The sequence below is a fragment of the Humulus lupulus genome, chromosome X (genome assembly GCF_963169125.1).
Source record: "Humulus lupulus chromosome X, drHumLupu1.1, whole genome shotgun sequence".
Taxonomy (NCBI): Eukaryota; Viridiplantae; Streptophyta; class Magnoliopsida; order Rosales; family Cannabaceae; genus Humulus; species Humulus lupulus.
Genome location: NC_084802.1, coordinates 100,686,159 through 100,758,247, shown reverse-complemented (window position 1 = coordinate 100,758,247; position 72,089 = coordinate 100,686,159). Strand labels below are relative to the sequence as shown.

The 72,089-nt window shown below is 39.8% G+C and overlaps 1 protein-coding gene across 8 annotated transcripts; it reads left to right on the top strand.

Annotated features, from left to right (window-relative positions):
• Positions 1 to 37,297: 37,297 nt before the first annotated feature.
• On the top strand, positions 37,298 to 52,133 carry LOC133807013 (protein DETOXIFICATION 27-like). Of its 8 annotated transcripts, none has more exons than XM_062245117.1 (6): positions 37,298 to 37,574; positions 37,668 to 38,001; positions 38,136 to 38,674; positions 38,765 to 38,851; positions 38,991 to 39,047; positions 51,830 to 52,133. In XM_062245117.1, the coding sequence occupies exons 2-6, from the start codon at positions 37,741 to 37,743 to the stop codon at positions 51,912 to 51,914; spliced, it is 1,029 nt and encodes a 342-aa protein (XP_062101101.1). In that variant the 5' UTR covers positions 37,298 to 37,574; positions 37,668 to 37,740; the 3' UTR covers positions 51,915 to 52,133. The 8 variants fall into 8 exon arrangements, with proteins under 8 accessions (XP_062101101.1, XP_062101105.1, XP_062101103.1 ...); XM_062245121.1 differs by adding an exon at positions 50,919 to 50,990 and having other exon boundaries at positions 37,298 to 38,001; positions 51,838 to 52,133; XM_062245119.1 differs by adding an exon at positions 50,919 to 50,990 and having other exon boundaries at positions 37,298 to 38,001.
• Positions 52,134 to 72,089: the final 19,956 nt, after the last annotated feature.

Here is a 72,089-nt window from a genome sequence, read left to right as displayed (position 1 = left end):
AATTAGAACACTCCTAAAAACCATCAGTAAGAATGGTGAGTATCTCTAAAGAATAAATATGAAAAGAGAACTAAACCATCAAAAAGAAACTTACCAAGAAGAACGTTAAGTTTCAAGAAACTTAAACACCTAACCAAGAATCATAAACAAGAGTTAGGATCTGAAAGAAAGAAAATAAAGAAAACTAAAGAACCATAAAGAACTGAACTTAAGGATAAGAATACCTTGAATGATCTTATGAATTGATCTAAACCTCAATACCAAAATCTCACTATATCTCACTTCCCAAGTGTTTAGAAAACCTTAGAATGATAAAGCTTTTAACCCAAAATCCAAGTGTTCTGCTTTCACTTGTTGGCATACTAAGAATTTAGACACATATTCCGCTACATCTTTCTTCATTCCTGGCCACCAATACAATGCCTTAAGGTCATGAGTCCTCTTGGTCGACCCTGGGTGAACTGAGTATGGGGTATTGTACGCTTCTTCTAAAATCTTCATCTTAATTCCATGATCATTCGGCACGCATACTCAGTCCTTATATCTCAAGAATCCTTGTCCTGATATAGAGAAATATGTGGCCTTGCCTTCTTTGACTATAGCTATGTAAGATACTAATGTGTCATCATGCCCTTGTCCGATCCGTATATCTTCTAACAGACTTGACTAGATGGACAAGTTAGCCAATTTACCAATGACTACTTCTATCCCGGCATTGATCAGCTCTTGCTGAAGCGGCTTTTCTATTTCGAATATTGCTGCTAGATTCCCGTAACTATTTCTGCTTAGCACATCAGCAACTACGTTTGCTTTTCCCGAGTGGTATAGGATTTCGCAATCATAATCCTTTACTAATTCTAACCACCTACGCTGCCTCATGTTGAGCTCCTTCTGCGTGAAGAAATACTTTAAGCTCTTGTGGTCCGTATAAATCTCACATCGTTCTCCATAAAGATAGTGGCGCCAGATTTTCAATGTGAAGACCAGCTGCCAACTCCAAATCATGTGTTGGATAGCGTTGCTCGTATTCCTTCAGCTGCCTTGAGGCATAGGCTATCACTTTTTCATTATGCATTAGCACACAACCCAAACCTTGCTTCGACACATCACAGTAGACCACAAACTTGTCGTTGGGTGTCGATACACAAAGTACTGGTGCTGAGCATAATTTATCCTTAAGCAACTGGAAGCTCTCTTCACACTTATCCATCCAGTTGAACCTTTGCTATTTCCGGGTCAGGTTAGTAAGTGAGTGGCTATCTTAGAAAAGCCTTCTACAAACCTCTGTTAGTAGCCTGCTAGCCCAAGAAAACTTCTAACCTCTGACGCATTCTTAGGTCTTAGCCAATCCTTCATAGCCTCTACTTTAGATGGGTCTACAGCAACTCCATCCTTGGATACTATGTGGCCGAGGAACGCTACTTGTGAAAGCCAAAATTCACACTTCTTGAACTTGGCGTAAAGTTGATGCTCTTTTAGTCACAACATGGTCATTCTTAAATGTTCCTCGTGCTCGACTTTGTCCTTTGAGTACACAAAAATATCATCGATGAACACTACAATGAATTTGTCCAAGTAATCCTTAAAGACCCTATTCATTAAATCAATAAATGCGGCTGGAGCATTGGCAAGACCAAAATACATAACTAGAAACTCGTAATGTCCATATCGAGTTCTAAAAGTTGTCTTAGGAATATCCTCTTCCGGTACCTTGAGTTGGTGATACCCAGATCGTAAATAAATCTTAGAAAACACAGTCGCTCCTCCGAGTTGATCAAACAAGTCGTCAATCCGGGGTAGCGGGTACTTATTTTTTATTGTCACCTTATTCAACTCACAGTAATCTATACACATCCGCATGCTTCCATCTTTCTTCTTCACAAATAGAACCGGTGCTCCCCATGGCGAATGGCTTGGTCTAATGAAACCCAAGTCTAAGAGTTCTTGTAGTTGCATCTTTAACTCCTTGAGTTCGGTAAGTGCCATTCGGTATAGTGCCTTTGAGATAAGCTCGGTTCCCGATACTAGCTCGATTGTGAAGTCAAATTCCCAAGTCGGCGGCAACCCTGGTAAGCCGTCAAGAAATACTTTTGGGAATTCTTTTATGATGCGGACGTCTTCAACCTTTAGTGGTGTTTCCTTTACCACATCTGTGACGCTGGCTAAGAATGCGTGACATCCTTTCTCTATCATCCTCTGAGCTTTGAGAGATGAAATAAGCGGTGTTCGTAGTCCCGAAACCTTTCCCATAAAATATAGTCTCTGGCCGTCAGTAGTTTCGAACATCACTTGCTTGCGTCTGCAGTCGATGGTTGCGCCATGCCTTGCTAGCCAATCCATGCCCAGTATCACATCAAAGTTTTTAATCTCTAACTCTATCAGGTCTCCTTCTAGTTCTACATCCTCAATTTTGATCGATACGCCTCATACTATCCGTGATGATAGGACTACTTCGCCCGAAGGCAATTCTGTCACAAACCTAGTTCTAAATCTTTCACAAGGTTTGTCTAATTTCTCTATCATTCCTAACGAGATATACGAGTGTGTTGCTCCCGAATCAAATAACTGAAAAAATATTATTGAGGATAGGAATCTAACTTGTGACCATTTTGTTACTAGCTTCAGCTTCTCCCTGGGTCAAGCCAAAGACTCTGGCAGGAACCATCTTGTTGTCCCTTTTTTTCTTCTTGCTTGATCTGTGGACATTTTCTCTTCCGATGACCTTCCTGACCACAATTGTAACATCCCTTGGTGTTTGCATGGCACTCCCCAGGATGTTTCTTTTGGCACCTAGAGCACTGTGGGTATTCTACATAACCTGACCTACTACTTCCATTGTTAGTCCGTGCTCTTTTGTCATTGTCGGATTTCTTGTTGTCAGGGTGCCTTCTCTTTTGACCATTATTGTTGCTAGGCTGACGGTTGTTATGGTGGTTTCGACCATTCTGAGGTTGATTTTGCTGTTTAGGTTTAGGCTTACTGGTTTTCTCTTTACTAACATTCGCCTGAAGCCTTTCCACTTCTATAGTCGTTTCTAGAGCATCGGCATAAGAAGTGGTTCCAGGAGTTGCTAGCTTGACTCCTAGCTCAATCTTTGGTCTGAGTCCTCTAACGAAATTGGTGACCCTCAAAAAGTCTTCTGGAACCAATTCTGGTGCAAACTTGGCTAGTCGGTCAAACTGGCGAGCATACTCTGCTTCAAACTGGTGAACTCTTCCACCCTCATAGCGATGACTGTCGAGTTGTAGTACTTCTTGTGGAAAAGCTCCACAAATCTAGTCCATGTCATGGTGGCGACGTCATGAGTCTGAAATGCGGTCCGCGTTGCCGAGATTCATGTGTGCTAGGATCGGCTCTACATTTCTGAGCCATTCTTCCACCTCGAAGGGGTCTGTTGTCCCTTCAAAGTTTGGAGCGTGTTGCTTACAAAACCGCTCATAGATTGGCTCCATGTACTGAGCTGGGTAGGGCCCATAGTTCTCCATTGGCCAACCCCCATAAGGACCTACTTGTTGGGGTGCTTGAACTGCTGGTTGAGGTTGTGGTTATGGCTGAGGCTGAGTTTGAGGCTGCGGCTAAGCCTGTTGGCGTTGTTGCTAAAGAAGTTCTTCCACTTGGTGTCGTAGCCTAACAATTTCAGCGGTGTTGTCAACAAGAGGCGGCGGTGCACTTCTGTTAGCGGCAGCACTGGTAGCACTCGCTCCTCTTATGCGAACTGGAGGGGCTTCACTAGTCTCGTGAGCGGCGCTGGAGGCATTGACGTTTGTGCGTGTGGACCTTCTGAGTGACATCTTCAGCAGAGTTCTAACAGTCGAGAAAAACATGTTAGAACTTTCCCTAATAGGCTCTAAGGCGAAAACTTAATCTAAGCAAACATAACTCGGACTTATTAGTTATAATTCCTTATGAAAAATTATATAAGCCTTCTTTATAATTAGAGTGTGTTTCTATGCTTAGAAAAATAAGTCATCTTTATTACTTTCTAAGTCTGTTTCTAATCATCCTATATGACTTAATTCTCAGGCTCGAAACTCGTCGATGTTCCAAAGTTAACCATATTGAGGGAGGGCTGGGATCAGTAAAATCGTTCCCACTACTATCGCCCCCTAACTCTCAATATAGAACTCTATCCATTGATTTGTATCCACCCTCACCGAACTTGGTCATTATTCATTAAATTTATTATTTATTATGATTGTAAAAAAAATCAAACTCATACATGTCATTCAAAAATAACAATAATATTCATTTGGAAAAAGGTTTTCCACTAAGTACAATCATAAATGCAAAAATAATAAATAAATAAAGAAATAAACTAACATAACTAGGGTGAATCTAAAAATCAGGATCTTCTACATCTGACCCTTCATCTAACATATCATCATCTATCTCCTCATAATCATCATTATCTTGAGCCTCAAAATTTCCTTGGGGAAGATTCATAAAGATTCTATGTTTTTGCTCATTAGTGAATTGAAATTCCAACTTATAGGTGAGCATAAGTATGAGAAAATAATATCTCATGGCTACCGGTAAATCATCTTCATCATCTATAGTCTCCCATATTTCTTCTAATGTTGAAATTACAGAAGGAAAATCTTTAAAAAGCCTAATTACTAAGACATATTTCTCCGTAGCTCTCATCATAATTTTCGTAGTAGTTTGGAGGTGAACTATCTCCTTGTGGAATAAAATCGATCTCCAAGTGATTCTTTCTAACACTCCTACTGTATTCCTTGGCTCTCTAATCCTTTTCAATGACTTAATGGCTCGGATATCCTCATAGATCAAGGCTCCATCCATTCTTAACTGAAAACATAAGGGCTAAAATGCTAGCTATAATCATAAACATAAGCATAATAAACATAAACACTTACATTGGTGGTTAGATTCGGAGCTTGTGCATGTGTATCAAGGAGAACTTCCTGCCTATGAACCTGGCTCTAATACCAACTATAATGACTCAACTATTTCTAAGGCCTTGGACCATTAAAACTACTAGACATAGCTACTATTTTTGGGAACATACATCATAAATAACATAATTTTATTTAAAACCCATAATATTGTAGCAATACAAGATAAGGTAAAACTATAAAATAAAATGTGACATGGTATGGGATCTCATTATTTATAAAACATAAACTTTAATTGTTTAAATACTATTTGCAGAATTACATCAAAACATAATTTAAAAGACTAAAAAAAATATAACGTCATACTCGATTGACACGCAGTCCATTCAACCCATTCATCCTCAACACACAAGTCAAGCTGCCATGAAACTTTCCGCCTTTCATAAATCATTTCCCTCCATCAAGCTAAAAGTAAAGGAATGAGCCTAATGCCCAGCAAGAAAAATCTACTAACAACATACATATCATAAATAATAAACATACGACTATAACATAATATATACTATAAAACATATGACTATAAAAACATATATCATATAGGACTACAATATTAATGGCCATTAACTCATTAACATGGCATGTGATAAACCATGTAGGTCCTCTGTCTACTAATCGAGGTAGGTTAGATCACTTGGTAGTATATGATAACCCATCTAGGTCCTCTGTCTACTAATTGAGGTAGGGTAAATCATAACTCTAAACCATGAAAATGATAAAAATTCTTGGGCCTTGCTATCTAAGCAAGTCATATGGCCAAGCGACTATAAAACATATTCTTGGTGCTTGCTATCTAGGCAAGTCATATGCCCAAGGACTACAAAACTTAATTATACATATACATATCATAGCATAGCATAAAACATAACACAAACATATAAGCACATATAATCTATCCTATTTTTCTTACCACAAACCGAGATATTTGGGAACAAGAACGGAATTAGAACACTCCTAAAAACCAACAGTAAGAATGGTGAGTATCTCTAAAGAATAAATATGAAAAGAGAACTAAACCATAAAAAAGAAACTTACTAAGAAGAACCTTAAGTTTCAAGAAACTTAAACACCTAACCAAGAATCATAAACAAGAGTTAGGATCTAAAAGAAAGAAAATAAAGAAAACTAAAGAACCATAAAGAACTGAACTTAAGGATAAGAATACCTTGAATGATCTTATGAATTGATCTAAACATCGATACCAAAATCTCACTATATCTCACTTCCCAAGTGTTTAGAAAACCTTAGAATGATAAAGCTTTTAACCCAAAACCCAAGTGTTTCTCTCTATAGTAACACTAGCAACTTGGAGGCTCTGAACAATTGCGTGAAGAATGAAGAAAATGGCTGAGTACTAGAACCTATTTATAGAGTTCATGGAGTGAAACTAACCCATTTTAATTTGAATAAATAAATGAATACAAAATGAAAAATATTTGAATTTTCGTTCAATAGAAGCCCAAAACTCGGTCAAAATCGTTCAAAGACAGGTCTAAGTGGTTAAGGCTATTTTAAAATTTAAAATCCAAACTTTCAAAAATTAAAGCACCAGGGGCGATATATCGCCTACCCTGGGCGATATATCGGCTGGTCCATTTTCCTGAGCCTTGTTTGAACGTTCGTGCAAAGTCAACGTGTTTTCTGTATCTTCCGTAGGCGATATACTGGCCCCTATAACTGCGATATATCAGCATACGTTGATATATCAAACATGTATTTGCACTTTTTCAGCATATTTTGAATTGAGTATATAGCTTTGACTGAGTCATAATACGATCCTAACAGTTTCTAGAAAGTTCTAGAGCTTCTAGATCTTTCTTTTAATTAAACTATTCATCAAAATACTTAAATCCTTAATAAGCATGAATGTGACAAGTGTCACATTCTTAACAATTCTATCTAAACCTTAGGTTATAATAAATATATTTCTAGAACCAGCAATATTAATCAAACCTTATGTTATAATTAATATTCTTAAACTATAGATTAAACTTATAAAATCAATACCTGTTGCTATGAGTGTCCATCTAAGTCTCGGCTTGAACCAAAATCCATGGAATCTAACATACTACAAACTAATACTAACTACTACTTCTATCTAGCTAGCTAAGTAAATTTTCTGGGACACTACACTACTATTCCTCCACAATACTTTGACTAGAGGAATCGTCTTGTTCCGTAGAACCTTATCTTTCCTGTCTAAGACCTGAACCGGTCGCTCCTCATAAGACAAATCTGTCTGCAACTCCAATTCCTCATACTTCAACACATGAGTCGTATCTTAGACGTATTTCCGAAGCATAGAAATATGGAATACGTCATGAACCCCTGATAATAATGGTGGCAGTGCCAATTTGTAGGCCACCTGCCCGATCCTCTCTAGGATCTCAAATGGTCCTATGAACCTAGGCCTTAGCTTGCCCTTTTTTCCAAACCTTCTCACCCCTCGCATTAGTGAGACTCATAGAAACACGTGGTCCCCTACCTAGAACTCCACGCCCCTACGCTTAGGATCAGCATATCTTTTCTGTCTGCTCTATGAGGCGAGCATTCAAGCTCAGATCTTCTCAATAGCCTCATTAGTCTTTTAAACCATCTCGGGTCCCAAATACTTCCTCTCATCCATCTCGTCCCAATGAATGGGCGATCTACACCTCCTCCCATATAACATCTCGTATGGAGCCACTCCAATCGTTGATTGATAATTGTTATTGTATGAAAACTCAATCAACAGAAGATTCTTACTCCAAGACCCCTCAAATTCTATCACACACGCTCTAAGCATGTCCTCCAAAACCTGAATCGCCCTCTCAGATTGTCCATCGGTCTGAGGATGAAAAGTCGTATTTAACTTCAGCTGAGTTCCCATAGCCTTCTGCAATCCACCCCAAAACTTTGAGGTAAATATAGGATCCCGATCTGATACTATGGACTTGGGAACCCTATGGAGACGTACAATATCCCTCATGTATAGCTCCGCGTACTGATCCACGGTATAGGATGTCTTCACTGGCAAAAAGTGAGCAGACTTGGTGTACCTGTCTACTATCACCCACACCGAGTCATGTAGCCCCACTATCCTAGGTAAACCTCCAAAAAAATCCATGGTAATATCCTATCATTTCTACTCGAGAATACCCAAAGGCTATAGCAACCCTGCTAGTCGCTGATGCTCAGCCTTCACCTACTGACAGGTCAAACACTTGGCCACGTACTCTACCACATCCTTCTTCATCCCAAGCCACCAATATAATGTCCGTAGATCCTGGTACATCTTTGTGGTGCCTGGATGAAGTAAGTACAGTGTTGTATGGGATTCACCAAGTATTTCTTGCTTAATACCCATATCCATTGGAACACAGATCCGAGCCTTATATTGTAGCAAACCAATCTCTGAAATGGAATAGTCCTTAGCCATCCCAACTAAGGCATTCCCTCTAACCTCCTGCAATGATAAATCAACCATCTAACCCTCTCTTATCCTCTCTAGGTGGGTAGACTGTAAGGTAATATTGGCCAACCGACCCACAACCAACTTTATCTTCACTCTAGTCATATCCTCTGCTAACTCCTTTGATATCTATGCAGAGCTAAACAACTGTCCCAGGCCCCTCCGACTCAACGCATCTGTCACTACGTTGGCTTTCCCTGGGTGGTAAAGGATGTCACAATCATAGTCCTTCACCAATTCCAGCCAACGCCTTTGCCTCATATTCAAATCCTTCTGGGTGAAGAAATACTTCAAGCTCTTATGATTGGTGTATATCTCACACCTCTTCCCATACAAATAATGTCGCCAAACTTTCAGTGTGAATACCACCGCTGCCAACTCCATACCATGGGTGTGATATCACTGCTCATACTCCTTCAGTTGTCATGATGCATAAGCGATAACCTTCTCATTCTATATCAACACACATCCCAATCCCAACCTCAATGCATCACAATATACCACAAACTTCCCTCCATCCGAAGGAAGACTCAACACCAGAGTAGTAATCAATCATCGCTTCAATTCCTGTAAGTTATTATCACACTTGTCTGACCAGAAAACTTCATATTCTTCCGACAATTCTGTCATCGGTGCAGCAATCTTCGAGAACCCTTCCACAAACTGTCTGTAATATCCCTCTAATCCAAGGAAGCTCCTAACCTCTGAGGCGTTCCTTAGCCTCAGCCAATCTCTCACTGCCTCCACCTTAGCTGGATCCACCTTGATCCCATCTTCACCAACAATGTGTCCAAGGAATGTCACCTCTGGTAGCCAAAACTCGCATTTCTTAAACTTGGCATATAACATATGCTCTCTCTATCTCTGCAAGACCTGTCGGATATGTTGTTCATTCTCTGCCTCTGAACTGGAGTACACTAAGATGTAATCGATGAAGACAATCACAAATTCGTCTAAGAAGTCCTTGAACACCCTGCTAGGAAAAATATATTGCCACAATGGAAATGGTAAGAAAATTACAACTCTATGCGAAAAATACAATAGACAAGGATTGATTAAATAAAGTGTTACAACTCTATAACTGAAAATACAAATAAAAAAAAGAAGAAATAGAAGAAGAGAATAGAGAAATACAACTCTAAGAAAAAGGATACAAATAAAGTGAAGTGTTTGAAACAAAAGAAATAAAGATTACAACTCTAAACAAAGATACAAGTAAATATAACAAGAATGATGAGAAGAAAAAACAACAGAAGAAAAATAAGAACAAGAACAAAACAATAAGAAACTCTCACTCACACAACCAAAGTGAAGAGTGTTTGGGATCACCAACTTGAACAAGGTTCAAAACCTTTGTCCAAAAGCTTATTTCCCCCTAACTCAAGCACTAAGGGATCTCTCACAGATTTTGGAAATGCTTTCTGGAATAATCAAGCCTCTAGGTGTTTTCTAGCCAAGTGCTCTAATGGATAGAAAAGTTGTGTCTTTCAAGTGAGCAATAGGCTCCTATTTATAGAGTTTAGAGAAATTCTTTGAATTTCAAATTCCACCAACCCCCATGGCTGTTACCAATGATTAATTGGATGTTTATGTTAAAAATGAGATTTGGAGTTATTTGGGTTTTTGGAGCCGTTCAAAAGGATTGGAAAAAACTGAAATCTTGTCACCTATGGCCGCAGCCACTGCTCTCTATTCCACAGGCCGCGGCCACTGACCAGTTTCAACACATAATTTTGTGCTATTTTTCCAAATGGTTCCAACACCCTCCTAATTGATTTTGTAACTCCCAAAATACATTATTGGGGTTAAAATCATATCTCTAACAGCCATTTCACATATTGCTTTAAGAAATTCATCTTAATATTATGTAACAACAAATTTACACAATAAAATGTAATATTTGGAAGTTACAAATTTGTAGTTGAATTTGTAACACCAAATATGTTACATATTTGGATATTTCTCATATATCTAAATATTGTAACTCTCTATTATATGTTACAATATGTGACACTCTTTGTCACATTTATTTAATCTAAAACATTATATTATAATTTAATATAATATTTCATTATATTATAAAATAATATAACATTCCCCCACTATATTAAATAGTTGTCTATTGTAACACTTATTTAATCAATCATTATATTTAAAATATAACATATCCCCCACTTGATTAAATAAGAACTCTCTCTTATAGGAGTCATTGGATTGGTGCATAAAATAAAGTGTTTTTCAATTTGAACTTTACTATAGTGTAATTTTCACAAAATTTGTCGAAAATTTGGTTGCACTAGGCATTGAACCATCTTTTCATGATAACAAATCGGTGATAACACACATACTTTTGCAATGTTCACTTGAGACCTCTATGTCTCGCTTTGCACCGTTAATGACCATGTGCACTTTCCATTCATGGATGTTCTTGAGAATACTCCCAATTCTCATGAGAGGCGGCACCACCCCTAGGTCCATATAGGTAGAATTCTTACAATATTTTGTTACCAAAAATACTTGTCTTCATAAGACTGAATTCTATTAAAAAATCCTTTGGGTTTAACCCTCAACTTGGTAACTCACAAGTACTCAACATCTCAGATGGGACTTGTTTTGAGTACAACTAATATTCACTTGATTGACTTGTTGTTACCTATTGAACCTAACACTAGTTGAATAACTAGTGTTAAGATAGGTTACCATCAATCGTGAATCTCTTTAGGGAGTTTAAGTCCCATCCCTCGAGATGATGTAGCCACTAAATCCCTCTTTAGTGGCTTAGTGAAAGGATCCGCCAGATTTTCACTTGTTATCACATAGGATATTGAGATGACTTCTCTTTGAATCAATTGTCTTACATATCCATGTCTTAGACTAATGTTTCTAGACTTCCCATTATACACTCCGCTGTATGCTCTAGCCAATGTTTCTTGGCTATCACAATGTATCGATATAGTGGATACATTCTCTTTGATTAGGGGTATCTCTATTAATAGATCCCTTAACCATTCGGCCTCTTTTCTGGTAGCAGCTAGAGCTATAAACTCTGCTTCCATAGTGGAATGAGATATACAGGTTTGTTTCTTGCAACCCCAAGAAACTGCACCCCACCAAGTGTAAATACCCAACCAGTTATGGACAAGTTGTCCCCAAGAGTGGACAAATTTGGAGTAGTGAAGGCTTAGTCCTTTGGTTTTCTTGAGATAACCTAGGACTCTTCCAATCGCCTTCCAGTGATCCACACTTAGATTACTTGTAAACCTACTAAGTTTACTCACCGCAAATGCTATATCAGGTCTAGTACATTGGGCAGCGTACATTAGACTCCATATAGCACTAGCGTACTCTAATTGAGTCACCGCTCTTCCTTCATTCTTCTCTAGTTTTACACTATGATCGAATGGAGTATTGGCATCTTTAACCTTGATATGGTTAAATTTGTTCAATACTTTCTCAACATAGTGGGCTTGCCCCAACGCAAAACCCCCACTATGTTTCTTTACTTTGATACCAAGTATGGTGTCAACTTCTCCAAGATCTTTCATCTTGAAGGTTGATGATAGAAACCTCTTTGTTTCTTCTATCCTTTTCATGCTATCACTTAGAATAAGCATGTCATCCACATATAAGCAAATAATGATCACATATCCCTTACAAGTTTTGGAATACAAACACTTGTCTCCATTGTTATGTCTAAACCCATTAGACATGATGACTTGATCAAATTTCTCATGCCATTGCTTAGGAGCTTGTTTCAATCCATATAAGGATTTTACAAGTCTACATACTTTCTGTTCATATTTTTGTAGGACAACCCCTTCGGGTTGTTCCATATAGATCTCCTCATTGAGGTCTTCATTAAGGAATGTCGTTTTGACATCCATTTGATGAACATACAAGTTGTCTATAAAAGCTAAAGCGAACAAAATTCTTATAGAAGTTGTTCTTGCAACAAGTGCATATGTATCGAAATAATTGATACCCTCTTTTTGCCTAAACCCTTTAGCTACTAATCTAGCTTTAAAGGTTTGGATAGTGCCGTCAGTGTGGTATTTTCTCCTAAATACCCACTTACACCCAATTGGCTTAGACCTCGGTGGGAGATCTACCAATTCCCAAGTGTTGTTGGAAAGAAGGGAATCCATCTCATCATTGATGGCTTCTTTCCAAAATGTACTATCTCTTGATTGCATAGCTTCTCTATAAGTCTTTGGATAATCTCCAACGAGAAGTACAATAGGAATTTTCCTAATGACTTCCTCTCTATTTCCTTCTACCATGTAGAATGAAATTCATTGAGAATCTATCTCATCCACTACTAGACTTTTCTCCTTTTTAAGCCTTTGACTTCTTCTAAGTTCAAAGGGTTGCTTTACATTATTTTGAGACTTCTCCTCTTGAGAATCAACTTTGGATGTAGAAGCTTGAGAATTGTTCTCATATAAAAAATTCTCCTTTAGAGATGTTGAAGCTTGAGAATTGTTGTCACATAACATGTTCTCAAAAAAATCAACTTCTCTAGATTCAATCACAATATTAGACTCTAAGTCTAATTCCTATAAGCTTTACTGTTGTTGGCATAACCAACAAAAGCACACTTTATGGCTCTTGAACCTAACTTTGTTCTATTAGGTTCATTTTTCTTGCAATATGCAAGACACCCCCACACTTTGAAGTACCCTATGTTGGGTTTTCTTCCTTTCCATAACTCATATGGAGATATCTCATTTTTCTTCATCAGTATTCCATTAAGAATGTGACAAGCGATTAATAACGCTTCACCCCATAAGTTGAAATTCAACTTAGAAAACACCCACATAGAATTTATCATCTCTAGATAAGCCCTATTTTTCCTTTCGGCAACACCATTGTGTTGTGGTATATAAGGTGTGGTGCACTCATGAATTATACCATTATCTTCACAAAATATTGAATTCATTAGAGAAGTACTCTCCTCCTCTACCACTTCTTAGCACCTTAATCTTTTTATTTAGTTGATTTTCAACTTCTAATTTATATAATTTAAAAGCACCAAAAGTTTCATCTTTATGCTTTTAAAGAAACACATAGGTATATCTACTAAAATCATCTATAAAAGTAAGAAAATACATTTTACCACCTCTAGTTAAAACACCATTTAATTTACAAAGATCAATATGGATTAAATCTAGTAAATTAGATGATCTTTCTACACTAGGAAATGGTTTCTTAATCCTTTTTTCCTTAACACATGTTTCACATTTACCATAGTTTTTAATATTACATGCAATCATACCACACTTTACTACTATTTTCATGGTTGAAAAACCTATATGAGATAGTCTAAGATACCACAAAAATAGAGAATCATACTCAACTATATAGGCGGAATTAGCATTTTTATTGATAACATTGAAAGTTACATCATTGGTGCACAACTTAATCATACCCTCACAAGAGTACCTCTTTCCCAAAAATACATTTGATTTGGTAAGAATAAGTTTACCAGACTCAAAAACGGCTTTAATGGCTTGCCAAGCAAATCACCACTTACCAAGTTTCTACTTATTTCAGGAACATAAAGTACATTCACTAATGTAACTTTCTTGCCGGATGTGAAAAAGACTTCAATGTTACATTTGCCAAGTACCTTGGATTCACCCTCATTGCCCATTTGAATTTCATGGTTGCCCTTTGAATCTTCAAAGATGTTGAACAATGATTTGTCATAGATGACATGGACGGTGGCACATGTATCATACCACCACCCTTTCACATTGTCTTGGACCACATTCACCTCACTAAGAGTAGCAACTATGTTTTCCTCTTGAGTTGCGTTTACCTTAGTTCCTTGTTGGTCCTTTCTATGCCTACACTCTCTAGCATAGTGACCTTTTTTCCCACACACAAAGCAAAGACCTTTCTCTCCCTTAAACTTGTTTGGGTTGGTTCTTGGACCCAAGGATTTCTTGTTGCCCTTTTTCCCTTTGTTTTTGGGATGTTTTGATTGTGACACCGCATTTTCTTTGGAAGTCTCTCCATTAGACCCCTCCACAAGTTTATCTCTACATATCGATTCCTCCTCGATTCAAATATGTTTTTGGATTTCCTCCAAAGAATAATCCTCATTTTTATGAAGGATTCTTTTCCTATAGCTCTTCCAAGTTGGTGGTAATTTAGCCACTATAGCACTAACTTGAAAGGCCTTGGGAAGCTCAATCTTTAACACCTTCAATTTGTTGACAATTATTTGCAATTCATGTATTTGAGGAAGAATAGGTTTATCACCAAAAAATTTGAAATCAAAGTATTGAGCTATCAAAAACTTTTTGGTACCTTCCTCTTCCGCCTGGAATTTTGTCTCAAGTGCGTCCCATATCTCCTTTGCCGATTTGGTCTCGGTGTAGAGGTCATAGAGCCTATCGGAAACTGCGTTGAGGATATGACCCCTACAAAGGAGATTGTCCTCCTCCCTCTTCCTTCTTTTCTCCACCTCCTCTGGAGTGTCCTTGTCGGATGGCGTTGGGAAAGGTTCTAGAGTGGACTCTAAAATCTAGGCAATTTTGAGAATGGTCAAAAGAAATCTCACCTTGTCTTGCCATCAAGTGAAATTGGACCCATCAAACCTATCAAACCTCACAAGGTCTTGATTCATAATCTTGATGGTCTCACCTTCCATTGAAACAAACAAAGGGTAAGCTTTTGAATGTTAGGAAAAATATATTTGCCTCAATGGAAATGGTAAGAAAGTTACAACTCTATGCAAAAAATATGTAGAGTCCAAGAACTTTACTTAGCTAGTTAGATAGTAGTAGTAGTAGTAGTAGTAGTAGTAGTAATAGTAATAGCTAGTAATAGTTGTAGTATTTTTTATGACCGTGGGTTTTGGTTCAAACCGGGACTTAGTTGGACACTCATAGTAACACTTATAGATTTTATAAGTTGAACCTATAGTTTAAGAATATTAATTATAACCTAAGGTTTGATTAATATGATTGATTATGAAGAGGATAATTATTATACTATAAGGTTTAGATAGACCCAATAAGATACTAACACTTGTCATGTGTGTGTTTAATAAGAAATTAAGAATTTCTGAGGAATAAGTTTATTAAGAGTAATATTTGAACATCCTAGGGTCTGCCAGCAGCTTTGAAATCGTTAAAGGACTTAGTCAAGGCTGTTTACTCAATTCAAATTAGGTTGAAAAAGTGTAATTACGTGTATAATATTTCAACGTATGCCCATATATCGCAGATATAGGGAGCGATATATCGCCATACGGGGATACAAAAAAACACGTAGCTTCACACGTCCACCTCGACGAGCCTCGGGTATATGAACCCAGGCGATATATCGCCTATGGTAGGCTATATATCGCCTATGGTAGGCGATATATCAGCCCTAAGGCAAGTTTTTCAAATGTTTTTGAAACCGAGCTCATTTTATTCCTTAACCTCTTGATAAGTCCAAAATCTTTCTAACCGAGTCTTCAGCCTCTGCTGAACGATTATTCAAAAAAAATTCAATTAAAAAGCCATTATTTTATTCAAGCTAAATGAAGATCTTTTCATTCTAGAACTCTATAAATAAGACCTAGTACCCAGCCATTTCTTCATTCATCAAGCTGAGTTTAGAGCCTACAAGCTGCTAGGATTACTTTAGAGTGTTAAACACTTGGGATGGGGTTATAAGCTTAATCATTATAAGCTTATCAAACACTTGGGAAGTAAGGATAATAGTTTATTTCGGTTTTGAGGTATAGTTCGGTCATAATACATTAAAGGTATTCCTATGCTTAAGTTCCTTTCTGTATCGTTCCATTAGTTTTTATAGTTTATCTCTACTCAAATCCTAACTCGGTACTCTTTATTCTTGGTTAGGCATCTAAGTTCTTTGAACTTAAGGTTCTTGTTGGTAAGTATCTTTCTCAAATGGTTTAGTTCATTCTTTTCATCTTCTTCTTTTAGAAATACTCACCTTTTCGTTATGGTATTTAGGAGTGTTCCAAAATCCCGACTTTGTTCTCATCATCCCAGTATATTGGTAAGGAAAATAGGATAGTTTTATATGCTTATATGTTATGATAAGTTATGCTATAATATGTTATGTTATGTTTTCTTATGTTTCATGGTTATGATTTACCCTACCTCAGATATTAGACAGGGGGCGTAGATGGGTTATCATAAACATACCATGTGATCTAACCTACCTCAGATATTATAAAGGGGACGTAGATGGTTTATCACATGTTTTAATGGCCAATAATTGTATAGTCTTATATGATGTACGTCTTTATAGATATATGTTTATAGCTTATAGTTTATGTGTATGATTATGGTTCATGCTTGTAGTAGATTTTCCTTGCTGGGCATTAGGCTCATTCCTTTATGTTTTATATGTGCAGGAAAATAGCTTTGACGGCGGGAAGGTTCTTGGCAGCTTAGGAATGTGTATTGAGGGAGAATGACATCGGTGGACTGCATGAACGATTCGAGGATGAAGTTGCTTTTTAGTCTTCTAATTATGATTTCTATGTATTTCCACATCTAATTTTGTAACCCGTTTATTTAAGTTATGTTATGTTTTTATTTTCAAAACAATGGGATCCCATATCCTACTTTGAATTTTATGTAGTTTAACATTTGTTTTACAAGTTTTAATAAAGTAATGTTTATTTCATATGTACGTTTTCTTAAAGATTAGTTTCTATGTATAGTAGTCATTAATGGTCCAAAGTCTAGAGTAGTTGGGTCCTTACAGTTGGTATCAGAGTAACGGTTCATCCGCATGAAGTTCTCCTTGATACACACACTCAAAGCTCTGAATCTGACCGCCAAGTAAGTATGTATGATTATAGTTATTATGTTTATATGTATAGCTAACAAGTTTAGTCTTTATGTTTCAGTTAAGAATGAACGGAGCATTAACCTATGGGGATATCCGAGCCATTAAGGCTTTAAAAAGAATTAGAGAACCAAGAAACATCATAGGAGTGATAGAAAGAATCACTCGGAGGCTGGTTTTGTTCCACAGAGAAATAGGTCATCTCCAAGAATCTAAGCAGATCATGATGAGAGCAACTGAGTAATACGTTTTAGTAATAAGATTATTTAGAGATTATCATACCATAATTGCAGCCTTAGAAGAGATATGGGAGACAATGGATAATGAAGACGAATTGCCGGTAGCGATGAGATATTATTTTCTCTTAATTAGGTTCACTTCAAAAATGGAGTTTCAGTTTACAAATGAGAAAAAGCATAGAATTTTTAAGAACCTTCCTCAAGGGCATTTTGAGGCACATGATAATGAGGACTATGAGGAAATAGAAGATGATATGCTAGATGAAGGATCGGATATAGAAGATCCCGATTTTTAGAATAATTAGTTTCATTGTTTGTTTTTATTTATTATTTGTTTTCTTTTATGGTTGTAAATAGTGAAAACTTTATTTTTCCAAATTAATATCAATGTTATTTTGTTAACATGTATGAGTTTGATTTTCTTTTGCAATCATAATAAATAATGACTAAGTTCGGTGAGGGTGGATACAAATCAATGGACCAAGTTTCTATTTTGAGAGTTAGGGGGCCATAATAGTGGGAACGATTTTACTGATTCCAGCCCTCCCTCAATATGGTTAACTTTGGAACAAAGATGAGTTTCGAGCCTAAGAATTAAGTCATATAGGATGATTAGAAATAGACTTAGAAAATAATAAAGATGGCTTGTTTTTCTAAGTATAGAAACCCACTCTAATAATAAAGAAGACTTATATAATTTTCATAAGAAGTCATAATCAATAGGTCTGAGATATGTTTGTTTAGATTAAGTTTTTTGCCTTAGAGCCTATTAGGGTGAAGTTCTAACATATTTCTCTCAACTGTTAGAACTCTGCTGCGATGTCACTCCGAAGATCTACTCGCACCAACGGAAACGCCTCCAACGCTGCTCCAATGAACAATGAAGCCCCTCCATTTCGTAGAAGGGGAGTGCGTGCTACTACCAGCCGCAACGCGTCGACACCGCCAGTTGACAATGCTACGAAGATCGCCAGACTGCGACAACAAGTCAAGGAACTATTGCAGCAACAGCGACAACAGGCTCAGCCCCAGACTCAGCCCCAGACTCAGCCTCCGCCTCCGCCTCCGCCGCAGCCACACCCACAGCAAATGGCCTCAGCACCCCAACAAATTGGTCCAAATGGGGGATGGCCAATGGTGAATTATGCGCCGTATCCAGTACAGCACATGGAGCCAGTTTATGAGCGGTTCCGTAAGCAGCATGCTCCGAACTTTGAAGGGACTACAGACCCCTTTGAGGCAGAAGAGTGGCTAAGGAACGTGGAGCTAATCCTGACTCACATGAACCTCAGCAACGCGGACCGCATATCCTACGTTTTGTCTTTGCTCAAAAAAGATGCCAGGATATGGTGGGACTTAGTCCAGCAGACGCATGATGTTGCCACCATGACGTGGACTCGATTTGTGGAGCTGTTCCACAAGAAGTATTACAATTCGGCTATACTCGCTTCAAGAGTTAAGGAGTCTGTTGGCTTGAAGCAGGGGAGTTTATCAGTGGCAGAGTATGCTCGGCAGTTCGACCGCCTAGCTAAGTTCGCACCGGAAATGGTTCCAACCGAATATCTGAGGGTGTCTAAGTTTGTTAGAGGACTTCGACCGAAGATCGAGCTAGGGGTTAAGCTAGAAAACCTAGGAAACATTACTTATGCCGAGAAGTAGAAAGGCTACAGGCTAATGTTAGTAAAGAAGAAGCTAGTAAGCCTGAGCCTAGACAGCAGAATCAACCTCAGACTAGTCAGAAAAACAACCATAGTAGCAGTAATCAGTTCAGCAACAACAACCACAATCAGTCCAGCAACAACAACAACAACAACAGTCAGAAAAGAAGGCATCCTGACAACAAACAGTCCGACAACGATAAAAGGGCACGGACAAATAATGGGGGAAATAGGCCGGGTTTTATAGAATACCCGCCATGTGCTAAGTGCCAGAAGAAACATCCTGGTGAATGCCGGGCAAACACCAAGGGTTGTTACAACTGTGGTCAAGAAGGACACCGAAAGAAAGACTGTCCTCAGCTCAAGACAGAAGGGAAAAAGGAAGATAAGATGGTTCCTGCCAGGGTCTTCGCCTTAACCCAAGGAGAGGATGATACTAACAATAAGGTGGTCACAGGTCAGTTTTCTATCCTCAATAACATATGTTATGTATTATTTCATTCGGGAGCCACTCATTCGTATAGTTAGGAATGATAGAAAGACTAGACAAACCTTGTGAAAGATTTAGAACTAGGTTTGTAACCGAGTTGCCTTCGGGCAAAGTAGTTCTATCATCACGAATAGTACGAGGCGTACCGATCAAGATTGAGGACGTAGAACTAGAAGGAGAGCTAATAGAACTAGAGATCAAGGATTTTGACGTGATACTAGGCATGGACTGGCTAGCAAAGCACAACGCAACCATCGACTGCAAACGCAAGAAGGTAATGTTCGGGACTCCTGACGACCAGAAACTATGCTTCATGGGACAAGCTTCAGGACTATGCACCTCGTTAGTATCATCTCTCAAAGCCCAAAGAATGATGGAAAAAGGATGCCAAGCATTCTTAGCCAGCATCACAAAAGTGGTAAAGGAAACACCACTTAAGGTTGGAGACTTCCGCATTGTAAGAGAATTCCCATAAATATTTCCCGATGACTTACCAGGATTGTCGCCGACTTGAGAAATTGACTTCACGATAGAATTAGTACCGGGCACCAAGCCTTTCTCCAAGGCATCATACTAGATGGCACCTACGGAACTCAAGGAGTTAAAGACGCAGCTACAAGAACTCCTAGACTTGGGTTTTATTAGGCCGAGCCATTCTCCATGGGGAGCACCGGTGCTATTCATGAAGAAAAAGGACAGAAGTATGCGGATGTGCATAGACTACCGCGAGCTGAATAAAGTAACGATTAAGAATAAGTACCCGCTACCCCGGATTGACAACTTGTTTGATCAACTCCGAGGTGCGACTGTATTTTCAAAGATTGATTTACGGTCCGGGTACCATCAGCTCAAGGTGCGGGGAGAAGATATTCCTAAGACAGCTTTTAGAACTCTTTATGGGCATTACGAGTTCTTGGTTATGTCTTTTGGCCTTACCAATGCACCAGCCGCATTTATGGACTTGATGAATAAGGTATTCAAGGATTACTTAGATAAATTCGTCATAGTGTTCATCGATGACATCTTAGTATACTCCAAGGACGAAGTCGAGCACGAGGAACATTCGAGGTTGATTTTGTCACGACTAAAGGAGCATCAACTCTACGCCAAGTTCAAGAAGTGAGAATTTTGGCTTTCGCAAGTCACGTTACTCAGGCACATTATATCCAAGGACAGAGTTGCAGTAGACCCATCAAAGGTAGAGGCCGTGAAGGACTGGCCAAGACCAAAGAACGCATCCGAAGTAAGAAACTTTCTTGGATTAGCAAGTTATTATAAGAGTCTCGTAGAGGGCTTTTCTAAGATAGCCACTCCGCTCACCAACCTGACCCGGAAACAGCAAAGATTCAACTAGAATGATAGATGTGAAGAAAGCTTCTAGTTGCTTAAGGATAAGCTTTGCTCAGCACCAGTACTTTGTGTACCGACACCCAACGATAAGTTTGTAGTCTACTGCGATGCATCGAAGCAAGGGTTAGGTTGCGTGCTGATGCAGAATGACAAAGTGATAGCCTACACCTCACGACAGCTTAAGGAGTACGAACAACTCTACCCAACTCACGATATGGAGTTGGCAGCGGTGATATTTGCGTTGAAAATCTGGCGCCATTATCTTTATGGAGAACGGTGCGAGATTTATACGGACCACAAAAGTTTAAAGTACTTATTTACATAGAAGGAGCTTAATATGAGGCAGCGCAGGTGGTTAGAGCTAGTGAAGGATTACGACTGTGAAATCTTATACCACCTGGGAAAGGCAAACGTAGTTGCCGATGCGCTAAGTAGGAAAAGTTATGGAAGTTTAGCAGATCTAGCCAGAATAGAAAAGTCACTGCAGCAGGAGTTGATCAATGTCGGAATAGAGGTAGTTATCGGCAAGCTGGCTAATTTATCTATCCAGACAAATCTGCTAGAAGATATACGGATTGGGCAAGGGCATGACAACACACTAGCAGCACATAGTACCCCGTACTCAGTTCACCCAAGGTCGACCAAGATGACGCATGACATCAAGGCAATCCATTGGTGGCCAGGGATGAAGAAGGACATAGCAGAATTTGTGTCTAAGTGTTTAATATGCCAGCAAGTGAAAGCAGAGCATCAGCGGCCTGTAGGCTTATTGCAACCGCTTAGCATACCAGAATGGAAGTGGGACGATATAGCTATGGATTTCGTGACAGGGTTGCCACGAACGAACAAACAGCGTGATTCCACTTGGGTAGTAATAGATAGACTAACCAAGTCCGCTCATTTCCTGCCTATTAAGACTTCATACACAACAGACCAATATGCAGACATATATGTCCAAGAGATAGTACAGTTGCATGGAATCCCCAAGACAATAGTGTCGGATAGAGGATCGGTGTATACATCGAGATTTTGGGGAAGTTTACAGCAAGCCATGGGTACTAAATTAAGTCTAAGTACAACTTTTCATCCTCAGACAGACGGGCAGTCCGAGTGTACGATTTAGATTTTAGAAGATATGCTACGCGCTTGTGTACTTGATTTCGGAGGATCCTGGAATAAGTACTTGCCGCTAATAGAGTTCTCTTACAACAATAGCTACCACTCAACGATCGGGATGGAACCTTATGAGTTGCTATATGGAAGAAGGTGTCGATCACCATTGCATTGGGACAAGGTAGGAGAAATGCAGCTTCTCGATCCTGAAGCTGTTAGAAAAGCTCAAGAAGCGGTAGCGCTAATTAGACAGCGTATGCTTGCTGCTCAAAGCCATTAGAAAAGCTATGTGGATGCCAAGCGACGCGATGTGGAATTCAAGGTCGGAGATTAAGTCTTCCTAAAGATATCTCCTATGAAAGGTGTGAAGCGATTTGGGAAGAAAGGCAAACTTAGTCCCTGATTCATAGGTCCTTTTGAGATATTGGACAAAGTGGGAGCAGTTGCCTATAGACTAGCCCTACCGCCAGCCCTAGCAGATAGTCACAACATGTTCCACATCTCCATGCTACGCAAATATGTGTCAAACCCATCACATGTCCTCAAGTACGATACGATAGCACTCCAGAAAGACTTGAGTTAAGAGGAACGACCGATTAGCATCCTAGATAGAGGGATGAAGCAATCACAGTCTAAGAGCATTCCAATAGTCAAAGTCCTATGGAGTAATAGTTCTAAAAGAGAGGCAACGTGGGACTTGGAGGAGGACATGCAAGGCCGGTATCCAGAATTATTTGGTAAGTAAATTTCGAGGACGAAATTCTTTTTAGTAGGGGAGAATTGTAGAGTCCAAGAACTTTACTTAGCTAGTTAGATAGTAGTAGTAGTAATAGTAATAGTTGTAGTATTTTTTATGACTGTGGATTTTGGTTAAAACCGGGACTTAGTTGGACACTCGTAGTAACACTTGTAGATTTTATAAGTTTAACCTATAGTTTAAGAATATTAATTATAACCTAAGGTTTGATTAATATGACTGATTATGAAGAGGATAATTATTATACTATAACGTTTAGATAGACCCAATAAGATACTAACACTTGTCATGTGTGTGTTTAATAAGAAATTAAGAATTTCTAAGGAATAAGTTTATTAAGAGTAATATTTGAACATCCTAGGGTCTGCCAGCAGCTTTGAAATCGTTAAAGGACTTAGTCAAGGCTGTTTACTCAATTCAAATTAGGTTGAAAAAGTGTAATTACGTGTATAATATTTCAACGTATGCCCATATATCGCAGATCTAGGGAGCGATATATCGCCATACGGGGATACAAAAAAACACGTAGCTTCGCACGTCCACCTCGACGAGCCTCGGGTATATGAGCCCAGGTGATATATCGCCTATGGTAGGCGATATATCGGCCCTAAGGCAAGTTTTTCAAACGTTTTTGAAACCGAGCTCATTTTATTCCTTAACCTCTTGATAAGTCCAGAATCTTTCTAACCGAGTCTTCAGCCTCTGTTGAACTATTATTAAAAAAAAATTCAATTAAAAAGCCATTATTTTATTCAAGCTAAATGAAGATCTTTTCATTCTTGAACTCTATAAATAAGACCTAGTACCCAGCCATTTCTTCATTCATCAAGCTGAGTTTAGAGCCTACAAGCTGCTAGGATTACTTTAGAGTGTTAAACACTTGGGATGGGGTTATAAGCTTAATCATTATAAGCTTATCAAACACTTGGGAAGTAAGGATAATAGTTTATTTCGGTTTTGCGGTATAGTTCGGTCATAATACATTAAAGGTATTCCTATGCTTAAGTTCCTTTCTGTATCGTTCCATTAGTTTTTATAGTTTATCTCTACTCAAATCCTAACTCGGTACTCTTTATTCTTGGTTAGGCATCTAAGCTCTTTGAACTTAAGGTTCTTGTTGGTAAGTATCTTTCTCAAATGGTTTAGTTCATTCTTTTCATCTTCTTCTTTTAGAAATACTCACCTTTTCGTTATGGTATTTAGGAGTGTTCCAAAATCCCGACTTTGTTCTCATCATCCCAGTATATTGGTAAGGAAAATAGGATAGTTTTATATGCTTATATGTTATGATAAGTTATGCTATAATATGTTATGTTATGTTTTCTTATGTTTCATGGTTATGATTTACCCTACCTCAGATATTAGACAGAGGGCGTAGATGGGTTATCATAAACATACCATGTGATCTAACCTACCTCAGATATTATAAAGGGGACGTAGATGGTTTATCACATGTTTTAATGGCCATTAATAGTATAGTCTTATATGATGTACGTCTTTATAGATATATGTTTATAGCTTATAGTTTATGTGTATGATTATGGTTCATGCTTGTAGTAGATTTTCCTTGCTGGGCATTAGGCTCATTCCTTTATGTTTTATATGTGCAGGAAAATAGCTTTGACGGCGGGAAGGTTCTTGGCAGCTTGGGAATGTGTATTGAGGGAGAATGACATCGGTGGACTGCGTGAACGATTTGAGGATGAAGTTGCTTTGTAGTCTTTTAATTATGATTTCTATGTATTTCCGCATCTAATTTTGTAACCCATTTATTTAAGTTATGTTATGTTTTTATTTTCAAAACAATGGGATCCCATATCCTACTTTGAATTTTATGTAGTTTAACATTTGTTTTACAAGTTTTAATAAAGTAATGTTTATTTCATATGTACATTTTCTTAAAGATTAGTGTCTATGTATAGTAGTCATTAATGGTCCAAAGTCTAGAGTAGTTGGGTCCTTACAAAATATAATAGACAATGATTGATTAAATAAAGTGTTACAACTCTATAACTGAAAATACAAATAAACAAAAGAAGAAATAGAAGAAGAGAATAGAGAAATACAACTCTAAGCAAAATGATACAAATAAAGTGAAGTGTTTGAAACAAAAGAAATAAAGATTACAACTCTAAACAAAGATACAAGTAAATATAACAAGAACGATGAGAAGAAAAAATAATAGAAGAAAAATAAGAACAAGAACAAAACAATAAGAAACTCTCACTCACACAACCAAAGTGAAGAGTGTTGGGGATCACCAACTTGAACTAGGTTTGAAACCTTTGTCCAAAAGCTTATATCCCCCTAACTCAAGCACTAAGGGATCTCTCACAGATTTTAGAAATGCCTTTTGGAATAATCAAGCCTTTAGGTGTTTTCTAGCCAAGTGCTCTAATGGATAGAAAAGTTGTGTCTTTCAAGTGAGCAATAGGCTCCTATTTATAGAGTTTAGAGACACCCTTTGAATTTCAAATTCCACCAACCCCCATGGCTATTACCAATGATTAATTGGATGTTTATGGAATTAAAAAATGATATTTTGGAGTTATTTGGGATTTTGGAGCCGTTCAAAAGGATTGGAAAAAATTGAAAAATCTTGTCACCTGTGGCCGCAGCTAGGGACATCAGTGGCCGCGGCCACTGCTCTCTGTTCCACAGGTCGCGGCCACCAACATCCTGTGGCCCCGGCCACTGACCAGTTTCAAGACATAATTTTGTGCTATTTTTCCAAACGGTTCCAACACCCTCCCAATTGATTTTGTAACCCCCAAAATACATTATTGGGGTTAAAATCATATCTCTAACAGCCATTTCACATATTGCTTTAAGAAATTCATCTTAATATTATGTAACAACAAATTTACACAATAAAGAGTAATATTTGGAAGTTACAAGTTTGTAGCTGAATTTGTAACACCAAATATGTTACATATTTGGATATTTCTCATATATCTAAATATTGTAACTCTCTATTATATGTTACAATATGTGACACTCTTTGTCACATTTATTTAATCTAAAATATTATATTATAATATAATATAATATTACATTATATTATATTATATTATAAAATAATATAACACACCCTGTTCATCAAGTCCATGAATGTTACTAGGGCATTGGTCAAACCAAACGACATGACCAGGAATTCATAATGTCCATACCTCATTCGAAAGGCCATCTTTGGTATATCCTCATCCTTGATCCTCAGCTGGTGATAACCAAATCGAAGATTAATCTTTGAGAATACCGTCTTTCCCTGCAGTTGATCGAACAAGTCATCGATCCTTGGTAAAGGGTATTTGTTCTTGATGGTCAACTTGTTCAACTCTCTATAGTCTATGCACATTCTCAGAGTCCCATCCTTCTTCTCTACAAACAGAACTGGAGCACCCCATGGCGAGTAGCTAGGCCTGATAAACCCCATTGCGAGAAGCTCTTGCAACTGTATCTTCAATTCTTTCAGTTCCTTCGGAGCCATCCTATATGGTGCCCTCGACACTGGCTTTGTTCCTGGTGCTAACTCAATGACAAACTGAATCTCCCTGTGCGGCGGCAATCATGGTAAATCCTCAGGAAACACATCTGAGAACTCGCATACCAATCTGGTCTCTCTCGGCCCTACTGGCATCACCCTAGTGGTAATCACCACACTGGCTAGGAAACCTATACAACCTCCCTACAACAGATCCCTAGCCCTCAATGCTGATATCATGGGTATGCGAGGTCCATGCACAACACCCACAAAAACAAAGGAATCCTCTCCCTCAAGCTCAAAAGTCACCATCTTCTTCCTACAATCAATGGTAGCCCCATATCTGATCAGCCAATCCATCCCTAGAATCATATCAAAATCATCCACACTCAACTCGATCAAGCCTGCTAATAGTTCCCTACTATCTACCTTCACTGACAATGCTCTAATCCACCTTCTAGAAACTATCAGTTCCCCTGTAGGCAGCATAGTCCCAAACCCCGCAGCATAATACTCACTAGGTCTACACAATCTATCAATTACCTTACTAGAAACAAACGAATGTGTAGCACCAGAGTCAATCAATACACTATAAGAAGAGCCAGCGTTAGAAAGCTGACCTGTCATTACCGAGGGACTAGCCTCAGCCTCTGCCTGCGTCAAGGTGAACACTTGAGTTGGAGTCAAGCTGTCCACCTTCCCTGGTTCCTCCTTCTTCACTGTTGGGCAGTCTTTCTTGAGGTGTCCCACCACCCCGCATAGATAGCAAGCTTTTGCCCGACATTCGCCCGGATGGCGCCTTCTACACCTCGTGCACTCTGGGTAACTTCTCCATGTCTCACCGCCTCCCTGGTGGCCACCTTGAACACCCCGACCCCTCTTATCAGGACCAGCAGCAGTCGAAGTGTCAGGGGTCTTCCTCTTCAGATCACTGGGGCCTCCACCTCTACCAGACCCTGTATATGGAGGCACCGACCTACAAACCTCCCGTCTCGTTGCGTTCTCCCTCCAGATTTTATTCTCCGCCTCTTCAGTTGTAAGAGCCTTCTCAATAGCCTGGGCATAATTCGTTCCCCTAGGTTTAGTTGTAATTCTCACATCTCAGGCTATCATAGCATTAAGCCCTCTAATAAATTTGTCCTGTCTGGCTACATCTGTAGGCACTAGATCTGGTGCGAACTTCGCAAGCCTATCGAACTTCAAGGAATACTCTGTGACTGTCATGTTGCCCTACACGAACCCCACAAACTCTTTCACTTTCACTGCCCTGACAGCAACGTTATAGTATTTCTGGCTGAACAGATCTCTAAACCAATCCCAACTCAAAGTAGAAACATCCCTGGTCTGTGATGCCATCTCCCACCAAATACAGGCATCCTCTCTAATCATATAGGTGGCACATGCCACCCTGTCATTACCTTCCACCCTCATGAAATCCAGAATGGAAGTAATCATACTTATCCATTATTCGGCCTTTAGTGGATCTGATCCTCCCTCAAAGGTTGGAGGATGTTGTTTCCTGAATCGTTCATACAGTGGCTCCCACCTGTTCAAAACCTCAGGTGGTTGTACAACTGGTGCCACAACAGGTGGCACAATAGGTGTAACACTCCCTGATGGAGCCTGCTGTCTCAGAAGGCGGATCTACTTTTCTTGACTCTGTAACTTGACTTGCATATCTGCAAGTATCTGATGCCAGTTCTCAGGGATTGGCAGAGGGTTCTGGCCCTAATCATCATCTCTAGCCTCAGACCTTGTGCCAGCTAGTCGTATAGATCGCCCTGGATACATAGCTATCCAAGTTTATCTACAATCAACGACTTGGCAGCCAGGCAATGATGACAGATTAACAATCTTTCCATAGTCCACCATTGAAACTCAAACAACCAAAAGCAATCAAGATGCAGATAATCATTCAAATATCCATTCACATACAGCAGCAATGCTAATAAGCATGTCTCATAATAATCACACAGCAGTCAAGGGCAAGGCCCTATCAATATCTCATGCTCCCTATTAATCATGCAATAAAGCATTTATATTCCATTCAGGCATTTAAGCATATAATCTCATATATACAATTACCAAACCCTGAGTCGAGCTTGTCTTTAGCGGCGAGTGTACATGTCCAGCCAGTCTTCAGGAACCCTTAAACCCAGACTGCTCTGATACCAAGTTGTAACGCCCTGGATAACCAAGACCGTTACACTGTGTGTTTTAAAATAGTGCAAGACTTGCTAATCAAGTCGTTTGAACAGTAATGTGTTCCTAAGGTCAATTACCAAGTTAGGTTTAAAAGATTTTGAACATAAACAGTTAATTTTCATTAAAATAGACGTTTGGTACATAGGTCCCAAAAACAGGGTTTAAGAGACAAATTTACAATTCTAAAAAATTATATACAACCAGTAGCCACTCTAATGGCAAAACACAAATTCTATGTTCAGTCCCTGTACTTTCCCTCGGCCGTGGCGGACGAGCAGCTGACGATGTACACTTCACCCCCAAAGCTCTCCAACTCATGGTTGATCTAGCTTACTCTTGCCTTTACCTGCACCACATAGCACCCGTGAGCCAAGGCCCAGTAAGAAAACCATAACAGCAAATACATAATCAGTTATTGCAACCAATCAATCAAAAGTCAGTTATCCAGAAATTCAACAAGTCATAAGCATCAAACTATTAACAATAAACATGTACGTTCAACAATAGATCTCAATCAATATGTAAATGCTCCGGGCCAGCGCCCATAGGCTGAGCCCTCTATTTACTCAACTGACTCCAGCTCGCTTAAGCTATGTCCAGTGTTTATCTAGCTGACCCCGGCTCACAGTGGCCGAGCCACGTCCTGTTCGCATGTATTAGCCCCGGCACTCTTAGGCCAATCATTTCATATTTCTCATAACAATATCACAGTTATACAACACATATACTCAGATACAAGGAATCTCAGTCCCAACGCAGCCACACAAGGGTGTAATTTTCTTACCTTAAATTTCGAGCAGAAAATACAAAACGTTCCCAAGCACGATCCTCAGTCCTGAGCCTTAGCGATAAACCTAGTCATAGTGGCCAATGGGTAATCATCAAATTCTAATCCAAACAAATACTTAGGAGACAAAAACTAGCCTCTGGGACCTCGATTTCTACTAAACCGGGTAGTAGAAACTGTCCCGAGCACCTAGGTTCGAACCCCCAAGCCTCACCAATTCTAGAAACCAACTTAAGGCAAAAAAATCCCTAGGCGGGTTGCGACCTGACCCTAAGGGTCGCGGTGCACCCCCAAGTCAGAGGCTCAATCCTCAAGCTTCAGGGGGAGGCTGGCCGCGACTTGCCCCCTAGGGTCGCGACGCGCCTTCAAGTCAGAGAGCCACCTAAGGCCCTCTGGGCATGCAGGTCGTGGCACCCCAGAGGTGGGCCTCAACGCGCCCCTACGAACCTAGATTTTCTAGGTTTGCTCAACATTTTCCCACAAGTCCAATCTCAAATTCTCATCCTAATTCAACAACTAATCTCAGATTCAAGCCTAGAATCCCATCCTTTTGGTCTAAATATCATACCTAGCCCATAATCAATCCTTACTCCTATTACACACCCAAAATCAATCAAAACCCAGAATTTTACACAAGTTCTAAGCTTCACAATAACTCTGCTCAATTCAGTAAATTAATGTTGGAATCTTACCTGACTTGATGATCTAAACTCCTCAGAAACCTTTGAGTGTCTTTAACTTAGCTTTTCCTCACCTTGAACCAGCCCAAATCCAACTTAATCCTTGAATTCTCCTTCAGCTTTCCTTCTTAGTACTAGAGGGATGAAGAGAACGTTTTTTAGAATTTTGGGACTTCTAGTTTATTTTGATATATCCCCATGTCTAATCTAAGTACATCCTTATCCCAAAAAGACCCATTTTCCCCCTTAAACTATTCAATCTTCTAATGGTTCCTAAGGGTAAAATGGTCATTCTTCCCGAATCCTGCTAATTCCTCAAGTGTTCTTAGCATTTACCAATTAATCATGTCATGTCCAAATAATTACCAAATACTTATTCATTACTTAATATATCCCAAAATATTCTCGAAATTCTCAAAAATACCCCAGGCTCCCCCAAGTCGGGTGTTAAACCCTGTTGTGACTATTTCACTAATCTGCTCACTAGGACCGTCTCGAGCCATATACTGCAAATATATCCACATAATAATGTGGTCTCAACAATTAATCACATTTATGCCCTCAGCTGGTCAAAATTACCGATATGCCCTTATAAGCTATAAAGGAGCCACATGCATATTTAGTACTTATAAACATGCTTATAACATACTCATACATGCAATTAACCAATTAAACATACATATAAACTCCCAGCACACTAATCAAGGCCCTAAGCCCTATTAGCAAATTTTGGATTGTTACAGTACTCGAGCTCGAAAGAAGTATCCTCTGAAAGGTGAGTTTGAAAGGCTAATCAAATAAGGAGATGACGATAACTAGAATGTTGAGCTCGAGCCTACGTGGAAGCTCGAAAGTGTGTTGATGTTGCAAATAGGCTCTAATATGCATTAAAGTGATACACAGAGATGTTGTTAGGTAATCCCTACAATCATGGGGATTTAATTTAAACCGTGTAATCAACCCTATTGTTTAGGGATATTTATCTACAATTAATGCAATTGATTGTATTTTAATGAACAGATTTGTATTTCAAATTCAAAATTTATATATTGTAATATCCCTAAGATTAAGGGAGGATATTTGAGGAATCAGGCCTATAAATAGTCTGGATGATGGTCCTTAGAGGACACACTCAATTATTTTATGCAAAAACTATGGGAAATTGCTCTGAAAGCTTTGACACGAAAAGATTAGTAAAAGTGACTCGTGGACTTAGATTTTAACTATCGTACAACATAAAAATCTCTGTTATTCTTTTCCTTCTAAATTATACATTTTCTAAATTGCTCTTGCTTTTAGTTGATAAAAAATATCGTCAACAATAATGTTTTGGCTAAGTGATATACAATTAGGATTAGGAGAATGAGTATAAGAGGGACTTAATTTCTTCTATCATTTTATTTGAACTTCTCAAGAACATAAGGGATGTTATTCTTCTTCCCTCCCCCCATGACTCCTCCTAGGTCGAAATACCCCCCTTACGGTTCTTTTTTCCCTTTTTTTTTTTATAAAGAATACTGGTAATATTGGAATTACAATGATACCCATAACATCTGAGCATGGGAAAAGTACTAATGGACATGTATCTATCTTTCAGTGGGGGAGTACATTGCTACTTTTTGCATGCCAAATGTAGTGTCTGACAGGTTATGTGCCTCACGTATTCATGAATAGTGGTGTTGGTTGAAGATTATGCTAGCTGACGAAGGTGCGTACAGACATTTCAGGCAATATAGTGGTGGGATGTGTGGTTTTGTACTCTATAGGATATTCAGGATTTACTACGTGTGATAATAGCATGTATTCAGGGCATAATTTGCATTGTGTTTTCTTGTGGGCTTTTCGCCTGATGGAGTAAGACATATTTATGGAGGAGGTGTTAACTCTCTTTACCTTATCCTAATGAAGACTTCTTTTTCACTTTTCGGGTGAGAGCAAGAACATGTAGAGCCTTTATGTGGACTATGTTGTTCTCGCAGTTGGTTTTTAAAGTGAAACTTTTGAGCACGTGTCATCCTTGATGCTAGACAAGCGTCCTTGCATGATACATCGTATACCATCTACTTTTTGGTGTCTTCTGGTGTGAAAAGTATCATTTACTAGTGAGTGTTAGAGTCATGTACTAAATGATTAATGAAAAAAAAACTAGAGTAATTACATTAAATGTAGTTATTAAGACAATGTATTTCCTCAGCCTATTTTCTGTTGTTGTAGATACTTTTGTGAAGGTTCCATTAGTGTTATTAGAGTTTTCCCAAACATATTTTTGAACTAAGCTTCTAAGACATTCAATCAAAATAGTAACATGCAGACTTCTTGCAACTTTTAGTGCATTGTTAATTGACTCTATAATGTTGGACATCATTGTCTACCCATTGGATGGAGAGTATGATCTTACCCATGTTTCATAATCAATTTTTTGCAAGTTTGGTCTGATGCGAATATCAAGTTTATCAAAAGCCCTCATGTAGTGTTCAAACTTGCTTTACATGTATGGTTTTGCATCTACAATAAACTTCATGTTCAACTCATCTCCATGGCATCCAATTTTTGTTTAAATATTGCTCAACAAATGAAACATGCATGCTCCATAGAAGGTATTTGGGTACACTATTTGAATTGCATTTTTTATGCATTTATGTCGATCAGAAACTATAACAAATCTTGTGATAGTTAAAAAAATTAAAATGAAAAGGAAAAAAAACAAAAACCAATCAAATTTAAATTAGATAAAAGGCAATCAAGAGTAAAAATTAAATAAAAAAGTAATGGTTTTATGTAATTAATCGATTGTTTTTTAAGTGTACTATTGTTATAGGTAATCTTATGGGTAACTGATTACTTTGAGTAGTAATTGTTATTTGTACTAGTTTAATAGTGTTAAAAGTAACCAGTTATCGTGATAAATTTAGAATAAAACTACTATAGTTTATGTTTTAATACATTCTTGTTCTCCATATATGTTTTTTAGATTCATGAAAAACCAAAGCCATGAACGATCACTTTTTGAATCACCTATTCTGAATGTTAATACAAAATTGTTGTCGTTTGAATTCAATGTTGATGTTGAAAATAGAGTATTGCCATGTGCATTTTTGAGGAAGGTTTCATCAACAACAATAATAATTCTTATGTACTTCCAACCCTTGATTGAGTTTGAGAATTCCAAGTATAAGTATTTGAACCCATCTCTTTTGTCAGTTTTTAGATTAGTGATTGTCCTTGGATTTTCTTGCATCAAAATGTGAGGATAGATTGATAATTTCTGATGAGATTCATTTAATTTGCCTTTGATAAATTTTAACCTTATGTTTGCTAGAGAAGAAAAGTAAGAGAAAAGTGAAAAGAAAATATAGAAATGTGATGTTTGATAAGAATGAAAAATTGTGAGAAAAGAAAAGTAAGGGAAACAATATGGTGTGGGGCTCATCAAACTTTTTCCTCTTCAAATTAGAAAGAAAAATTTCATACAAAAAAACAAAAGTAAAAAGATTAAAATATTTATACACAAAAAATTTTATATCAATAATTTAAGGGTAGTATAGTAATTTTACAATATGATTTTTAGCATGTCGGCCCCCTTAACTATATCTAGTTTATTAAACTGGTCCCTGAATTATAAAATGTAGCAATTAAGTCCCTAAACTTATTAAACAATAGCAATTAAGTCCTTATATGTTATTTTTTTACTAATTTTTTTATGGAAAAGATTATATGGCAACACCAAAGTGTCAATATAGAAAGACAAAAATATAAAATACATTGCCCCAATTAATTAACATCATAATCTCTCTCTTTTTTTCTCTATTTCTCTATCTAAAAAACAAACAATGAAAAATAATAACATTTGCATATCAAAGTATGGCATCATAAACAAAATGATGAATTCAAGATCTTTATTTTTCCACTTTGGCAATCACATACAATATTTTCTATAAAACAATAGTAAAAAAAAAAATCACATATTAGGGGTCTTAATTGATATATTTTATAGTTTAACGACTAATTTGCTAAATCACGTACGTATAGTTCAGGGGGCTACCATGCTAAAAATCTTTTTATTGTATATTGTTGACGCGGTTTTTTGCCAATAGTAGATTTATAAATCTAATAAGAAGGATATTAGTTTTTATTTGTAAACTGTAATGAACTTATATGAACAATTTCTCTCACACACAACTCTACGTGGTTCGGTGGTTAAAATTCATCTAGTCCACGAGACAATATGTTGTCTTTCAAAGCAATATTGAATTCGAGTACATGGCTCTTGCGAATGTTGCAGTTGAACTTGCTTGGTGTCGCAGTCTCTTCAATGAACTTCATCTCACCATTCCAACTCCTCCAATGATCTGGGTTGACAATCATTCTATAACAACTCTCGTTGCTAATCCAAACTTTCACGCTCGAACAAAACAAAACATATTGAGATAGATTTCCATTTTGTCTAAGAAATAGTAGCAAGAAAACAAGTGTCAATTCAACACATTCCTAATAAAGATCAACTTGCAAAAATCTTCACCAAGAATTTGTTGTCTGCAAGGTTTCATCAACTGAAGTCCAATTCTTCCCCGACCTATCTATTAGAGAAACACAGTTTACCTTAATCACAATTAATTAGTTATGTTTCTTTTATTAGTATTTTAGTTAACTTTGGTTCTTTTTCAATTTCTTTAGTCAAGATTGTATAATTAGCATTTCTTGCTAGACAATGGTTGTATTTTTTCCAATTCTATTAATAAACCGCTTTAGCACATAAGTTAAATGAGATGTGCTTTTATTCAATCTATTTTCTTGAACTTGGTTTGTATTAATAACAACAATGTATTACCTAAGTTTTTGGTTAAACAATTTGATATTGAAGTTGTAAGGTGTTAAAACATATAGTTTCTTGTTAATAATGATTTACAATTAAAGATGAACATAAAAGGAAATTACGTGGATTGCGTTTTGTAACCAATTATAAGGATTGTGTTCATCTAGTTACTATTCCCTTAAAATTAAGAAGAATTTAATTTGTGGGAAAAAAATTATATTTTGATCGTTTAGTTAAAAATGTGACTATGAGATCAAAATTGATTAATCGAGCAAGAGATCAACTAGATTAGTTACCTTCCATTTGAATCCATGTGCAGACTATAGGATAACGAAGAATTTATGATTAAGGTCATTGTAATTTGTTACTGTTGACCGCGTTTTTGGCCAACGACGTGAGAACGTCAAAAACGATAAAGCCTTCAAGAGAAATAAAACGACACATACGGTTTTGAAAAGAAAGTAAATAACACACGTAATTTTTATAGTGGTTCATCCCCAATATGTTGGTAATAGCCTAATCCACTTAGAGTTATGATTATAGATCTGTACTCAAGATCAGATGAACTGAACCAACTAAGTTTCTTTAGTACAGATTACAAGAATTCTTTCAGATACAAGCACTTTCTCTCTCTAGAAAATTCAAACCCAAATTTCCAAAAGTCATTTTCTAATCCCATAAGCCATATATTTATAGGCTTAGGATCATACATCTGCTATCCCCTAGAATCGGAATATTTTATTATATTTATTACATTTAAATTACAAAAGTATTCAAAATGTAATAGAACACCAAATTTGTGGGAAGAATGAGAGATTCCCGCGTATGCCAAGATCGATTCTTGTTGAAGCCGTTTCTGGGAACCTTGACGTAGTCTGTTCTATCTGGTTGATAAATATCACCTTCTGGTCGACCATACCTCTACTGGGCAGACATGCACTTAGCTGGTAGGACATGCACTTGGCTGGTAGGACATGCACTTGGCTGGTCGGACATGTGCATGACCGATCGGCCAAGTTCATTCTTGGGCAGCAAAGTCATTCCTGGGCAGCAAGGTCATTCCTGGGCAGCAAAGTCATTCCTGGGAAGCAAGGTCATTCCTGGGCAGCAAGGTCATTCCTGGGCAGCAAAGTCATTCCTGGGCAGCAAGGTCATTCCTGGGCAGCAAAGTCATTCCTGGGTAGACAAGTCACTCCTGGGCAGACAAGTCATTCCTAGTCGGTCATGACACTTCCCAAGCCAGTCAAAATTCTTCAATGGCCTACTCGGCTATTCCTAAGCCATATCACTTTATCACAACTCTGAGGAGTCAATATATTTATTGACTTATTAATGTGTCTTTTACGGATCATGTACTGTCACTTGTCACCTCTATTGCCACGTCATCGATCTCCAATTTTTGGGGATAACAGTTACTTTCCAAGTAAAAGAATTAATAATGTCGCCAGAGTTTCAAGTGTAGGGGAGGGCAAACTTTCACTGGAGAAGATGAATTTTCATAAAAGAAAATGCAATTCTAGCAAATCTAAATTATTAATTCTCTCAGATCAATTGGGTCAAGATTTTTGTTTATAGAAGAGTTTGATGAGAATTTTTAAATTTATGTTGGTTTAAATTTCCATATATTTAAAATGAATGGGAAAGTATTCCTATGATTAGTTGCCATTTTGGGATAATCGCTTAACATTACGACTCCTTTTCGAAAATGCTAGATTGTTTCTATGTTTGAGAAATATGTTAATTTAGAAGCACTTGTTTAAATTACTCTTTATTTTTGGAATTTATAGTAAATTTTAAATATGTTTGAACTTTTGGGGAGAGCACGGTCCCCACATTTTCATGCATCTAAATAATTCGGGTTGGGCCCGTATTCAAATTCATGCCGGGCTGACACTTATTTGAAATAGTAAGCCAAGCATGACTCATGTCGTGCCGTGTAGGGCCCAAATCAGGCTCACTTTTAGGCCCATTTTATTATTGCTATAAAATGTAAGGATTGAAAATTGAACTCCACACCTCCTTTTTAATAATTAATGAACTCACCATAAATCCAAATACATTTCTTTGTTTAATTTATAGTTTCAGATATTTTTATGTACTTTTCAACAATACTTTACTCAAAATTATATCAGAAATAATTATTAGAATTTGAATATATACTACTAAATACTAAAATTTTTAACTAATAAATCTTAAAATAAATTACTATAATTATTAAATTATAAATATTGAGAAAAACAATAGACTTTTATCATTATTTTAATTTATAAATAATTAATAAATAAAAATTTATTATTATTATTAATGTCAAAATATCAGATTTTTTACTGTATCGTGTTTTCGGGCTAGTTTATTCGTACTTTTGTATCGTGCCTTCGAGTTTGTCCAAATTTTAATTAGTGTCGGTCTTACTCAAACTTACATTTTTTCGTACTTTTTTGTGCCGTGTCAAAAGCTTGTGCTGTGCTAAAAAGGCTCACTCATATTTACAGCTCAATTTTGGGGTATATCTGTAAACTTTCCTGTATGATGTGTTGTCAAATTCGAGCTTTAAGTCAGAGCCCAGCCCAAGAAAGATGAGACCGTAACGTAGTTGGGTTGTTGTGGTGTCGAGTTCGAGTCTCACCTTAGTGTTGCCATTCGAATCTTCCGGTTGTGAATCTCAGGCTCAGGCATATTCTGACCAGAATTTCCGCGTTACCTGTGAAAGTCTAAATTCTATTACAATGTCCGATACAATAGTATTAAAAATCTTATATGGGAAAGATGAGAACAGCCGAACATTAGTAATCACCGGAGCTCACTTCACTGGTCAGCTCACTCACATCACCACCGGTTTTTTTGAGTTATCCCATGGATCTTAATACATAACAAGAGCAACTAATTTTAGAATTTCGATTTCAGAATTGTAATAACCGGAGCTCACTTCACTGGTTGGCAAGGCAAGTGGATCATCACTCATCAGGGAGTTTAGAGAATGATAGAAGAAGAAGAAGAAGAAGAAGACCCGTTGCTGAACTACCAGCAAGAAGAACTAGGAAGTGGGTATCTGGTTGCTCGAACGTGGCTGGAGTCGAAGAAGATATGGCAAATAGCTGGGCCCTCCATCTTCAGCCGCCTTGCCATGTTCTCCGTCACTATTGTTACCCAATCTTTCGCCGGCCACTTCAGTGACGTGGATCTCGCAGCCATCTCCATCGTTACCACCGTCATCGTCGGCATCACATTCGGATTCCTGGTAATCTTCACTCATCAGTATATTACTACGCGTTCGTTGCCCCGTCTTTTAGGCTTAAAATCATATTTTATTTTTTCCTTCTTTCTGAAACTGATCGATTACCTGAACGGGAACGGTAATTGGGTTTTATCTAGTTAGGCATGGCGAGCGCGCTCGAGACTCTTTGTGGGCAGGCTTATGGAGCGAAAAAGTACCATATGATGGGAATTTACGTGCAACGTTCTTGGATTGTACTCTTTATAAGCTCGGTATTACTAGTGCCCATGTTTTTATTTCCAACTCCGATCTTGAAGCTCATCGGACAGACCGAGGCGGTGGCGGAGAAGACTGGTGTGGTGGCTAAATGGCTTATTCCGTTTCACTTGAGCTTTCCATTTCAGTTTTCGTTGCAGAGATTGCAGAGCCAGCTCAAGACGGCTCCGATTGCTTGGGTTTCCGGCGGCGTTATAGGACTTCATGTTATTTTAAGTTGGGTTTTTGTGTATAAGCTGAGGATTGGTCTTGTTGGCGCTGCTTTGACTATTGACTTTGCCTGGTGGCTCTCGGTCTTCGGAATGTTTGGATACACTATTTATGGAGGTTGCCCTGAAACATGGACTGGTTTATCAAGTCAAGCTTTTGTTGGGCTATGGGACTTTTTTAAGCTCTCTTTGGCTTCTGGGGTCATGCTCTCGTATGTGTTTGTTCTCTGTCTCAATCTCTTTTACTTTTACGCTCTCATGGTGGATGATTGAATGTAAGCAAAGTGTTTGTAATATGTTAGGTTGGAGAATTTCTATTACAGGATGTTGGTCATTGTATCTGGTTATTTCCAAAACACTCACATTGCAGTCGATGCCCATTCAATCTGGTTGGTTCAAATTCACAACCTTGTCTTTTTTACTGTCCTTAATTATATTTTGTATTCGACAAATATCATACTCTTGCCTTTTCTTTTTAAAATATTTTTTAAATTAGTGCTCTAATGCACCTGCTCTGTTTTTATGTAGTGTAACAATCTACGGTTGGGAATCTATGATTCCTCTTGGATTTTTGGCTGCAACAGGGTAAGTTTCACTTGGTTGTAAGTTTCTGTTGATGTTGAAAATTTGCTTGGGTAATTTGGAAATTGATCTTTCTTTTCCGGTGGCTTTAACTCCCTTCTTCGATTGAAATCTTGAATCTTCGAAGTGAATCAAAGCGTCAGGGATTACCTGCAAGAAAATTCTCTGATTCCTAAGTCAGTTGAGTGTTTATTTAAGCAGAGTAATAGTAGAAAAATCAGAGTTGCATTTGTTGTTCCCAACATTGGCTATTTATAGCAATTGAGAGGAGAGTTATGGATTAGGTGGAGAAATGTGATTGGTCGTTGAATAACCAACTTTCTCACCTCTAATTTTCCTCCTCTTTAAAGATTATATTAAAAACAAGTAAGAATTCCCTTCCACTTTTGTTGGAAGGTCCTTATATTTGTTTAAATAACTACCTACTTGAACACACCGTATCAAGCTTTTTCAATAGAAATGACTAATTAGGCCGGCTACAAAGCTTCGGGCCCAATGTCATACGACAAATTTGGTATTAGGCTCAATGCGACATTTTTTGGGTTCCAAAAATTGCCCCTCGGCCCATATCCGGTCGTTCTGCGGACGCAGATGTGGGCCTATCATTGCGAATGATAATTCCAAAAATGCCCATGGTCTAATCACGCCTTAAACATTTATTGCTTATAATCATGGTCTGTTCGATTTCAGCGATCACATCCCATGTTCCCGAGAATTGAGGATCAATGGGGAACGCCCACAACTATTAGCGATTTAGCTTCCCTCGTTATTTGAAATGGGAAAATAAAAGGTCGCTTCTTCCTCTCTTCTTCTTAGTCGACTCTTCAACTAGACTTTCTCTCAGTCCTTTCTCTCTCAAGAACTTCGTAAAGCTTAAACACTTTTTACTCCAAAAAATTGTCAATTATGGCTTGCAGACCGTCTTTAGAACCTAATCCGAAGAGGAATTACCATACGACTCTTGATCATTTGCTCGCGGAATACTTGAGAATGCCTCGATTCGCAAACTCACGGAGAGCGAATTGTTTAATTGGCGACACAAAGATGTCGTTAAACCAAGTGAAATAATACTTGGTTCCAAGCACATTGAATATCTCCGTTTCCCTCTCCCTGCAATCATTGAACATATTTTTTCCGGCTACAAGACGCACATTTGTCAATTCATGCCAAACGCTATCCAGGCGATAGTTGGGGCACACATGCTTGGCGCCATGCAAGGCCTTTCGATCGGTTCAGGTGACATTTATGCCGCCTTTACCAAATCTAATAATAAGTCTTCCGAGAACGGGTCATGGAAGACGTTTTACTTGTCTCCCAGGAAGGATAGATACATCATTACTGATTGTGACAGCTCCAACAAATTCCAACAAGAACTGGAATGAATATGTCTGTGGTCGGCAGGGAATGGTACCCCAGATTCCTACCTCGCAACATATCGCCACTCGCCAGAACTTTCATGATTGGTAAGCTTCGAATTTTAGTATCTTCAATTTTATTTTAATTGCCAAAATCAAGAGCTATGTTATGTTGTTTTCGACAGCGAGTCTGCTTTAGCATATTCATACTTGTATGTCCAAATTCTTTGAATTTAGTTGTGTTTTTCTTTTGCTTATTTTTTTGCTCCAGATTGTTTCTGGCCGATCGTCAAAATTAGTGATGAAAGGGACAACCTTTTGATGCAAAGAGGTTTCTTTCACGAGTCTAAAGATTCAGCCATCAGTATCTAGACAGTCTGCAACCCATACTGCATGCATATTATGCTGCGCTTGTGCTTTACAACCGATATGGACCCCAATGTTGCTATGGTTCGAGCCATGTGGGGGGATTGTAAGGAGGCGGATGTCCTCAAGGCGTGTGAGGATTTGATGAAGAGGTTCACTTCTCGCCCCCTACCATCTTATGCCCTTTCGCCCTTTGATGAAGAGATCGAGAGGACGGTCTCTAAGACCCAAGCGACACATGAAAGGTACTGCTCAGCTCCGGAGGCCAGAAGCAGAAAAGCGTCTTCCGTGGAAATTCCCAAAGCTGCCCTCAATATTAGTGTTGGGAATATCTGCTTAGTTAATTTTTGAGCCCTGCCATCCCAAAAGGTGTTACCCCAACAAGCTGCGGGTTCATTCGAGCCCAAAAAGAAAAGGAAAACCCCGCCCGCAGGTTTCAATGAGGATTCTGACGACGGGACTGTGTTGGCGTCCCAATTTAAGTTTTTGAGGAGAGAAACTACTAGCCCATCGACCAACAAATCTCTTGGTGCAGGTTCTAGTCCTATGCCTCGTATATTGTCAAGTTCTATCATAGCATCCGCTAGCCAGAAAGGGCGACCCGAATGTACTAACCAAGTTGCTATCCATGTTTTGGGGGTGTTAAGTGCCCCTCAAGTAGCTTCCGTCACTCGTGATTCTATGGGGGTGTCCCCTAGTTTAATTCTAGGGCATACGCCAGTATCCAAATCCCCAAGTGTGGGGTCTTCTCAAGTTTCTGAATGTCCTGCCACAATAGTTCCTGTGACCATTGCCTCTGCCCCTACTATTTGCTTACCATCTACCCCTCGAGTATCTATTGCTGGGATTCCGACTCCTGCAATTTCGGGTGGTGCCCCTGTCTTGCAAACTGCCCTTTCTGAAGGTTTTGGTGCAGTTAAAAGGGGCTTGATTTCTTTAAAGAAGAGTCGTTTCCTTGATAATTTGTTTGCTAGTGTTGAGGAATCTCCAGGGCGGGAAAGACAGATGGTTGCCCTAGGAGTGATGTTCCGGAGGGGAGCTCTGCTATTGAAACTTCTTCTGTCCAGTCGCCACCACTACTCCCCCTTTCTTCAGGTTTTGATTCACCAACTGAATTTTTTAATCAACTTGGTTCGACTGTGGTGAGCACCCCATCTTCTTACCAAGCGAGCTAGATTGTGATGAAGAAGGGAATGTTGATGTGATTGTGGTTGTGAGTGAACCTGAGAGGCAAAAGACTCAGATGGACGTTGTTGCCCCTGCTGTGCCCAGTGGTTCTAATGTAAGTTCTTCGCCAGGGGTCATACCTATGCCAAGCATAGTTATGTCCCTTCCTCCTTTGCCCTAAGTGGAAGCTGTGAGTGTTGTGGCGGAAGTGCCCGCCATACCATCAAAGGTTAGTGAAGCAATTATGCTTGGTGCCCTTCCTGCCTTTATGCTTGATAGAAGGGTAATGGCAGTTATGGCCAATAGAAGAGATGGTGTGGTGGCACGTGACCTTAAGGAGAAGGACATTCTTCGGGCAGCAGTTGTGCATTTCCCATGTGAATTGGTGAGGCACATGGATGACGTCCGCAAGGCGAAAGAAGCGATGCGTGAATATCTGATATTGGTAGGTTTTATCATGTTCATGGCTTAATTTGTTTCATATTATATGAAGCTGATTGTAGTGTATATGGGTTTGTAGGGCTGCTTTTATTCAGACGTCCTTGAACGTCACAATTTAGTCAGCAGAGGACAGTGGAAAGTGGTGACGGAGGACCAAGAGAGGAGAACTATGGAACTGGAGGCCCAGTTGGCGGAGGCTCGTTGGGCTTTGGAGCAGAAGAAGGAGCAAAGGTTAAAGAATGAGAAGTTAGTTGAAGAGATGGCGAAAAGGCAGATAGCCATGCGATGGAGCTGGCTAATATGGAAATGGAAAAGAAGAAGGCTGAGGAGGACAAGTTGGAGGTCCAAAAGAAATTGGAGTCCACGGAGGAATTAGTGCAGATTGTAAGAGGGAAAGTTGATGAGGCAGACAAGCTTTGTAGTGCTGCACTTGCAGAAAAGGATGCAACGACTCTGGCTCTGGGGGGATTTGCAAGAGAAGTTGAAATTGGCAAAGGGATAGGTCAATGACCTTCTGCAAGATATCAAACAAGTCCACATTGAGAAGACTTGGGAGCGTATACTTGATTGAGAAATTGCAGAGAAAGTGAATATCCAGATTGGGGAAGTGGAATTGGCCAAGTATGTGGATGCCATTTTGAATGATGACAAACGGTCGCTCGCACTGAAGAGGGGCATGCTTGTGCAACACTGTCAGTCATTTAACATTGTTCTTGGCAATTGTCATCTGGAACATTATTTGTGGGACTTGGGCGACATTTCTTTTAGCTATTCAGTGGAGCACCTAGAAATGTTGCGAGTTAATGATGACAGGCTGGGGTTTGTATACCGCACTGACAGGTCTCCAACAAATGAGTTTACGCCTTTTGTTGAATTGGTTGACCCGACAGATCCGGAAGGGAAGCGAGTGGTGCAGACTGTGGTAAGCATTGCAGCTGAAGAGATTAAGACATGTCCCACAGTTCGACCAAAGAGAACGCCAGCAACTGATGCCAGAGGCGGGTGCTCATCATCCGCAGCAAATAGGAATGCAGAAGGTGGTGTCCGTCAATCTTGAAAACATATTACCCAATGCCGAGAAACACTTTATATTAGTTTTTGGTAATTGTTGTTACAACATGTAAATATCTGTTAATTAGTTATCAATTAGATTAATTGTAGAGATCCTGATTGACATAGTTTCCTAAGTTAGCTATACTAGTTTGTATATATAAATGTATCATTTTTTCAATGAAATGCAAGAGAATACAATTCTTTTCACCTCAGATAACATGGTATCAGAGCATTAGGGTTCGAATTTAGGGTTTTCTACATTTTGGTAGAGTCTCCTGCACAGAAAATTAGAAACAGAACCCAGAAAGAATGCAAATGGCCAGAAAAATGAATGACTGTCTGTATTGAATAGCTAGGATGTTCGAGAACCTAGTTCTCTCCCTTTGATTACACACTCAATCAATCAATCAATAACTAACTTTTCCCTTGGTGCCCGATACACATATACCTTCCCTAGCCAAGTACCCTGTACCCTCCCATACACTAGCATCTCTCATATAACAAACTATGCCAGCTCAGTACCCTCACTGTTACTGCCCTTGCCTCTACGCGCGTACACAAAGGTCAACGATGGCCTATCAATACCGCCCCCTCGAAGTCGCACCTTGTCCTCAAGGTGAAAGCTGGGAAACTGGTCTTGGATTACTCGAAAATCCTCCCAAGTGGCCTCAAATGCAGGAATGTTTGCCCACTTAATGAGCGCCTGGCCGAAAATCCAGCACCTCCTCGGGTTCCAGAATCCATTCTAAATCAGCAGTCAGACCTGGTGGAAGCTTGGTGGCTTGTTGATTAGGTCCCAAAGCAGCTTTCAGCAGCGAAATATGGAAGACTGGGTGAATTGATGCATCTGGTGGAAGCTGTAAACGATAAGCGGCACTCCCGATCTTTTCTGTAACAGGAAAAGGGCCAAAAAATCTTGGGGCCAGCTTCTCATTAAGTCGTTTGGCAACAGTTCTTTGCCTATAGGGCCGCAATTTAATGTAAACGAGGTCTCCTACCTCAAACTGGACATCCCTTCTCTTTCTATCCGCCTGTGCCTTCATTTTTTGTTGAGCCCGCAATAAATTCTGTTTCAACAACCCCAGAATTTCGTCTCTCAATTGCAGATTTTGATCCACTGCTGATACCCGCGTGCTGGCTGGTTCATATCGGACTAGAGGTGGCGGGTCGCGACCATAAACAACCTTGAAAGGGGTCATTCCAGCAGCTGAATGATAGGCTGTGTTATACCAATATTCTGACCACGGCAACCACTTCGACCACTGGCTCGGTTTAGAGCTTACAAAACATCTGAGGTATGTTTCGAGACATCTATTCACCACTTCTGTTTGGCCATCTGTTTGTGGATGATATGTTGTGCTCCTCTTCAACAATGTCCCTTGTAGGCGGAAAAGTTCCTTCCAAAAAATGCTGATGAAGATTTTGTCCCTGTCAGACACAATTGAACGAGGAATTCCATGAAGTTTGACAATGTCTCTGACAAAAACAGCAACCACCGTTACTGCCGTGAAAGGGTGCCGAAGTGCTATGAAATGCCCATATTTGCTTAGGCGATCCACCACTACCAATATTGAATCAAAACCATTCGACATGGGTAGTCCCTCAATAAAATCCAGCGATATATCTTCCCATATTTGGTCTGGAACAGGCAGTGGTTGAAGTAACCCAGCAGGGGATTGGGCCACATATTTATTTTTTTGACAAATACTGCATTCAGCCACAAATTTTTGAACCGCAGACCGCATCCCAGCCCAGTAAAAATCAGCTGCCAGCCACTGGGACGTTTTAAAAACACCAGAATGTCCCCCTATATTGCCGCTGTGATACTCTTGCAGTAAAAGAAGAATAAATGGTGATGACACGGGCAGTACCACGCGTCCTTTAAACTTCAAACAGTCCCCAACCAGTAAGTAACCTCCGTAATCCTTCCCTTGCTTCAAATCCTGCATTATCTTGCAAAGAGTTGGGTCTGAAACTACGTGTGCCTTTAAATCAGGTATGGATACAATGCTGGGTATCGAAATGGCAGCGAAAGTTATCTCACTGTGCTGCCTAGATAATGCATCAGCCGCACGATTTCTGACCCCGGCCTGTACTGTATTTCGAAATCATAACCCAGCAATTTAATTAACCACTTTTGATGTTCAGTTGCCACTAATCTTTGTTCCAGCAAATACCTTAGGCTTTTTTGATCTGTTCTCACAATAAACTTCCTTCCCAACAAGTACGGTCTCCATTTTTGTATTGCTAGCACGATTGCCATTAATTCTCGCTCATAAACAGATTTTGTACTAGCCCGAACTGAGAGTACCTAGCTGAAAAAAGCTATGGGTCGCTGGTTTTGCATCAAAACCGCACCCAATCCTGTTCCAGACGCATCTGTCTCTACAATGAATGGGGCTGTAAAATCTGGAAGTGCTAACACAGGGGCTGTACACATAGCTGCTGGGTCTTGAATGCTTCCTCGGCTTCCATATTCCATCCAAAAGCGTCCTTTTTCAGCTGGTCAGTTAACGGTTTTGCAATCTGCCCATACCCACGTATAAACTTTCTGTAATAGCTCGTCAGTCCCAAAAATCCTCTTAACGCCTTCAATGATGTAGGAACCTGCCAGCTTTGCATTGCCTCAATTTTCTTAGGGTCCGCTGCCACGCCCTCAGTTGATATGATGTGCCCTAAATATTCCACACTTGGTTGAGCAAATAAACACTTTTTCTTGTTTGCATATAAACAATGCACCATTAGTTGTTCCAGCACTATCTCAAGGTGACCCAAATGTTCCTCAAGTGACCTGCTATACACAAGTATATCATCAAAAAATACTAATACAAATTTTCGCAAGAAAGTACGAAACACCTCATTCATTAGGCCTTGAAATGTGGCTGGGGCGTTGCTAAGGCCGAAAGGCATAACTAGGAACTCATAGTGTCCCTCGTGAGTGCGAAAAACAGTCTTCTCCACATCCTTTGCTGCCACCCTTATTTGATGATATCCCGACTTCAAGTCTAACTTGGAAAAGACTGTGGCTCCATGTAACTCATCTAAGAGCTCGTCTATCACAGGAATAGGGAACTTATGAGCCACCGTTTCCCTATTCAAAGCACGGTAATCGACGCAGAACCTCCAGCTGCCGTCTTTTTTCTTCACAAGTAGCACGGGACTAGAAAACGGACTGGTGCTTGGTTGAATAATTCCTGCTTGCATCATTTCCACAACCAGCCGCTCTATTTCATCTTTTTGCGCTTGAGCGTACCTATAAGGCCTCACCGAAATAGGCCCCACCCCTTCCTTCAACAAAATCGAATGTTCCCTTGCTCGTGGAGGTGGAAGTCCGGATGGCATAGAAAAAACCAGCTCAAAACGACTGAATAATTGGGCCACTGGCAGTGGCGTTTGTGGCTGTTCGTCGATTACCTCCGCTGCCAAATTACCCAGCTGAACCCAAAACCCAATGCCATCGTGCTCTACTGTCTGAATCATCGCTTTCAAAGAGATGGGAGATTTACACAAACTTGGATCCCCTTGCAATGTTACCCAAACTCCAGCCATTTCAAAGCGCATCACCATCGTTTTCCAATTCACCTCCATATTACCCAAGGTTTCTAACCATTTTATGCCCAATATGACATCCGCCCCACCTAAATCCAACGGTAAAAAATCAGCGACAACGCGCACAGCGCCCAAATCCAAAGCAACTTGAGAACATATTCCCTCCGTTCGAACTTTGCCACCGGTACCCAGTAAAATGCCATAACAGGTGGTGGGTGTAATCGGAATACCAGCTGCCGTTACCACGTCCGTCGATAAGAAGTTGTGGGTAGCCCCACTGTCGATAAGGACCGTCACTGCCTGCTGCCCAATGTGTCCCGCCAATTTCATGGTATGGGCTGATGTTATTCCCACCAATGAATTTAATGAAAGGGTGGCTAATGTTTCCTCAGAAACTAAGATTTCTTCAGAATCAGGTGTTGGGGGAGGAGAGTCGGATGGTGAACTGGCTTCGTCTTCATCCATAATCAACATCACTTGAAGAAGCTTCTGGTCGTATTCGTGCCCGCGGTGATATTTTTTGTCGCATCTGAAACATATTCCCCGTGCCTTTTTTTCTTGGTATTCAGCTTCTGTCAACCGGCGGACTGGTGGGTTTCTTGCAGTTTTTACAGAAGCTTGAGTCGCACCAAACGAAGATGATGAAGGTTGTTGAACGGTAGTGGGTGCTGGTTTCGGGAATGCGTAGTGCATGGGTGGCCGAGAGGGAACAATCGGACTTAGATTGGGCCTGGGTGTTGAAGCTCTCGGTGTTTGGCCCGTTGTGAACAGTTGGTGGCCCTCCTCCACTCTCTGGGCCGTGTCCAAGATCTGGGCCAGCCCAACTGGTTGCAAAATATGCAGAGCCCCCTTAATTTCTTCCTTCAGACCTTTGACGAAGCTGCCTTCGAGGATATGCTCCGGCACGTCGGGAACTCGTGAGGCCAAAGCTTCCCAACGGAGGCGATAATCACGAACTGTGGACGTCTGGGTAACTGACATGAACTCCTCCGACACCGTTCCGACGGGAACTGCGCCGAACCGAAGCAATAATTGATGCTTCAAACTTGCCCATGAACGAATGGGTCTCCGCTGGTTTTCCCACTGAAACCAGGTTAGGGCATCACCTTCCAGCCCAACAATGGCAGCTTCTAGCATCTGAGGTTCCACTAACCTCGTTAACAAAAAATATCTCTCCGCTCTGCAGATCCAGCCTTCTGGATTATCCCCCGAAAAAAGTGGAAGCTCCATTTGTGGAGGTCTGTAGTCGGTTCCGAAAATCTAGGTCGGAAGCAATGTGTCCGGAACGGCCATGGACGGTGGAGCTCCCGGGTGTGCGATCGGTGAAACAGTCGACGGAGGTGAGCTCGGATGCTTGGTCGATGTAACGTCGCCCTCTACTGCTTGTCGACCACGATCGATGCTTGCTGCGGTCGAATGCGAAGTCATCTTCTCCGACTGAGGTAACCACTGTGCCAATTTCAGAAGTATGAAATCCATTTTCTTCTCGATCTCCGGTAATCGCTGAACCTCTGATTTCAGCAAGTCAATCTCCTTCGGAAGCTGCTGGAATTCAGATCGGACCTCCTCCAAACTCCGGGTAAATTCCGATTGAACGACCTCCAAGCGATCCTCCACCAGCTCAAGTTGTGAATCCTTCTTCGGTCCCATGGTCTCGGTGGCTCTGATACCACTTTGGTAGAGTCTCCTGCACAGAAAATTAGAAACAGAACCCAGAAAGAATGCAAATGGCCAGAAAAATGAATGACTGTCTGTATTGAATAGCTAGGATGTTCGAGAGCCTAGTTCTCTCCCTTTGATTACACACTCAATCAATCAATAACTAACTTTTCCCTTGGTGCGCGATACACATATACCTTCCCTAGCCAAGTACCCTGTACCCTCCCATACACTAGCATCTCTCATATAACAAACTATGCCAGCTCAGTACCCTCACTATTACTGCCCTTGCCTCTACGCGCGTACACAAAGGTCAACGGTGGCCTATCACATTCATATTTTCTTTGGGTGTATAAACACAAATTAGGGTTGTGTCTTTTAGGGTTCCATTTCGGAAACCTTATTTTGAGAAATAATTTATTCTCACTGCCTGTCCTGTGAAGAAGTCCACCCTCTGATTGACCGTTTGTCAGAGTTTGGTGACCAGAAGCCTCGCGCGTGAGCCACACTCGCGCGTGAGCCACACTCGCGCGTGAGCCACACTCGCGCGTGGGTAATTTTTCATTTTCAGATTTGTGTAATTCCTTTGTGATTACTGTTGGTAATGTCTCTGATTTTTTGTTTAAGGTTTGATTTTGGTTTCTTTAGAGGCTTTGATTATTTCGAATTGGGTGGATTGCCCTGGCTTTGAGATTTTTCTGGTGGCTTTGATATTTCGAATACTTTAGATTGGTGGCTGTAAGACTTTTTGGAAGTTTGGTTTGGTGGCTTTGAGTTTCGGATAGATTGGCTTGGTGGCTTTACGATATAAATTTTTGATTTTTTTTATTAAATCCCCACTAAGCTAAAGGATTAATGATGATCCATTGTTCTGAGGCCTTGTGATTGTTATTTGCTATGTATATTTAGTATATGGTTTAGATTTATGCTTTGAGAAAATCCTGTTATGATGATTGCTGTGTTTCAGCTCTGAGTTGTTTCACTGTTATCGAGTTGTGATTTTGTTTAGAGTTGTTCAGTTATGTTTTATTGTTGTAATCTGCTTTATGTTTTTCATTGTTATATTCTGGTTCATTTGTTTAATTGTCCTTAGGCTTTGATTTGTGAGTTATTGTTTTGGGGTTTTGTTTATGCTTAGAGAATTTGTCATATCTGATATTGCTTCCCCTATACTTTCTTTGTTTTGATGAGAAATTAGTTTTACATTACTTTGGGTATATAAATCTGGTTTATTGTTTATGAATTCAATTTTGAATTTTATTGGGAAGCTTAGGAGATATATCTTTGTCTATAGAGTAACTAATATTTTAGGTACTTGTTATTTATTTTGCTTGTTTTTTTCCATTCTTATAAAGAAATTTAGAAATTAAATTAGAAATCTATCTGCCTTGTTTTCTATGTTCAAAATCTGCATCTTTCCTGTTTTATATTCCAAGTTTCTGAAGCTATCTTTATGAATTTTTAAACTTTGGCATATGACTTTGGTTTTATTGTCTTTGTTGCATTTTAAATGAATCTCATTGTCTCTTGTTTTCTATTTATTTTGGATATGTCTTGTTTTAAAATTTTTTTGGCCTATGATGTTTAAAAAATGATATGATTTTTATGTTTGAGGTTTTTTAACTTCTATAAATTGCTTTGTGATTTTGGATTTTAATTATAGATAGTTGTTGAGTATGTTTTGAATCTATCCAATGATATATGCAATTTGTATCTTGAGCTATTCTTTTGGTTCTTTTATTTGTTTATGATTATTTAAGAGCCCATTTCGTTATTAATTTGTGTATATTTGTATTTGAATCAAGTTCTTGTTCTGTTTGGAGTTTGATTTATGATTATTTTAAATAATGTTATTAGTTGGTATGTTGAGTTTAATTGTTAGAAATATATATTAATTTTTGGCAGCTCATTTATCTTAATCTTTGATTTGGCAGCTCATTTATGTTAATCTATGATTAATCTTTCTTGGCTTGTTGCTATATTTGGATGATTCAAGTTATAATTGAAATAGAAAAATTATTTTTATGGCTTCTTAGCTTGGTTTACTTGTATCGTTGTTGGCTTTTTTATTAATGAAAATTTTCTTTCCTTTAAAAAATAAAGTTTGAAATATATTAGTATGCAACATAATCTTTTAATGAGGTTTATGATAAAGCAGCCATATTTTGAAATCTATTTTTTTTTAACATTTCCAAGGCTTGAAGGATATGTTATTTTTGTTTTGCTTGGCTAGGTGGGTTTAAGTTGAAAGATTGACTTGGCTTAGTGGGTTTTAGAGTTTCAGATTGACTAGCTTTGTGGTTTGGCGACTTTGAGAGTTTCAATCTGTTTGGCTTGGTGGTTTGGTGGCTTTGAGGTATATGTTTATGATTAATGTTGATTAAATCCTCACTAATCTGAAGGGTTCATGCTGATTAACAACTCTGAGGTATTTTGTTTTGTTATGTTTGTTGCATTTATTATAGGATTCAGATTAATAGCTTTGATCCATTGTTGTTTCGGTGATTTATTTGCTTTATTGGTCTGATGTATTAATTCGTGTTTCATTGTTCTAGAGTTTTAGTTCATTGTTCTGAGGCTTCGAGATGTGTTTCATTATTTTGAGGCTTTATTTGTTTCAAGTTTGATTCAAGTTTAAAGTGGTTTCTGCAAGTTCACAGTTTAAAGTTTATCACATTAGTTTGCAAGTTGAATACTTTGTTCTAGGTTCATGTTAATTTGTGTATGTTTAGTTCTATTTTTGGTTTTATGCTGGTCTTTTTTCTTTTTTCACAAGTCCTTTTTTGTTTCTAGTGTCTTGTTTGTTGTCATTTTCCAAGGAAATGAATTTCCTCTATCTTGTTAAATGTTTTTCTTTTGCCTCTGCTTTTCTTTAAATTTTTTTTTTTTGGCCTATGATGTTCAAAAAGAGTATGCTTATTATGTTGGTGATTATGTGATTTCTTGTGCTCATATTTTTTTTATATATGTGCTGGTATATCAAGTCACATAAATGTCCTTAATAAGTCATGTTCAAGAACAAGTATACTTATTTTATGTTGGTAATTATGGGACTTGTTGTGCTCATATATTGGTTTTTAATATATGTTGTTATATCAAGTGTCATAAATGCCTAGAATAATAAATCATATATTTTCTGAAATCCTTATGATGATTAAATTGAGAATATTTATTGTGTTGAAATTAATTATATAGTCATTCAGCCAACTTGAACCCCACCTCTAGCCATCTTTGGTGTCCACCTCCCAAAGACATCATCAGCATTCACAAGTTCAGTTAGAGAAAAGGAGGCTCTTGCACAATAATCCCAAAGTGAAGAATATCAAGAAAAATTACATTATTGAGTTTGCAATGACTTGAAAAGAGAATTATGTACACTTGTTGATATTTTTTTTATGGAATGTTATTAGTTTAACACTCATCTTTATTTAGCAATGAATATTGTATTCTGTTATTAATGTTTTATTTGAGAAACAATGTTACATATTTTTAAAATTAATTATTTTTATTTATGATTTATATTAATTAAATTTAAATATATAATTAAAATTGTCTACATAGAAATATTATCTATACTCACAAATAAATAAGTGTAGGTAAAAATAGGTATACTAGAACATGCCACGTAGATCAATCATTTAGTGCCACGTAACTAATAAAACGTGACATGTAACCCAATCACTCAATTCTAACTGGTCCCATATAAATGGGTGCCACGTGTTTCACTAAAAAATTTCCACAAGGCTTGCCACGTCAATTGCAACATTAGATGCCATGTCAAACAACTCCACCAAGTCAGTTATGTGGGGTCCACATGAGTTTTACCTACCAATATGTCAATCGTAGATAATGATACATTTCTCGACTAACTATTACTTACCAGTACAAAATTGGCCAAAATATGTAGGTAAAGGGATTTACCTACCAATATGTTATATTTACCCACTATTAATATTGGTAGGTAAATATCGAATTTCTTGAGTGCTTGTTCGACCCCTGCCTGATAGGGTTTTACAAACGTTTTTGCAACCGCCCAACTCGAATAAATCGCCTAAACCAAACCGAAAAAACCAACAAAAAACGTAGCCCAAATAACCCCACAAAAATTCAAACCACCCAATTATTATATTGGGTGGGTTGAAAATTATACCAACCAACTCAATGTAACTCAGATTAACCCGAATACACCGATTAATAATAATTTTTTTTTCATTTATGCATACATATATTAGTACATAGATTATATGCAATATTATATATAATTTTTAAGTTTTTAACAATGAATTTAGAATAATGTTTTTAAGTTTGAAAGATGTGTATTATACTTTTAGTACAATATAATTATTTGAACACCAAAAAAGAAAGACAAAATACTTAAGATCGGTTTGGGCGGGTTAACCTGACCAAACCATTGGACGGGTCAATTTTATTCCTCTTATCTGGGTGGGTTAGAGTTAGATTTTTCCAACCCAATGTTTATATTGGTTTGATTAAAATATGCTATAACCTAACCGATGTGCTCTCCAACAACACGACTATCACAATCTCATTCGATCCCAAATAGTCACACACAATATCAACCTAGGTCAAATACAAATTTCAATAATTACTCTACAATAGAATGACTAAAATCAATCAATTTTCTTCTTTTTAAAAAAGAATATATATATATCCAACAATGAATCTCAGCAACCTTCGGACGTCCTTCGCCCTTTCCGACGCCTAGCCCAGCCCTTCGACGATCTCCAACCTCGACGAAGATGCCTCTCTCTCTCTTAACATCATCTGAACGTTCTCTCTCCCTCATTGTCGTCTTCCTCTCCTAAATCGATTCTGAGGTTAGTGTTGGGCTCAAAATATTCGGCCCAAATGTTTTGCTGTTTTGGGTAAGTTGAAACGGAGCGTTTTAGCCCAGGTAGAGGAGCTAGAATCAGAGGCTGCGGATTAGAGGCGGGCCTTGCCTCTTTCCTCTGCATACCTAAAAGATCTGAAAGTGTTTTGGCGGGAAATTCAATTATTCCTTCAACCAATCAAGAAGTAGACTTAACCGACTAACTTTTTAGTATTTATTTTTGACCGTATAAATATCATGACCTCATTTAGAGAAAGCATTAGAATTTGACTTAAGCATCAGAGTGTCTTTCTTGCAGGTTCTCCCGGACGGTTCGACGATCATCGAAGCCATCTTCATTGCTGGAAAGAGATTGGAGAACCAGAGTTTGACGACAAGTACCACCCAATTTAGAAAGACAAAATTGTTGCATCAACAATTTGGCGCCATCTGTGAGAAGCCTTTCTCACAAAATATTTGAATCAAGAAACTTCCGAATGATCAAGATTTAGTAGAACACAAAAGCCATGCTGCCAAAGAACAACAGAGCACCAAGTACAGGGCCCTGGTCGCCCCTACGATGGATTTCAGTGACCAAATCGACAAAATGTGCCGACTACTGAAAGCTAGTTAGCAGAGATCCGATGAGGCCATCAGGGCATTGACTGTAGCTCAGGCCAGATTAGAAGCTGAGATCGCCAAGTTGCGAAGAACAAATGAAGCCACGCGTAAAACTCAAGACAAAGAAAGTCCCAACCTTGATGGATTAGGAACTCAGGTTGTCTAGATCGACTCACCCAAAATGAATGCTCATCATGTCATAGAGGGATCTCAGGGCCCTGTGCCATCGTCCCCGGCACGCCACCATCAAAGGACTGGCGAGCGACGGGTCGAGCGGTGTGAAACACGTACACGAACGGACACAGAGCCCACAAGAACAACCCAAACTTCCGCTGAGAACAGGCAACAACAAACCCAAGTACAAGTCCCACAAGGCATAGCGGCCGAAGAACCTACCCCCTCTGTCCAATTCTTGGAAAGCTGGAAAGAAGAAATGTTGCGAGAAGTGATGCAGAAGTTCTCTGACAGGAGATCTGCATATGGCTCTAACTACGTAGAATTGGTTTCAAGAACTACAGAAAGATCACTTTTCGCAGAATGGATACAGAACGAGCTGAAGCCGAGAGTTTTCGTGATTCCCCCTCTAGCTGCATTCAATGGGAAGGGAGACCCACTTAATCACTTATTCCAGTTCCTACAGAAGATGGCCTTGGAAGTAAATAATGAACCCATATAGTGCAAAGTATTCTCCACGACTTTTTCTGGACCAACTCTGTTATGGTTTAGACAACTAAAGCCTGGCTTTGTTAGCAGCTTCAGAGACCTTCACAGATCTTTTCTTCAATGGTACAATGCCAACCGCGATGCTCCAAGAACAATGGCAGACCTCTACTGAATTGAGCAAGGAGAAAATGAGCACCCAAAGTCGTACCTACAACGCTTCATCAATCTTGTACACCAAATCCATGATGTTGAGCCAGCAACTGCGGCCAATCTCTTTGTCAAAAGTCTACAGGTGGGGTCCCTCTTACACGAAAATCTCAATATGAATCCACCATATGGCATGGCCGAGATTCAGGCCCGAGTCGAGGGTGTCTTTGGGGTCTTGGAATATCGAGAGTGCGCACAAAAGAAGACCACTTTCATCTCCTCCTCACCACCACCAAACAACCCGTCCCCTCCATCTACAAGGGACGAAAAAAGAAAGAGGCATGAGTCAGACCCTCTCGAAGGGGGGAAAGAGGCCAAGGACAAATCGAGACCCACCAAGATTCTCATCTTTTGAGTACACTGTCCCCCAGGAGGTCATCTATGAAGAGAACAAAGACAGATCCATCTGGTGGGAACCATATAAAATAACCACTCCCCCAGAAAAGGAGAGACAAGAGTAGGTTTTGCACCTTCCACAAGGACCATGGCCATACGATTTTTGAACGCCACAACCTCCACAACCAAATTCAAGCCCTTATGAGAAATGAACGATTGACCCAGTACATTAAAGGATCTGACAGGCTCGGCATCCCATAGCCCAATACCACTTCTACCCCAACACCGACAACGACATCTGGCCCCACAAATGTGGCTTCTACAAGCCCATAAGAACCCCTCAAACAAGTCCTCATGATACACGAGACCGTGGAGCTAACCATGGAATAAGAGCAGAAGTCCAAAAACCATAAGCGAATGGAGGAAAGAGTAAAGCGATATAGATCACTAGGCCACGTCGTCAATTTTGTCACTAGAGAAGAGAGGTGCTACCCTGCTTCTGCAATAAATTTTACAGAAGATGACCTACGGGCAGTACACCTACCCCATGATGACCCTTTGTTCATCACATTACAAGTAGACCCTTGCCATTTGGGGAGAGTTTTAGTCGACGGGGGCAGTGGCATTGATTTCCTCTTCTGGGAAGCCTTCTAGAAAATGGGTCTCGAGGAAAGTCAGATCAGACCCTCTATTGCACCATTCGTGGGATTCAACAGCCAAAAAGTATACCCGAAGGGCGCTATCAGGCTAAATGTAGTCGCTGCAGAGCGCATTTTAGAAGTAGACTTCCTCATAGTGGACTCCATCACAAGCTACAACACAATCATGGGACGAAATTGGATCCACAGAATGCAAGGCGTTGTCTCCACTTTGCACCAAGTTATGTGATGTCAATCGCCCAATGGGCACTACACCATAGACATAAAAGGATGTCAGAAGCAGGCAAAGAAGTGCTACTTGACCCTGAAGGAGATCAACAAAATTGACACCTCCTCCCCTGGAAACGACCCCACCAAATAGCAATTAGAGGGAAGATTACCAGCATATCTTAGAGGCATAGAAGCAAAGGAAGATCATGATAAGCCTCAAACAACCCTCGATGATCTAGACGAGATTTGCATAGATGAAAATGATCCATCAAAAAAATTGCTGGTAAGCGCCCGATTGCCAGAGTCAGAAAAACAAGATCTAATCCAGTTCCTCAAAACACGAGTTGGGACTTTTTCCTGGTCCCCACATGATATACCGGGTATAGACCCCGCAATCATGAGTCATAGCCTCAATATATCAAACAACTTCCCAGCCGTCAAGCAAAGGCAAAGGAGGTTTGATCCCGAAGTCAACCAGACAATATAAGAAGAGGTGCAACGATTATTGAGCATAGGCGCGATCGAAGAGTGCCTATATCCCAGTTGGCTAGCAAACCATGTGGTGGTCCCGAAGAAAAACAGAAAAAAAAATGTGTGTGCATAGACTATACTAACTTGAACAAAGCATGCCCCAAAGATAGCTACCCTCTTCCCAAAATTGATCAAATGATAGATGTCACGGTGGGTTACGAAATAATGAGCTTCCTTGATGCCTACTCAGGGTACAATCAGATCCCAATGAAAATAGAGGATCAGATTCACACGGCTTTCACCACAGAGCGTGGTTTATACTGCTACAAAGTCATGCCCTTTGGTTTGAAAAATGCAGGGGCAACATATCAGAGGCTGATGCATAAACTTTTTTCCTCATTTCTCGGTAAAAACATGGAAGTATACATCGATGACATGGTGGTCAAATCTTGACAGGGGGTCACACATGTGGAAGATATAGCCGAGTGCTTCAACATACTCGATGCCTATCAAATGAAGTTGAACCCAGCCAAATGCATTTTTGGGGTATCCTCTGGACTGTTCTTACGGTATGTGGTTAGCAAGAGGGGCATCGAGGCCAATTCGACCCAAATTGCCTCACTATCAGAGGTCAAGGAGCCTAGAACCATCTGAGATATTCAAACTCTAACAGGAAAAGTCGTGGCCTTGAGTAGATTCATATCTCGCATGTCAGATCGTTGCCAGCCCTTCTTTTAGTACATCAAGAAATCTACCAACACCGCGTGGGGGGTAGATCAAAATAAAGCTTTCGAGGAATTAAAAGCCTACTTAAGTACTCCGCCCATACTAAGCTCTCCCATCCCCAATGAAGACCTCTTTTTATACCTATCTATTTCCAACTTTGCTGTGAGTTCTGTACTCTTCAGAGAAGATGAAGGCCTATAGAAGCTAGTGTTCTACTGTAGTAAGATGTTGTTAGACGCTGAGAAACGCTACAACATGATGGAGATATTGGTCCTCGCATTAATTACAGCAAAGAAAATACTCCGACAATATTTTGAAGGACATACCATCGTAGTATACACAGACTATCCATTGAAGCAAATCTTAAGCAAGCGCGACCTCTCTGGAAGAATGTCGACCTCGGTACATACAACATACACTTCTCACCACGAAAAGAGAAGAAAGGGCAAGTACTAGCTAATTTCTTAGTCGAAATACAATCATTTACACCGAGACCTCTCCTGAACTGCTAAATTCTAAAGAGGAATGGATGTGGACGATGCATACAGATGGGGCCTCCAATTCGCAAGGGGCTGGGATTGGCATCGTATTGGAAGCACCCTCTGGGTTACTAATTGAGGAAGCCATACGGTTAGAGCAACACGCCACAAATAACAAAGCCGAATATGAAGCCCTGATCTATGGACTAGAATTGGCACGAAGCATGGGCATCAAACGACTACGAGTCAGAGGAGATTCGAAGCTGATGATAGAACAAGTGGCTGACAATTTCGACACTAAGGCACCCCATCTGATCAACCTATTGGAAAAGGTATCCACATTAAAGTCACAATTCCAACAGTTCGAGCTCGTACAAATACCTAGGGAGCTGAATCAAAAGGCAGATGCCCTTGCAAAGAGAGCCTCTGTGGGGGAATGCTCGCGTCACTCATCAATTTCTAAAACCCCTACACAAGAGGCTATGAGAGTTTGTTCCATCTCAACAGAGCCAAAATGTTGGATGGACCCTATTACCAGGTATCTGAACAAATCCGAACTGCCTACCAATACAAAAGATGCCAAGCTTCTGCGCCTTAGAGCTCAATGCTATTCCATTATCAATGGGACGCTGAATCGTAAGTCCTTTAATGGCCCCTACCTATGGTGCCTGCGCCCACAGAAGCGAAAAAATTATTAGAAGAAATCCATGAAGGAGCCTGTGGGAACCACACGGGAGGACGAAGCTTAGCACACAAAGCACTAGCAACGGGGTACTACTGGCCATACATGATGACAGAGGCACATGATTATGCAAAAAAATAGGACAGATGCCAGCAATTTGCACCTACCATCCACTAACCAGCACAAATCTTGCATTCTGCTGCTGCCCCATGGTCATTTGCGAAGTGGGGGATGGATGTAGTCGGAGAGCTACCTAGGGCCGCTGGAGGAAAATGATACGCCCTGTTAGCCACTGATTACTTCACAAAATGGGTTGTAGTAGAGGCATACGTTACAGTCAGCAAAACAGACACCGGAGTTTTATATGGAAGCATATCATCTGCCAATTCGAGATCCCATGGGAAATAGTCGTTGATAAAGAGACCCCGTTCCAAAATGCCAAAGTATAAGAACTATGTGACACATAAAAAATAAAGTTAAGCTTTGCTTCTGTTACCTATCCCCAAGGCAATGGCCAAGCAGAGGCTTCTAACAAGGTCATTTTCACCAACATTAAAAAGAATCTGGAAGATAAAAAAGGCACGTGGGTAGAAGAATTACCAAAGGTGCTATGGACATACAGGACAACAAAAGGACCTCCACAGGCGAGTCACCCTATGCTATGGTATACGAAACATAAGACATTATCCCCACAGAGGTTGGACTACCAACACTTCGTACAGAAATCACTTCTGATCTGAGCACGAACAACGAGTAGCTGACCCACAACCTCAACCTCTTGGACGAATTACATATGATAGCACATATTAGACACGAAAAATAACAAAAGGCAGCAGAACGCTATTACAACAAGAGGGTCCACTCACGCTCATTTAAGAAAGGAGATTGGGTTCTGTGTAAAGTTACTGGCCATCAAAAGAAGCTAGAGCCTATTTGGGAGGGTCCTTTTGAAGTCACAGAAGCGTTGGAGTGAGGATCTTACACTCTTAAGAACAAACATAGTGGCAAAAATGTACCATGTACTTGGAACTCAATGTCTTTAAAACATTACTACTGTTAAAAGTTGTATGTACTCCAAAGTTCAAAAGTAATAAAACAACTTTCCTTTTTTTTACATCACTCTACAACACTTTACTTAGTCAACATTTGCTGATGCAAATCCGCATAAGGAATCTCTCCTGACACACCATAAACAGTACACACATGTGAACACTGCCACACTACTTGCTCTGCACTAGGAGCTACTGTTACATACATACTTTAATATATTCTTACCTACCTATATGGGTTAAAACATTATTCACGTGCACTACACCCCACCTAGCATGTCCAATATAAATATGGCCCTGTGATGATCAATTAAGCACACAAAACACACACAGAGGCATTATGTCTCCATCACTCTACTAATTCTTTCACGAGCAAAGGCTTACAATTTTTCCTAGCCAACCTTTAAACAATGAGTCATTCTACTTCACTCATGGAATATGCACAATGTGTTCCACATCAGGGATCGCATTACACAACCAAATGTGTTCTAATCTGACTTGACTAAAAAAATGGGGAGCTAGGGCCAACCATTTTGCAGTCTAATCTGACCTGACTACACGATTTTGGCTGTCCGATCAGGGTAATATTCACCATCTGTCCTGTCCTCTTACTTTGCTGAGCAAAAAGAGGAGCCCCGCCCATGCGGTCTAATCCGCCCTGACTACTACAACAGAACCATCAGACACCCCACTTCGACTCTGCCTCAGTTACGAAGTAACTGGTTTGGCAATCCAAGAATGGGAGGAACTTTCCCCGCACTCATACCCATGTCTTACTCGTTGGCTGCCTCTGTTGGGTTTGATGGCCCACTCCCACCTTCGGGGAGCCTAACTCAGCAAGAGGTACCCAATAAGCCAAGGTATGAGTGCAATGGAAAGATGACCGATCCCAGGCTCTGCCTCGGCACCCAACCCCACATGCTGTGTTCTACGTCCGAGCTCAGCCATGTCGCCTCCTCTCGCAAATGGTAGATCATCTAAATTGCTCTTTCACGCACCCAAAGGGACGACTTAGTTCTAAGGAGAGAACAATGCACTCAACTCTCTCAATGAACCCAAGAACAACACACTCACCTCTCTCAACGATCGCAAGAATAATGAGCACAAGTTTTGTAAATCAATAACTTATCGAAAGATCAATTTTATTTATAAAATACGTTCTGTTATATATCACTTTACAATTATTTATATCACTCATCCTTATTTTTGTTTGAGACACACATAACGTTACTTGTTACATACAACTTCTGCTACTGGCTAATCCCACTCAATACAATGTACATATTCCGCCATCACACTCTTTAGCTTCGGATGACCTATCCCATATTGCTCGCACAATATGTAGTATGAAATTCAACTTCTCTGTAACTCATTTAACTCCCACGTTGAGTACATCCACTGTGGCTTATCAAAGATCCGCCTCAGAAACAACACGTTTACCCAATCATGGTGTTCACCTGAAATGGAAACATCATCAGAACCATTCAATCGCCTTAAAATTATGCACCCATAACTAACTCCACACTTAACTGGGCATTCTCTCCCACCATCTGTACAGGTTTCTCCTATATCTCTCATGTAGAGGCCTAAAGGGTCTGTGAAGCCTTTCATCAACACACGTTAATCAAACCTCACCAGCTGCAATATTATCACTATCATAATATTAAACGGACAAATTCAACAACGAAAAGCACAAAACACAACGAATTTTTATATATGATACAATTCTACACATACAATGTACATTGTCTCAATACTATGCACATCATTACAACTAACATTGTTCAAAAATAACAAAGAGAGGAGGATAAACACATATGTACAACATAAAAAAGCTATGTCGACCGTTCTACGACACCTCTTTCACTCCTCGACATTGCTTCTGTCACTGGTATCGATGCTCTGTCCGCCTCTTTTTCTGCTACCATCTGTGCAAATGCCTCTCCAGCAGCCTCTGCAATGGCCACAGTATCCGAGACAGAAGCCACCTTCCCTGCAATACCGCCTTCTTCGGCAGGTTCCCCACTTGAAGTATAGATCGAACCCAGGGCATCACCCCTTTGCCTCAATTTCTCCAGATGCTACACTGGGTAGTTGATTTACAGATCCCCAAGCTCACTGAGGTACTGATCGATGTCATATTCTCCAACCTTCACGTCTATACTTTTACAGTACATCTCCAGCTTAGCCCATTTCTCCTTTGGGGTCTGCTTCTTATTGCGCAACCTAAGGTCTAGATACTTTGCAGTGTCCACTTCAGCAATTCTTACAAACTTACGTTCGGTAATTTCACGATCTCTAATGCACTGCCTCATGGCCTCCACTGCTGCCTCTTCCATCTTCTGCAAAACGAACAGGTTGAGCAATTAATACATAAAACACAAATTTCAACCATACCATCATCATGACAGTCCCTACATCACAAACCTCAGTCATTTCTTTCAACTGTCGCCCGCTTTTGGCTATGACCTCCTCTTTCTCCTTCAACTTAGCATTTAACAGAAGCTTTGCCTCCAGCTTCTGCTTCGGTACATTTGCAACGTTCATCTCCGACCCCTCCACCTTCCGTTGTAACTCCTTCCTCTCCTTCTCCCACAACTCCTTATCTGTTTGCAATGACACCACATCTTCTTGAAAATCATTGATAATGTTATTCAGCATCTCCATCTGCTTTTCATGCTCCACACTGAACTGGCTCTTCTCCATCCAATTGTTGGTCATCGTCACTAAATCTGCCTTCAGCTTGTCATGCTCCATCTCTAGTTCGACAGACCCTACCAACTTTGCTTCAGTGGATGCCACTTTCTCATTCACCTCTGCCAGCTCTGCTTCTAGCTTTTTTACAGCCTCTACAAGCATCGCGGTTAGCTTTGGCCACCCTTCTCCCTCCATGTTCCTCCTTGAGCATGGCCACCTGTTCAGCCATCTTAGAGCCGTTCTGAACGGTCGCTGCATACTCCCTCCTAGCAGCAGACGCGCATACATAGCTCTGCAAAAATTCAATACATTTGTCAAACATCAATGCGACACGCAATATATAAACAAAGTCATAACACATACAGGGTATTCACACGAATATTCCAACAAGTGGTACTCACCATCCATATATGATCAGATGCTTGTTGCAGAAGATCACCTTGACCACTCAAGTACCCAACCGCTTCAGCAGGAAGATGAGGCCGACTGATGCGCAACATCTCTTCCATCAACTCCACTGACACAGTCGACACAAACTTTGGCAGTCCCTCTGCTTTGCCAATTGCTTCTGCCCCTGCTGACGCAGTAACAAAAGCAAATGGGGCAATAGATAGACTTCAGTTTGTCCCTACTGACGAGTTTTCCACGAACGAATAAGCAGCATGATTCGGCTTAGGTAGTAATAGATAGACTAACCAAGTCCGCTCATTTCTTACTTGTTAAGACTTCATACATAGCAGATCAATACGCAAACATCTATGTCTAAGAGATAGTACAGTTGCATGGAATCCCTAAGACAATAGTATCCGATAGAGGATCGGTGTTTACATCGAGATTTTGGGGAAGTTTACAGCAAGCCATGGGTACTAAGTTAATTCTTAGTATAGTTTTTCATCCTCAGACAGACGATCAGTCCGAGTGTACCATACAGATTTTAGAAGATATGTTGTGCGCTTGTGTACTTGATTTCGGAGGATCATGGAATAAGTACTTACCGCTGATCGAATTCTCCCACAACAATAGCTACCAGTCAATGATCAGGATGACACCTTATGATTTGCTTTATGGAAGAAGGTGCTGATCGCCGTTACATTGGGACGAGGTAGGAGAAAGGCAGCTTCTTGGTCCTGAAGCTGTTAGAAAAGCTCAGGAAGCAGTAGCGCTAATTAGAAAGCGTATGCTCACTGCTCAAAGCCGTCAGAAAAGTTATGCGGATGCCAAGTGGCGGGATGTGGAATTCAAAGTCGGAGATCAAGTCTTCCTAAATATATCTCCTATGAAAGGTGTGAAGCGGTTTGGGAAGAAAGGCAAGCTTAGTCCCCGTTTTATAGGTCCTTTTGAGATATTGGACAAAGTGGGAGTAGTTGCATATAGATTAGCCCTACCGCCAACTCTAGCAAATAGCCACAATGTGTTCCACATCTCGATGCTGCGTAGATATGTGTCAGATCCATCTCACGTCCTCAAGTACGATACGATAGCACTCCAGAAAGACTTGAGTTATGAGGAACGACCGGTTAGCATCCTAGATAGAGGGATGAAGCAGTTACGGTCCAAAAGTATTCTGATAGTCAAAGTCCTATGGAGCAATAGTTCTGAATGAGAGGTGATGTGGGAGTTGGAGGAGGACATGCTAGCTCGGTATCTGGAATTTTTTGGTAAGTAAATTTTGAGGACGAAATTCTTTTTAGTATGGGAGAATTGTAGAGTTCCAGAACTTTACTTAGCTAGTTAGATAGTAGTAGTAGTAGTAGTAATAGCTAGTAGTAGTTATAGTATGTTTATTACTGTGGATTTTGGTTCAAGCCAGGACTTAGTTGAACACTCGTAGCAACACTTATAGATTTTATAAGTTTAACCTATAGTTTAAGAATATTAATTATAACATAAGGTTTGATTAATATAGCTGATTATAAAGATGTTATTTATTATAAAATAAGGTTTAGATAGAACTAATAAGATCATGACACTTGTCGTGTGCATGGTTATTGAGAAATTAAGTAATTTTTTATGAATAGTTTTATAAAAGAAATATTTAAAAACCCTAGAACCTGCCAGCAGCTTTAAAAATATTATATGACTCAGTCAAAGTTGTTCACCCAATTCAAAGTAAGCTGAAAAAGTGCAATTACGTGTATAATATTTCAGCGTATGCCGATATATGGCAGCTATAGGGGCGATATATCGCCACACGGGGAATACGAAACATGTGAACTTCGTACAAACGCATCGACGAACACTTGGGGCATAAGTCCAGGCGATGTATCGCCTACAATGGGCGATATATCGGCCCTAGGGAAAAATTTTCAAATGTTTTTTAAACCGAGCTCATTTTATTCCTTAACCTCTTAGCAAGCCTCTGAACGTTTTGACCGAGTCTTAAGCCTCTGCTGAACAAATATTCAAATGTTTTTCAAGTAATATTCATTATTTTTATTCAAGCTAAAAGAAGATCTTTTCACTCCTTGAACTCTATAAATAGGACCTAGTACCTAGCCATTTCTCTCATTCTTTAAGCTGTGTTCAGAGCCTTCAAGCTGCTAGGTTAACTATTGAGTGATAAACACTTGGGTTGGGTTATAAGCTTTATCAATTTAAGCTTTATAAACACTTGGGAAGTAAGATAAATAGTGTGTTTTTCTATATCGAGGTGTAGTTCGGTTCTAGTACATCCAAAGGTATTCCTAATCTTATGCTCATGTCTGTATAATTCTTTAGTTTTTATTCAGATCCTAACTCATTGTTTCCATTCTTGGTTAGGTATCTAAGTTCTTTGAACTTAAGGTTTCTTTTCAGTAAGTTTCATCTTGGTGGTTTAGTTCATTTCTTTATCATCTCTTTCTTTTAGAAATACTCACCTTCTTATTATTGGTTTTAGGAGTGCTCCAAATCCCGTCCTTGTTCTCAAATCCCGGTATTGGTAAGGAAAATAGGATAGAATTTATATGTTTATATGATATGTTATGCTATCTTATGTTATGTTATGTTATGTTACATTATGTATAGTATGTTTATAGACCTTGGGCATATGACTTGTATAGCTAACAAGCCCCAATAAATTATGGGCATATGACTTGCTTGGCTAGCAAGCCCCACCAATCTATTGGGCATATGACTTGTTTAGTTTACAAGCCCTAAGTAGTATAATGGTCATTGTAGTAGTATATAACATATGTTTATAGTATATGTTCATGATATAGTTTATGTGTATGTTTTATGTTTTATGTTTTTAGTAGATTTTCCTTGCTGGGCATTAGGCTCATTCCTTTATTTTTATGTATGCAGGAAAATAGTTATGGCGGCGAAAGGATTCTTGGCAGCTTGGGGTTGTGTATTGAGGAAGAATGGATTCGATGGACTGCGTGAACGATTCGAGGTCGATGTTATTTTCAGTCTTTTTAATTATGTTTCTATGTATTTTTCGCACTTGGTTTTGTAAGCAATTTTAATTAAGTTAAAGTTATGTTTTATTTTTCAAACAATGGGATCCCATACCCCGAATTTATGAATTTCAACACTATAGTTTTTAATAAAGTTATGAATGTTTCGTATGTATGTTTTCTTAAATTGTCTATGTATAGTAGTTTTAATGGTCCAAAGTCTTAGAATTAGTTGGGTCATTACAGTTCACTCGGCAAAAACACCAGCGTCCGCACTGTAGAGGACGTCAACTGCTCTAGGAAGGTGTTGGGTGAGTCAAAATTGTTCATCGTCTCTGGGGACACGATAATGACCTCCCCGAGGACATCCCTACCGTTGCAGAATTGAGGCAAGCATCGACACCCGAGCTCTGGCCTCTTGCGGCCTTAGTAGCTTCTAATCTCTGAGGAACATAAGCAATTTCCGAGGTGATTGGTTGGCTCGCATCTATTGGATGTGAAGGGCTGACTGTGGTTTCCGAGTCACCCCCGAAAGCATCCTCTACAAAATGGTTCTTACAGGAGGCAGAGGCGGGACGTTTCCCCTCTGATCCATGCCTGATAGTAGGGCAGGTGTCAGATCCTCCAGTCGAGGTAGAAACAGAAGTCACCGCCCCTCTAGAGCCAGGAAAGGCGTTGGGAGATCTCGCCCCTACTAGCGTATCATCAAGCGCTTGTGTGAGAGCTGTCCTCTCTGGCAACTTGAATGTTGCAAAGGACAGGGCCACTGGGGGCAAGTCATTTTTTAAATCCTCTCCCAGAGAGGATCCTGGTACGGAGGAAGAAGGGGATGGCTCAGCTTGAGGAACATTGATCTTTTTACGTGGTTTAGTGGTTAAAATCCACCTAGTCCACGGGTCTATATTATTACTGCTTTTCTCTCTCTATTTTGGAAGAGTTTCAGTATTATAGAATAATCGTCCCCCTTCCTATCCAATATTCTCAGTATTTATAGAGAAATTCCTTGGACAGGATTTGGTAACCGCGTGAGTCAATCACAAATTTACATATTTATTACATTTAATATGAAATATTCCCATTTATACTAGGATGTGATCTAATCACGAAATAAATGGTCTCTTAATATCTGGGACATTAAATATTACAGGTTGGCCATAAATGATCGTATAAAATATCCGGGTCTTCGGGGATCCACGGATACGCCATATATTCAAGTTACCACGGGCTGGATATGCCTTCAAGCTCGTACTATGGAGGCCATGCCTTATGAATATTATAAGCTCGCGCTTCTCAACTTATGCATCCCTAGCTCGTATAACCATCATGAAAACCGTGCTGTCCACATGGATAATAAATGAAATCCTTGGCTATTTCTTCCATGTATTTATTTGCCAGATGTACACGAGCTGAGTGAAAAACTCATGCTGAAACAAGGGTATACATTTGCCCCCCAAGTCCCTGCTCATGGTACAGTAGGGACTTTTAGACTTCTCTTGCAGTAAACCATGCCTTCCCACTACTAGAGTACTGGACACGTGGAACACTACAATTGGCGTCTGTTCAGGTTTCGAGGACTGCAATAACTGTCTTGTCACCTTTTTGCCGCTGTTTTGTCTTTTGAAACATAGCCCTTGGATCTTGTACTGACCAAATCGGATGGCTCAAATTTATCTATGCCATTTGCGTATAAATAGGGTAGACAATTTCCACACTTCATCACCTTTTATTTGAAATCTTTCTACATCTTCTCTCTTTTGCATTTTCAAACCCTCCTTCTTTCTCAGAGAAAACCAAAAACCATTTGTTGCAAAAACTCTTCGAAACCCAGTTACTCATTTACTTAGGAGTCTTCCAGGAACTCTCCCTTTCAAAGTCTACTTCTTTTATCGACGAATACACTGTAAGTCTTTTTGTTTTGAAGAAACTTTTTCTTTACTAATTTCTGTGTTTTCTTTACCAATGTCATCCACACTTCACCGTAGTCAATATTAGGTTGTTTTCTAAATGTTTTTGGCACATAGGCTTTGACTTAAGTTTACTGAGCAGGTCTTAAAAATCTCTTAAAACTATAATATTCCTAAAACTGGGTGATTTCTGGGTAAATTTGGGTAACTTATGGTGAATTTTAGGAAATACACATTCGGGATATAGAAGGTGAAAGGTTGTTAGGGTTCAAAAATAAGTTACTTAGGGGACACACTTCTTGGGTGGTTTTGCTCTAAACCAACCCCCAAGGACAATAGTGGTCGTATTTCCTGACACACGGATCCCTAAACATCAGGGGTCTATTGGGAAACCAAGGCACGTAGTGTAGGGTAGCGCGTGGCATCACGCAACGGGCTGAGACTAACTCAGCTAGTATATCAGAGACATCATTCTCCTCCGTACTTCCGTGTCATAACCTTTACAAACTCTTAGGTCTCCTACTTAGTAACTCGTCATTCTTGTTCGTTAGGTAATCTAATGGCACCCAAGAATAACACACCAAAGAAGAATGCACCCAGCTCGTCTACTCAACAAACAAACAAGGGGAAAGAGATCGCCTCAGAATCTCCTCTTCCTCACTTCGGCCCAGTTATGGAGAGGGAAATCGTGGTTGACCCCAACGCGTTCTTCGAGGCAAAGACAATCTCTTCCAAGATTACGACCCAAGGAAGGGTCAACAAAATTATGCTGAGCCATAATATCGAGGTCGGGTCCGGAGTCCTTATTGCCCGACCTCTGCTCGAAGGGGAATGAAGCTGCGCACCTCTCTAGGATGACTTCGCGACCTGGAGTGACGAGCATTTGAAGGCGGGGGCTTTCCTTCCCCTGGATCAGTACTTTGCTGACTTCCTAAATTATGTGAAGTTGGCACCTTTTCAGCTCCCCCCAAATTCATACAGGCTTTTGGCGGGGCTAAATTACCTATTTTTGAAGCATGAGTGGGAGGTCCCCACTCCGGTAGATATTCTGTACTTCTTCTGCCTTAAAGCCAGCCCAGAGAAAAAGGGTCAGGGTGACAGATTCGACTACCTCACCAAATTCCCAAACTCTGCTTCGGTCATCGAGCTCCCAAGCCACCCCAACGACTACAAGGACCAGTTCTTTAAGTCGAATGGGTTTCGAAACTATGAGCATCGATACTTCAACCGTCCTCGTAAGTTTTCTTTCCTGATCTCAGCTCATAAAATTATTCTCTTTTCAAGACATATTCCTTGTGCATATGCTAATTGAGTTTATTTTTTGTGCAGCCATTTCACGAGGACGAGGAAGTCAATGACCCTCGGGGGGCAGTATGAAACGTTGTCTGGGCTCCCACCCAGCGAGAAGGATTATCGCCAGCTCGTGAATGATGCCATGATGCTGGCGTGTAAGTTAATTGGCAAAGGCCAGACGTTGGCCTTAAGAAGGACCCGGGCTACCCTTCCGGTAGTCCATGAGCTCCCGCCTTCTCAAGAAGAGGACTCAGCAGCTATCGAAGGCGAGGAGCAAGAGGAGGACGAGGTGCCTCTTGTGTGGAAGAGGTGGGTTCCTGAGGCTGCGAACGAGTTGTGTCAGGGGCAACAGTCGGCCCCTCTGACCAAGGTAACCCATACCCTTATAGGGAACTAGATAGGGCTGTTGCTGATTTTAGGTTAGTTAGATTTAACCCAAATCAGCTCGTCCACCGACACCCTAACAATCCAGACCGTAACATTACCTTGCTCCAGTGCGTGGATCACTTGGTGTTGCGCCATGATACTAGTTACCCTAAGGGCACTATTGTTGCACATAACACCTTAAATTTTAGGTCAGCCATTTTTGAGGAGTATGGGACCAATCTTAGGTCATGGCCTTCTTTGCTCCAGGGCACCTTTGCCCCTGGATTTAGGCAGTATGTAGACGAGTCTAGCCCCGAGGTAGAACCTAAGCCCGAACCTCCTAGAGTCTAAGAAATATTATACTTAGATTCCCTTTCTCCTCCAGTAGTCCCAAGGCCGAAGGTCGTGATAATAGACTCCTCCCCTAGCCTGGAGGGTAGGACCTTTATTTATTTCCTTTGTGTATGTTTCTGACTTTACTTGGGAATTAATCCTTTTTCTTTTCTTTCAGGGGACGAGATGGAAAGACCCGGAGCTCCTGACCTCCGTACAACTTTCTAGGGCGGGAAATCTGGCTTGGGTCCTGTCGTGAAAAAGCCCCGATTTACAAAGAAAACTCCTCCTGCAGCAGAAAATACCTCCAAATCCCCTACTAAAGGGAAATGCACGAGCTCGACAGCTCCAACGTCTACTATGACTAAGAAGAGGACTCCTCATCCTCCCTTTCCACCTTGGTTCACGTCTTCTCGGGATCAAGTAATGCAAGCTGATCCCCCAACTCCTCCTGCCCCAGCTGCAACTGTGCGTATACCAGTTGATCCCCAGGATCTGGAGAAGATCCCCAAAGCCTTTTGGGGAATTCTCTACGAGATAGTGAGCCACATGGTGGGGCACACTTACAAAGCTAGCCCGAGGGACCTGAGGACGATAGAGGAGCGGAGCCCGGAGAACGTCTTGGAGTCAGCCTTGGGGATGACCCTCACAGTAAGATATCATTCGTTAGTGACATTTTTCTCTTCATCTTGCCAAAGTATACATCTAACTTTCCTTTTTATTTTGCAGTCTGCCCTGGTTCAGCACCGCAGTATAGCCCGAGCTAGGGCTAGAAATGACAAACTCCAAGCTGAACTCAATACTGTCAAGACCGCCCTGACCGCTGCTCAAGAAGGCGAGCAAGCCGCCAAAGCTGCCTTTGCAGCTGCTCAAAAGAGTGAGTACGATGCCAAGTTTGCCCTTGCATCATCTCAAGAAAGCAAGCATGCCACAAAGATTTCCTTGGCTGCTCTCCAGGTCGAGGTTGCTGAGGCCAAAACAAAACAGCTAGAGGTCGAGGCTGCAGTTAAAGAAGACAAGGCGACCTCCCAGTCCTCCATGGAAGACATGTTGTACCATTGCTGGGCTTTTAACCAGGATGGCAACTTTTCTTTCATGGCTTCCGAGATGTGGGATCCATACCTTGAAAAATTCAAGGCCTGGATCTTGCAAGAGCCGTCGGAAACAGGGGATGCTTCTACAGCAAGCGAGCAGGAGATCAAGGAGGTCACGTCCTCAGAGCGTCCTGGAAGGGCTCAATGAAGTCTTTATTTTTTTTATTTGTTTGTAAACAATTTCCCTTGGGCTTAGCTCGAGATTTTTCTCCTTGGGACAAATTGAATTTCAATTTATATATCTAAATTTTAATCTATTTGTATTTTCCTTGATTATCTCTCATGTTTATGCCTTCGTAGTTTTGTACATTCGAGATTTTAGGAATCGATTTTTAGATCGGGATAGATATTTTGAGTTCGGTTACATCCAAACTTAATGTGTTGATTTATATCATACCTGTTAAGAATCAGGCCTTGGACCCGGTTATATCCGGGAGTTTAACTATTTTAAACTTAGTTCGTGTAGGTTTATTGACATCTCGAGCTTCTAGAAAAGCCATCTAATATTCAATTTTGCTGACTTCTAAGTTTTGGACCTGGTTGTATCCAGGATTTTAAGTGATTTAACCTTAGTTCGTGCTATGTTTATTGATACATCGAGATCTTAAAAAGCCGTCGAATAATCAATTTTCCAAGCTTCTAAGTTTCTGACCTGGTTGTATCCAGGATAGTTTTGTACCTGGTTGTATCTAGGATTTTAAGTAATTTAAACTCATATGGCAACCTTGTTCTGATCCACCTCGGGTTATATGCCCCCCAAGTAACCAGAATGTAAATACATTCTTGGTTGCTTTTACAAACATCAATACATGAGCTAATTTATAAATAACCTTATAAAGAAAAATTATTTAAAACCATGCTAGCAAGAAAAATTACATAATAATCCCCCGTTATTTAATTAAATGGCTTTTATAATTAAGCCTTACATGGATGGTTATACTACTGGTAATACTTCTTTAGGTGCATGGTGTTCCAGGTCCGTGGGACTGTTTCTCCACTAAGCCGAGCTAACTTGAAAGTTCCCTCATGTAGAACTTCCACAATCTGATATGGTCATTCCCAGTTCGGGCCTAAAGCGCCATCCTTGTTTTCCAAAAAGACCCTTCGGAGAACCAGGTCGCCCAATCCTAAACTACGTCTCTTGACCTTAGAATTAAAGTAACGAGTGATTTTCTATTTGTAATGTGCGAGCTGTAAATGTGAATCCTCTCATTTCTCATCAATCAGGTCGAGAGACGCGTTAAGTAGCTCATCATTCTGCTCCTGGCTGAATGTCCTTAGTCTGTGCATGGCTACCTTTGCTTCGACGGGAAGGACGACCTCGCTTCTGAAGGTCAAGGAGAAAGGAGTGTGTCCTGTGGAGGTCATGTGGGAAGTTCGGTATGCCCAAAGTACTTGTGGGAGCTGTTCAGGCCAGACTCCTTTGGCCTCATCTAACCTTTTTTTAAGGCTCG

Excerpts from the sequence above, each read along its gene's own strand:
- LOC133807013 (XM_062245117.1), top strand. The coding sequence starts at position 37,741 with ATGATAGAAGAAGAAGAAGAAGAAGAAGACCCGTTGCTGAACTACCAG. Across the intron at positions 38,675-38,764 it reads GCTTCTGGGGTCATGCTCTC|GTTGGAGAATTTCTATTACA; the intron begins GTATGTGTTTGT and ends GTAATATGTTAG. Across the intron at positions 38,852-38,990 it reads GTCGATGCCCATTCAATCTG|TGTAACAATCTACGGTTGGG; the intron begins GTTGGTTCAAAT and ends GTTTTTATGTAG.